The sequence below is a fragment of the Pteronotus mesoamericanus genome, unplaced genomic scaffold, assembly GCF_021234165.1.
Source record: "Pteronotus mesoamericanus isolate MK-2021 breed Mesoamerican mustached bat unplaced genomic scaffold, CSHL_Meso_final scaffold_31, whole genome shotgun sequence".
Taxonomy (NCBI): Eukaryota; Metazoa; Chordata; class Mammalia; order Chiroptera; family Mormoopidae; genus Pteronotus; species Pteronotus mesoamericanus.
The window spans coordinates 33,339,423-33,411,511 of record NW_026555312.1 but is presented as its reverse complement, the minus strand read 5'-3'; the positions used below and the strand labels follow the sequence as shown (position 1 = coordinate 33,411,511).

The following is a 72,089-nucleotide window of genomic DNA, read 5'->3' as shown; positions in this document are numbered from 1 at the left end:
CATTGAGAGATATTACTGATAGAAACTTACTCATCTTTTATCTTTATTCCTGTGTTCCTCTCTCTCATTCTTTTCCTTCATCTGCTTAAACCACCCCCCTTAGCATATCTTGGAGTGCTGGTTTGGTAGAGATGTATTCTTTTAGCCTTCTCTTGTCTGGGAAACTCCTTATTTCCCCTTGTATTTTAATTGAGAGCCTTGCTGGGTAGAGCAGCCTTGGCTATAGGCCCTTGTTTTTCATGACTTGGAATATTTCTTGCCAATCCCTTCTGGCTTTTTGTGTTTCTGTTGAGAAGTCAGCTCCTAGGCGTATCGGGGCCCCCTTATATGTTACTTTCTCCTTCTCCCTTGCTGCCTTGAGGATTCTCTCTTTGTCTTTGACATTTGCCATTTTAATGATGATGTGTCTTGGAGTGGACCTCTTTGAGTCCCTCTTGAGTGGGGTCCTCTGTGCTTCCTGGATCCATGAGAGCCTTTCTCTCCTCAAATTGGGGAAATTTTCCATCATTACTTTTTTGAGAAGATTCTCTATCCCTTGCTCCTCTTCTTCTCTTGCTGCTATCCCTATTATACGGATATTATTGCGTTTCAGGTTGTCCTGCATTTCCCTAAATGCCTCTTCATTCTTTTTGAGTCTTTTTTCCATTTCTTGTTCTTTCTGGGAGCTTCTTTCTACCTTGTCCTCCATCTCACTGATTCGATCCTCGGCTTCATCCATCCTGCTTCTACTGTGTTCCTCAATTCAGAAATGGTATTCTTCATATCCTCTTGTGTCTTCTTGAGAGTTTCTATGTCCTTTCCCAGGCTGATATAGTTAGCTGTAAGATCCTGATAGTTTCTCTGCAGTTTCTCATAGTTCTCTTTGAGCTGGCTGAGCTCATTGAGCTTCCTTAGAACCATTGTTTTGAATTAAATATCTGATAGTTCCCTTGCCTCTCTTCCATTTAGCTCTCTCTGTGGGGAGTCCCCTTTTCCACTCATTTGCGGGGAATTTCTTTTTCTTCCCATTTTTGTGAGAGTCTGTTAAGTATTTTTGTCCTTTACTTTTCTTTCTGGGCCTGCCTCTGATGATGTCAGTTGTTGACCCTATAGGACCTTGGGTTGTTTGTTTGAGCTTTCCAGGAGACTACTGTCTGTGTCTGACTCCTGCTTGGGGCAGCTCTGTGACCCCTTTGGTCAGGGCTGGGTTATTTTTTGGGATCTCTCTCCATGCTCATGCCGGCTCCTTGAGCGCGCTCCCGCGCAGCCGGATCCGCTGCCTGCCTGGCCTCGCATGTGCTTGTCCCAGACCAGGGGGTTTATTCGCGACGTCTCATACTCATCTGGCCCCCCTGGCCGGCCAGCTCCCCAGCACTAGTCAGTTTAGGGTCTTCTATTGTGTGTTTTCCCCGCTTTTGGCTCTTTGGGTGCGTTGGTTGCCCTCGCCAAAAGGGGACTACGGAAATAGGAGGATGTCAGCTCCAGGACTCTACAGTTAATCCTGTCTCCAGTATCTCCTCCAGGGTCTCTGGGCAGCTCTGTGACCCTCCGCCGAGGATCTACTAATTTTGTGGGCCACTCCGCAATCGCGGGCAGGTGGGTCAATTTACACCTGCCCTTGCTGCTCTGTGCACTCCCTCGCAGGCCACGTCGGTGGCAATCTGTGGGAGGCCCTGCTGGCCGGTGCAAGTGTTCGCCAGTCCGCGCGGGTTATGCACACACTCGCCAACCCTCGCCGGTCACTCGGCGCAAGTGTGCGCGCCTGTACTGGGTGTTTTTGGGGTGTCTATGTGTGCTTTTCGGCTTTTTGCTCTTTGGGGGTCTGGCCTCTTCCCGCGCAATGGAGACTAGGGCAAGGAGAAGGAGTCAGGACTCCCCGGTTCCTCCTCCCGTTCTTTCCCCAATGCCTCCCTTTCTAGTCTCTCCTCAGGGGTCTCTGGGCAGTAGTGTGACCCCTTCGGCCAAGGACCCACCACCTGTGTGGCCTGTGTTTCAATTGCAGGCAGTCTGGTTCCTGTGCGCCCCTCTTCTCCCTATTTGGGGGTGCGCCCTTCCAGACCACAATGGAGACTACCGAATGGGGGAGGGAGTTGGGGCTCCCCGGTTCCTCCTCCTGTTCTTTCCCCAACGCCTCCATCTCCAGTCTCTCCTCAAGGCTCTCCCAGCCAGTCTGCATCAGTCCCCCAGCTCACATGCAAAGCTGTGTGTGGAGCGCACAAAAGGCAGTTTAATTGATTCCCTTATGCCTGAGTGAGATGGTAGCTGCAGAGTGGGAGGTGCGTTATCACCCAGGCTCCACCGGCCACCGTGTCAGTTCTCTTCACAAAGTTTTCCTCACCAGTCTTTTCCCAGGCACCAGCCCACCCTGCTGCCACCTCTACCCAGAGATCAAGGAGGGTGGCTGCCACTGCAATTTTTGCGTTGGCCCTTTAAATGTCTCTTTGCATCCCCAGCCACCTGTCTCTGGCAGAGAGCGCCCCTAAGCTTTTTGGGGTTGCGTTTTGTCTGTATTTTCTTGGTTTTAGCTGCTGTAATGTAGGGTTCCCTGTTTATGATTCTGACCTCGTTCCTCTCGGGGGAAGCTAACTGGCCATTTCAATGTCCCTCTGGTGCTAGTGCCCATGGGCAGCCAGCCCACCCTCTCGAGCCTCCACCGCACTTCTCACCCGTTGGGATGTGTGAGAGTCAAATCCACTGTCCACGGCTCCAAGGCTCCTCTCCCACTATTGTTCCATTGTTTTCCAGGTGATTACTCCACTATTTAGTCGCAATTCCAGTTCAGTCTGGGGAGTAGGTGAGCGTGACTCCCATTCACTCCTCTGCCATCTTCTCTCTCCCGAAGACTTTATTTATATACTTTTAGCGACAGACAGAGGGAGGGAGAAAGAGAGGGAGAGAAACATTGACGTTTGAGAGATACATTGATCAGTTGCCTCCCTCATGCTCCCAACCAGGGACCTGGCCCACAACCCAGCCCTGACTGGGAATCAAAATGGCAACCCTCAGTTCACAGGCTGGCATTCAATCTACTGAACCACACTAACCCTTTTAACCTCGGACAGACAGAAGAATCAGCTTTAGCACAACCTAACTGGTAAAAGCAGCGCGGTAAAGACTTGAGAAGGTGGGCAGGGTGTCCATGGGCAGCAGTACCAGAAGGATATTAAAATGACTAATTGGATCCCCCTGAGATGAGTAGGGTCTAAACCATAAGCAAGGATCTCCAGCCTACAGCACCAGAACCCAAAAAGCACACAGATAACAACAAGCTGTGAAAAGAAGCAGGGTTGTTCTCTGCCAGAGACAGGAGGCTGGAGATACATAGAGCACATACATTTTTATTTGTAGCTATTTAACCCTGGGCTCTGGCAAACGCGAGGGCAGAGTGGACTGGAGACGCCTAAGACTGGGGAAGGAAGCTTTGGGGAGAGAACTGAGAAGGTAGCTGGAGGAATGCCAGTGTTGACTCATCCCCCATACACAGCAGCCATCTTGCTCAGGAAGACAACTCCCCTGAGGAGCAACAGCATGAGAGGACACAATAACTGCACCTCCAGGAGGGACTCTGCCCCACCCTGTGCTGTCTAAGTCTGCCTGCTGAGTGCAGAGTGACTAGATTAATAACTGAAGAAGACAGCCACAGACAGGAGATTCCTGGAAGTCTTGAACAGACTGCATAAGGTCAGGTGAGGTCAACAGCTGACATGGATCAGAGGCAGATCCAGAAAGAAAAAACAGCGGTCTCCTTCCATAGAAGTTCACACCATAAATTCAGGAACTGAAGACAGATCAATTTAAGGAGCAGAAGCAAAAAAGAAAAGTCTCACAAATAATAGGAAGACAAAGAAACACCCCCCAATTGAAGGGAAAGGAGGAATCCCCACAAAGAGAAATAAATGAAATAGAGGCAGGTAAATTATCAGATATTAAGTTTCAAAACAACGGTTATAAGAAAGCTCAATGAGCTCAGTGAGCTCAGAGAGAATTACAAAAAACTACAGGAGAACTACGAGGAACTTAATGCAAACTATATCAGCATGAAAAAGGACATAGAAACTATCAATAAGAGACAAGAGGAAATAAAGAATACAATTTCTGAGTTGAAGAACACAGTAGAAGGAATCCAAAGCAGGCTAGATGAAGCAGAGGAACGAATCAGTGAGCTGGATGATAAGGGGAAAAAAGCTCCCAGAAAGAGCAAGAAAATGAAAAAAGACTCAAAAAGAATGAAGAGGAATTTAGGGAAATTCAGGACAACCTGAAACATAATAATATCCATATAATAGGGATACCAGAAGGAGAAAAAGCAGAGGAAAGGACACAGAACCTGTTTGAAAAAGTCATGATGGAAAACTTCCTTAATATGAGGTAAGAAAATGTCACCCAAGTCCAGGAAACACAGAGGGTCCCATTCAAGAGGAACCCAATGAGGTTCACTCCAAGACACTTCCTAATTAAAATGACCAATATCAAAGACAGAGAATCCTAAAGGCAGCCAGGGAGAAACAGGTCATAACATATAAGGGAGCTCCGGTACGGCTAGCAGCTGACTTCTCAACAGAAACACTCCAAGCCAGAAGGGAATGGCAAGAACTATTCCAAGTCATGAAAAACAAAGACCTGCAACCAAGACTGCTCTACCCAGCAAGGCTCTCGATTCACATGGAAGGTGAAATAAGGAGTTTCCCAGACAGAGGAAGGCTAAAAGAATACACCTCCACCAAACCAGCACTGCAAGATACGCTAAAGAGACTGCTTTAGGAAGATGAAGAAGAGGAGTCTATGAAAGCCAGTTCCTTTCACAGTCACCAATACTTGATATTATCAATATTTTTAATCCTTATTAAGCTGATTGTGACAATGATGTGTGATTTCAATTGTTCCTTTATTATTTGTTGAAATTAAACCTGTTTTTGTATATTTCTTGCCTATTTCTATTATTTTTAAAAAGCTCTAAATGACTTTTTGGTATTCTTTATCTTTTTTTTGATTAAATATTTGTAGAATTGTTTCCCTATAAAACCCCAAAACTATTAACCCTTTTTTAGATGGGTGGCAGATACTTTCCTATTCTATTATTTGTCCTTTCACTTTTTTCTTTTTTCTTTTTATGTATATAAATGTATAGTCTTAAATGTTCAATATAGTCATATTGTCAATATTTTACTTTATAGCTTCTGGGTTTGAATATTTTACTTCAGGGTAAGAAAAATATTATTTTGTATTTTCTCCTAAAACTCCTTAGACTTTATATATTGATTTTAACTCACCTGAATATTTTTTCTGTAATTTGTGAAATAGGGCTCTATATTTATTTTATTTCAAGTAAGAATGGCCCATGTGCTTTACTTGTTGAATAAGGCTTATTTTCCCCATTGATTTGAAATATCAATTTAATCATATGTTAATTACATTGTTAGACAGATATATACATTTGTTTCTCGAACGCTCATTATATTTCATTGATCTACTTGATTATTTCTGTGCTGGTGTCATGTTATTTTAATTGCTGAGACTGTATAATGGATTTAAATTTTTTAATATTTTATAACAAATTTTGACATTTAAATAAATAATAAATAAATAAATAAATAAAATCTGCATTTTTTAAAAAAAAAAGAAAGAAGGAACTCCTACCTTTTGTGACAACATGGATGGAACTAGCAAATATTATGCTAAGTGAAATAAGCCAGTCGGTGAAAGACAAATGCCATATAATGCAATATGATCTCACCTATAAGAGGGACTTATTCAACAAAATAAGTTAATGAACAAAATAAACCACAGGCAAGGAAACATGGAGAAGACTGAAAGTGACCAGAGGGGATGAGGAAAGAGGACAATGGTGGAAAGAAGGAGAAGGAACTAAACAAAGAACCTGTATGAATGACCCATGGACATGGACAACAGAGTGGGAATTGACTGTAGGAAAAGGGGCGGGGGTGGGATGGGTGGAGGAGGGAAAAGGGGGAAAAATTGAGACAACTGTTATAGAATATATGTGATTTAAAAGTAAAAATTTAAATTTAATTTTTTTAAATGTGTAGTACACTAATATCTCTCCAGAAAAATGAATATCAGTTGTTGACCAATGACTCTAACGATTCCCAACATCATTTTGGGGTGTCTGCAATTTCGTACCTTTCTAACTATATATCCACATGAGGCAGATTTTATATATATATAATGCAACAGACTGGAAAAGCAGAAGTAAGAATAGAGCTATTTTTTCTTTGGGACAACTGTAATAGCATAAACAATAAAATAAATTAAAATTTTATTTTTATTTTTTTAGTATGTCAGGTATATTTTTAAAGATTTAATTTATTTATTTTTAGAGAGGAAGAGAGGGAGAAAGAGAGGGAGAAAAAGATTAATGTGTGAAACATCTATCGATTATCTCACAGGCGCCCAACCAGGCACCCAACCAGGCACCGACATGCAACCTTGCCCCGGAATCAAACCAGCAACGTTTTGTTTTGCAGGACAATGCCCAACAAACTGAGCCATACTGGTATGGGCTGTCAAGGTTTTGTGGGGGCGGTTTAAATTTTTTATTGTTGACACTATTACAGATGTCCCTCATTTCCCCCCAATATTTTCAAAAATTAAAAAAAAAAAAAAAGTCTACACAATCACTTTAGAAAGTTAGGAAAATTCAAAAGTAAAAGTAGAAGAAAGACAGAAAATATTTTCCATGATATGACCAATCACAGATAACTGTTGTTAGCCTTTTGATATATTTCTATCTGGTCTTCTCTCTGACTCCATGAGTTCCATGACTTGTGTATTGGTGAAACTCTGAAAAGAGGCCCAACTTTGTTTAGCCCGTTCCCTCTACTGTTCTCGATTCTCCCCAAAATAAAATGGCCAATACCCACCTTACATGAGAGAGTGGGGAGAGGATCCAATTATTCCTTTTTCTAGGCCATGTTTACTTAACTGATTACAAATGTAGACATGGTTATTATTAAAAAAAAAAATTCTGTGAGTGCACATGTGTCTGAATATCATGAATATATAAAGCAGAAAACAGGATGATCTTAGGCATAAACTGATATGGCAGATAAGAATGTACATCTTAAACTCTCCAACCCCATGTTTTCTAAAATGACATTAAAGTGGCTTAAATAAAAAATAAATATATCGTAAAATATGAGATCAGATACCACCAGCAGACCAGAAATCATAAAGAATCCCCAAAAGACAAAAAAGCAGAAAGAGAAAAGATGAGTAAAAGGAGAAACTCCAAATGTATTGAGGCCAAAATTACAGATGAGAAAAATACAAATTCAAAGACATACCAAACTCTAAGTAAAATAATAAAGATTCACAATCCCATATATGCAATTCCAAAATGCAAAAATTTATCAAAAACGTTTGCAGCAAAACCTGACCAACACTGATGTGACACTATTTAGACTTTATCCACTTAATGTAAATACTCATTTATTTATTTGCAAAAAAATAAAAAATAAAAATCAGTGTATCTCATTACAAGGTACTGCCCAGATCCTGCTGAGACTGTTATGAAAAATTCATCGAGTACAACAAACTAACTTTCTCAAATCCCCAAAATTTAGAATCCCAAAACACAACTGGAAGATATATGGAGGGATTTGGATGAAGAATGTAAACTTCTACTGATACCAGAAGAAGTACTTGGGACAAAGTAAGAGCTGGGTTCCCATCAACACAAGAATGATAAGTAAATTGGGGCATATTCCCATGAATAAAAAGAAAATTAAAAGCATACAGATTGAAAAGAAAGAAAGAATCTGTTCTTATTTGCAGAAGACATAATTGTCTAGGAAATCCCAGGGAATCTGCCCTCCACCACAGAAAAGACCAAGGACTAATAAATGAGTTTAGCAGATTCTCAAGATTCAAAATCAACACACAAACACACCCATGCTAATAATCAGTGCTGGCAATGAACAATTTGAAACAGAAATTAAAAGCACAATACTGTTATGATTGCTATTTTAAAAAAAAGAAAGAAAATATTAGGTATAAATCTAACAAAACATGTATAGATCTATATGCTAAAAACTACAAAAAGGGGCCCACTCTCTCTCTAGGGAGCTGGCCTGGGTCTTTCCCCTCCCCTTCTTCTTCCCCAGCCCACTACTTTTACCTTTCTCTCTCTGAGGCTCCAAGGGCCCTTCTTTAGCCTCTGTGATTTTCTAAATAAACTTTCTTTCTGAAAAATTATAATAAATAAATAAAAATAAATAAATACTACAAAATGATGATAAAAAAGAAAAAACTAAATAAATGCAAAGATATACCATGTTCATTAATTAAAAGACCCAACATAGTGAAAATATCAATTACCCCTAGAGTGATCTATCAAAGTTCCAGCAGGACTCTTTGTAGATGTACACAACTGATTCTGAAATTTATATAAGAAGAAAAGGAACTAGAGTAGCCAAAACAATTTTGAAAAAGAAAAGATAAGCTGGAAGGAATCACAAAACCTGATTGAGACTTATTTAGGCAACTATAGTGAATAAGAGAGTGTGGGGTTGGCAGAGGGAAAGACACTTAGATCACACAATGGAAGAGAGTCCAGAAATCGACCTATACAAAGTTTCACCAGCTGATTTTTCACTAAGGGGCAAAAACAATTCAATGGAGGAAGAACAAATGGTGGTGAATATATTGGATATTCATAGGTGAAAAAGACCCTTCACCTAAAACTCATGCTTTATACAAAAATTAGCTCAAAATAGATTGTAGACCTAAAAGTCAAACTTGAAATTATAAAACTTTTAAAAGAAAACAGAAGAAAGTCTTCTTTATCTAGGTTTAGTTTAAGACTTCTTAGACACAACAACAAGACATGATCCACAAGAGAAAAATGTTAATAGATTGCTCTTTACCAAAATTAAAAACTGTTGTTCTATGAAAGATTACTAAGAGGATGAAAAGACAAACCATAGACAATAAAGTGTTTGAAAATCACACATCCAAGAAAGAACTTGCATTCAGAAGATATAAAGAACTCTCTAAGATCAACAGTCAGGGGGAGAAATTTAGTTAGAAAACAGCAAAGCACTCGCAAAGACACTTTACCAAAGAGTATATATGAATGGCAAATTAGCATACAAAAAATGTTTAACATTATTACCAATTAGGGGAATGCAAATTAAGTCTATGATATTACTATATACTCATTAGAATGGTTTAAAAGAAAAACTACTGATTACATCAAATGCTGATGAGGGTGTGGAACAGCTGGATCTTTTATATATTGCCAGTGGGAATGAAAAATGATTCAGCCACTCTGAAAAACAGTTTAGCTGTCTCTGATAAAAGTAAACACACTTACATCACTCAGTAATGGTAGTCCAAGGTATTTATTCCAGAGAAATTAAAACTTACATCACACACACAGAAAAGGAATAAACTATTGATATATGCAACAACTTAGATGGATCTCAAGAGTATTATACCAAATGAAAAGAGTCAGTCTCAACTCTCCATTGCATGATTCCATTTACATAACATTATTGAAGTTACAGAATTACGGGGGAAAAGATCAAGGGTTGCTAGAGTTGCAGTGATGAAACAGTCTCGTCTCCTGGTTGTGCTGAAGGCCATCGTAATCTACACATGATAAAACTTTACGTAACTATTCACACACACACACACACACACACACACACACACACACACGCACACAAGGGTACTTACAAAACTGGTGAAATCCAAATAAGGTCTGTACCTGAATTTATTTTATTACACCAACCTTAACTTTCTGGTTAAGCATAGTCTTACTATGCTTAAGTAAGATAAGGGGAAGGTAGATGCATGATACACTGGAATTCTCTGTATTATTTTTATATCTTCTTCTGAGTCTTAAACTACATTAAAACTTTTCAAAGTTATTAAAACAAAAACAGTGAAATGATAATTGCAAAAATTCATGATGCGGCTACCTAAGGAGAGATGCAGAAGAATGGAATAGTTAGAAGAACAGACTGAAACAGTAACCATAACAAATGTTACATGATAATGTGATAAGCACTACAGTAAATAAAATAAGGGTCAGGAGGATGGAGTAGGAACTACAATTTCATCTAAAAAGTGATCAGGGCCTTATCCTTATGAGTTATCCCCTCTCTCCTAACCCTGGAATTTCACACCTTCTCTCCTCAAAAGACTAATAGAAGATTAAATCAACAAAATTCCTTCAGTTGTATGATCAGCGAGTCTAAATTGTTCCTTCGTTTACTGCTCTGTAGTCGTCTGTTCTGACTTCAAGGTTCCCTAGTTCTAGTAGTAATATCAACAAATAGTCATAGGAGAGAGTGCTAACTGCTATGGCAAAGAAACGTACAAAGCACAATGACAGCACAAAAAGACCTGAGAGATCAACTATTTTGGTGGCAGGGAGTTAGAAAAGGCATCTTTCAGGAAACACTTGTGCTGGATCTGGAAGGTTAAGTAGGAATCTTCCAGGAGGAAACAAGAAAACTAAAGTTTTGAGCTCCAAGTCCCGGCCAGGTAGTTCTGTTGGTTAGAGCATCATCCCAATATATCAAATTTACAGGTTCAATCCCCAGTCAAGGCACATACAAGACTCAAACAATGTGGAACAACCGATTGATCTCTCTCTCTCTCTCTAAATCCCTTCCTCTCTCTTTCTCTAAAATCAATCAATAAATTTTTTGAAAAGAATTTTTTTAAAGAAAAGAACAGACTGACAGGTCTGAGGGGAGGGGGATTGGGGACTGGGTGAAAAACGTAAAGGGATTAAGCAAATTACAAGCACATAGACACAAACAACAGCATGGTGATTACCATAAGGGGGGGGGGAGAAAAGAGGGTATAGGAGGATAAATAGATGGTAGAAGACTTGACTTTGGATGGTAAACACAATACAATATACAGATGATGTAATACAGAATTGTACCCCTATCATTTTATTAACCAATGTAACCCCTATAAATTATATATATATATATGTTACTAATTATGTTGTTCTTCTGAGTTTGCTGGTACGTTCATGGTTATTCATTGTCTTACAATGCTTTCTGTGGATAGATGTGGATGTAGATATTGATAGAGATGTAGATATAGGCGTAGATGCAGATGTAGCCATAGACCTAGACATAGACATAGAGATGGCTGTAGGTGTAGATAAGAGAGAGACAGATCTCACACATAAACATTCCTGCACATGAAAACAACATTTTAGTAGTTGATAAAGAAAAAGAATTAATTTTAACAGAAAGTTTTAAAACAATATGTGTAATAGGAGCCTGTTTAGATTTAAAGAAAAAAAAAGCTCCCTTTAGATATGCACATATGTGTGTACAAATGCACAGAAAAAAAAAAAGCAAATAAAATACAATGGCCCAAAAGCTCTGGCGAGAGTATTGGGATTGTGCATAGACAAGGGAGGGGGAAAAGTAAAGGAGAGGAATTGGGATTTCCCTTTTTACTCTCTATATTTTGTATTTAAATTTTTTATTTTATTGCACCACTGCTGTTCTTTCTGAAAGACACTTATTCTGCATATGGATGTGTCTTCCTGCCCACAATGTTTCTGCTAAAACCATCACCTGTAGCATTGCTTCTGACCAAAGGAAGTGTTTTATAGCAAATGAGGACCACAATAGGGTTATGATCACAGAGTTGTCTTATGTTCCCTATCATTCTAAAGGAGATACTTCATACAAGACATAATGTTATTTTGAGGACTCAGTTTTGTGATCAACTAACTGAAAACACCTGACAGGGCTAGAGCACTGTATGCTCTAAGCAGTGACCCATATGCTGCTGTGCCTCCCTCAGCCAGGATTTCACAGGCCACGGATCAAGGAAAAGACATGAGGGTAGCTCCTCTCACTGTTGTCCCTGGATCACTGGTCAGCATTTTGCTTCCCACCCCCACAGCTTTGGGCCCTGCTGGTCAAGAGGTCTTAGTCCCCAAGCGGGAACACTTCCACATGGAGCAGAGCAGGGCACCACTGAAGTAGAAGTTGGAACTGCCACCTGGCACCGTTGGTTCCTCTCTCCAGTGAATCACCAGGCAAAACTGTCACTGTACTGTTTGAGGTGATTGATTCTGCCTCTCAGGAGAAAAATCGAGCTGCAAGCACACAGCAGGGGTCAGGACGACTATGTCTGGAATGCAAGGCCTTCCCGGGAGTATCTCAGGACTCCCACATGCTATGATAAAGTTCAGTGGAAAGCTACAATGGCCCAACCAGGTTTGCTAATGGCCAAGGCCTTTCAGGAAGAAAGGTTCTGGTCACCCACCAGGCAAGGAACCTGGGCCAGCCAAGGTGAGTGCTGAGGGCACATGGAATATGAGGTGGGCAGTGGATAAAATGGCACGCTACCTGACGCAGGATTAAGAGAAGCTGGAAGATATATGGAGGGAGCTGCCCCAGCTCTGGGCCCTGATGCTGCCAAGTTCTTAAGGAAAAAAAGAAACAATGAAATCCACTAGGACAGAGGCTCTCAAATTTTGGCATGCAACCGAAAATCACTGGAAGAAGCTTTATTAAAATTCTGGGTCTAGAGTCCTTTCCTAGACCTTCTGTTCAAAGCCTTCCAGGTAAGTTCAGGACATCTTATACAAAGTGCTCAGACATTTCTAACACACATCAACAGCTAAAACCATTGTACTTAGGTGAGTACTTAGGGAAGCATTCCTACATGGCCATCTTGTTCCCCAGATGTTACTTATTCATTATATATGCCAAATGAAGTGCCTCTGAAAATGTAACTCCATAGATGATAATGTATATAGTAGTCCCCCCTTATCCACAGGAAACAGGTTCCAAGGTCCCAAAGTAAATGCCTGAAACTACAGGTAGTACTGAATCTTGTATATATCTGTTTTTTCTTATACACATACACCTATGATAAAGTTGAATTTATAAATTACACACATTATAGCTTTACAACAGTAGTAAAATTAGAACAATTATAATAACATATTGCAATAAAAAATTATTTGAATGCGGTCTTTCAGCAAACTAGCATGAATTTCTTTTTCCTTCCTCACAGTTTTACGGATAGAAGATTCATTCTTAACAGACTCAGGATACAATTTTTTCTTTCCTTACTAATAACTTTCACTTATTCATTTAAATGAAGCACCTGACATCTTCTCTTTGGCATATCTGAATTGCCAGTTTTGCTGCTCTTGGGCTTTAGGGCCACTATTAAGTTAAATCAACTGACTTGAATCCATGACAGTCGATCTGATAACTAAAAGGGATACAGAGGCAGTAACTGCACGGGGAATGTTTAGAGCAGGGAGACACTGAGCAAAGGTGTGATTTACATCCCGGGCAAGATTTTATCACCTTACACAGAACAGCATTCAGTTTAAAACATGAATTGTTTATTTCTGGAATTTTTCATTTAATATTTTTGAACCTCAGTTGACAGTGAGTAACTGAAGCCATGGAAAGTGAAGAGGGCTAACTACTGTATGGTACCCCAAAACTTTGGAACTCATGAATTCTCCCAATTCAGGTCTCATGGGTTTTGCATCAATTAGCATAAATTTAAATTTTTATTAATAATATAGAAGTAGTTTCCACTAGTAAAGGTACTTTTTATCCTAAGTCTGATATTAAAGCTTTAAATGGCCAATAAACTATCTCCTTACCTTGGCTGACTGGCTTATCTCCAGGGAGACTAGCTGAGAGGATAAGAGATCTCTGCTATAGATGTGCAGATTGAGATGTGATTAAGATGGTCACATGAGAAAAGTTATTCTGTTTGTGCTCAAACACTAGCTCAGAGGCCTGGATGTCTTGTTCCGTATCCTATCAAGTCCCATTGGGTGAGACCCATAGCTGGAGGCAGGAATCTGGGTCTCTCCTAAAAGGTAGAATCTTATCAGCAACAGAAGGCTGCTGAAAAGTTGGGTCCTTTTATGAAAAGGTATCATTACTCCAAAGTTAGTGAGTTTGTTTTGTTCAAGTGTTTCTTCTGGTACCACTATAATAAATTTGTGACCACTGTTGGCCTTACAGAGAAACAAGTCTTGTTAATGCTGTTTTCCCATGGGACAAATTTTCACCTGTCCAATATCTTCCACCTGTGTCTTCCAATCTCTAGAAAGCTTCCTCCATTTCATCAAAATTAAAATTTCCTAGGGCCTGACTCTCCACCATCCAATGTAGTCACTTGTCTAATAATTGAACCCTATTTATGTGGCAGTGAATGGTAAATTAATACCAACAACTAATGTACAAAGTACAATGCTTCCTATGACATTAATGCTAATTCTCACAGCACTCTGTGGGATAAGTTTTATTGTCTCCATTTTAAAGATGAGTAAACTGAGACCAAAGGACCACAAAATGTGAAAGCAAAAAAAAAACAAAACAAAATCCAAGATTAGAACAAGGGACCGTCTGCTTTCATATCCTCTCATGCCTGAGTGTGCCCAGTGATGTATTTATTCCTTACTGCAAACTTCCCCATCACCTCCACCATATGCTTTATATTAGGTACCTCTGGAAAATATAATCTTAAGTCACTGTTTCTCAAATTTAGCTAACAATAAGAACTTCTAAACTTTGCAAGCTTAGACAAATTATCTAACCTCTCTATGTCCCAGCTATCCCATCTATAAAATGGGGATAATAATCATAACTACCACGTAAGTATGTTATCAGAATTAAATAATATAATACTTAAAATATTGTCAGTAGATAGTAAATATTCAACAAATATTAGTTATTATAGTGTTAGATAATAATATCTGGTAGTATTAATAATAACACTAAAGCTCAAGTTTATGTAATGTTTATAACACAAAAGAACTTTCACCTATTTATTTCTTTAAATCTACCCTATGTGAACTTCTAAAATGTTAGGGATTGTGCCAAGTACTTTGTATATAATTTTAAAAATTTGTTTTGGAGTAATTTACACTCACAGAAAGTTACAAACAATAGTATAGAGATGCCCACATACTCTGCCCCAGCTTCCTCTGAGGATAACACCTGATATACCTATATACATATTATTTTTTAAGATGAAACTTTCCTGCCCTGGAAGGTATGGCTCAGTTGTTGGGCACCAGCCTGTCAACTGAAAGGTCACTGGTTTGATTCCCAGTCAGGGCACACGCTTGTGTCACGGGCCAGGTCCCTGGCTGAAGAGGCAAGCAAATGATGTTTCCCTCTTACATTAATGTTTCTCACCCTCTCTCCCTCTCTTCTCCTCTCTCTAAAAATAGATAAATAAAATATTTTTCTTAAAAAGATGTAACTTTCCAGATGAAGAAACTGAATATGACAAGTCAAACAATTTGCCTAAGGACAGACAACTAAAAGTCTCCAAAAAAAAAGAAAAAAAGACCCTTCATTTTTCAGGCCTGGAGAGCATAGGGGACAGAGAAGGGGCAATTGGAAAACAGGAAATCTTCCCTTTCAAGAGAGACGAGTTCTCTCACAAAATCCTCTCCCTTTTTAAGAGATAGATATTTTATCACATTTAACTTCTGAAAACAGCCTTGTGAAATAGCAGAGCAGATAATGTACTATTCCAACTTCACATAGGAGTAAAGTGATGTTGAAACACTGTGTTTAAGGTCCCATAGCAAACACAGATAGAATTGCCTTAAAAATTGTCCAAAAAATGGTTACAAAAACAAGTACTGCATCTATCTTTTCATTCTGTACCCTAAACGCCAACAGGAAATCAATAAATAAACAAGTGAGTTGTCATTGCAATGAGCAGTTTGCTTGTTGGGGAGAGCAGAAACTCTGGTGTGCTAAATATGTGGAAACTTTTACCTATTTTCTTCTAAACTCTTCCAAAATGATGGAAACTTTGTAATAAGACAACAGACATGTGAACTCATGCTTTCAGCCTGGAAGGCATAGCACAGGGACCACAGGAAAGAGAAAAATCCTGCCAGCACTTGAGGTGCCCAGACACTGCTCCAAAGAAGACTTCAAGCTGGAAAGTATAAAAATGAATTTGGCTCCCTCTTTAACTCCTATGGACCAAATTGGATTTACTGTTTGAGTGCAGGAAACTTTACCAAGATTATGGAAACAGAAAAGAATTCAAGATTAACACATACTGTACATTTCAGTACAGGTGGCAGGACAATTAGAAATCTAGTTAAGCTACGGAAAATCTCCCTAAATCTGGGAGGGATTTGTGTCTTGGTGCGCTTTGGTGTAACCCATCATCAGATGCACACTGCACTGGGTCTCAGTGCATCCAGACTCCCCAGGTGCAGGGGAGATGATGTAAAGGGGAAGAATAAAGAAGTAATTTTTCTCTGATCCACCTTTTGTGTGGAGCAAACAATTAGGTGGCACTGGTGCCTACAAGGGGAACTGAGTGAGCCCCTGAGTGCTGCCTCTCAGCAGTGTTTTACAAGTTTCACATATTTCTTTTAAAAGTGTCTAAGAACATTCCCACCAAATTTAAAAGACAGCTAAGAGAAAAAATGCTCAAAAGCAAAGATAACCCTTGTCCATGGCTTCTTTGACCACCTCATTGGCATATACTCCAAAATAAAATAATAATATGTTTTTAATTGACAAATAATTGAACAAAGGTCTGCCTGCCTGTAAAACCTAATCTTCAACTATGTCAGATCAAGAACTTTATTGTATCTATGATCTTGACCAACAGCACATTTTGTCTGTAAAACGGCAGACAGTAAACATTTTAGACTTGGGGGTCACATGGTCTGTGTCTACTACTCAGCTCTGCAGTGGGTGCCCCCAAAGCAGCCTTGGGTAATATGCAAATTAATGGTAGAGTGTGTGTTCCACTAAAACTTCAATTCTTTTTACTGAGATTTAAATTTCATATAATACTCACATGTCATGAAAGGATATTATTCTGATTTTTTCCAACATTTAAAAGTGCAAAAACCATTCTCTGCAAAACAGGACTGGTGCAGAATTTGGCCCGAGGGCTGCAATTTACTAACACTTGGTCTAGACCTACTCTGCCTCTTAAATCTGCCTCTGGAGAGACCCTGTTATATTGGGGAGGATGGGGGCTCCCCAAGTCTGGTGGGAGGGTCTGCTTCCCAAAGTGCTGGGGCCAGATCCTTTCTTCAGATACTCTGACCTCCTCCTGTGCCACCCATCAGGCTCTAACAATAAGATGCTTCTTTCTAGTGTCACTTGAACTTTTTGGATAGGATTTTCCTTCCACCCAGTGATTACTGTTCCCAAGCATGGATAAAACATAACAGAACACACACTCAAGGGTAGCTTATAATGCAGTTTAAAGGCTGGACATCAAAATGGTTTCTCAACCCTGGGTCTCTCAACAGGTCATTTGTTGCCCTACACTGGGTATTACCAGCTACAATTTATATAGGGGGAGAATGTCTGTCCAAAAACAGGCTCAGAGAGGCTACCTCGGGATGAGAGAGTTCTGTTCACTCAACTAGGAGAACTGAGGAAAGAAAGCCCCCTGCCCTCTTTATCAGGTGTTCCTGTGAGTGGAATGAAAGACAGCTTTAGCGTACTCTAGTAACAGATTTTTATCTATTTGGACCTAAATGAGAGGCTGGAAAACACACCTTGAATGTGAGAGAATGAAGATTCCTCCAGGGAGAGCTTTGCAAATCTTCTGAAATTCCAACCAAGGCCTGGCAATTCAGCCCTATGCCTTAGAGCAGAAATATTCCTAACCCTGGGGAGCCAGGGCTAGCAGCAGCCTTCCCCATACTTGCTAAGATAACACATAGGGAAAGAGAGGGTTTTGCCTTGTCTGGAAAGGAAAGGCTTGCAAAGGAAATGAATGTAAGGGGCTTCCAAGAGACTGCCTAGGTACCCCGCACCTCAGTGCAGAGAGTGAGCAAATGCACTAATGATAGGGCCAACCAGTGAGAGCACAGACATACTGGGAGTTGCTTCCGGAGCAACAAATCCAAAATCCTGTGCCTTAAGGTGGAGCTCAAAGCCACATTCCTTCTCTATCTGCAGGCTAGGACACTTGTGCCTCTGGTCTAGACAAAGGATGAGAGCAAGGAGAAGGAAGGTCAATGTAGGTCCTACCCTACCTGGTGAACTGAAGTGTAGGGTTGACCCTGGCAAAGAAGCAGTTGTATCCAGGCTCTGGTACTGCTCTGACCAGTCCTGAGCCCTTTTCAGCACAGATTTGCCAGAAGTTAGAGGATTTTGTTTGGTTGGTTAATTAAGTGTTGTCTAGTTTTTCCAGCTGTAGAAAATATTTACAGCCTCAAAAGCAAGCTGAACTGTACCATCTTTTTTTTTTTTTTTTTTTTGCAAAAGCTGAGCAGGCAAGCAATTAAATGGCAGAGGGCAGGCAGAAGCCCAGAAGGAAAAGGGTACTCTTCTCCCTTGAGGACTGAAGAAACTGAATTCAGGACCTGAGAAAGAATTTAGCCTAGTAAGGGTTCCTAAAGAGTGACAAGAGCAAAGATGAGAGCCCACAAAATAATTAATAAATATTAAGCTTTTCATTTTGCAGAGGATGAAATTGAGACCTAGACTTCAAGCAGCAGAATTGAATTCGGATCAATAAGCAGAGGGAGAGAGAAAAAAAAAGAAATTACAGTCCCTACAGTAAAATGTAAAAATGAAACAGAACAAAACAGTAAAGAATAAAACTAATATACTAAGATGACGGAAGTTAGATCAAACCTACCTGTGTAACAATAAAAGTGAATGTGATAAACTCACCTAGGAATGAGCTAGATTTTCAGGATGCCTCAAACACAAAGTCCCACAATATGCTGTGTGAAAGAAATACAGCTAAAATAAACTTTCTTCAAAAGGTTACAGTTTAGAAGGCAGGTACAGACACTATATGAATGCTGCTAAGAAACTGAAAGGTTATATATGAATATATACATACTCATATATATTTGTGTGCATTTTAGAGTGACTTGAAATAATTTGCTAGAAGTGGAATATCTGGGTCAAAATAAGTGTACTTTAAATTTTGACATAGGTATTGCTGTCAAAATTGCTAGGTAATATAAGTAATTTATATTAGCACAAAAAATGTATAAAGAATACATTATTGCCTACCTTGGAAATTATTAATCTTCCTTAATTTGTTAATACAGGAAGTTAAAAAAAGTTTTCTTTTCATTTACATTTCCCTGACTACTAACAAAGCTGAGTGTCTTTATATGTATATTGGCATCTTATATTTCTCCTGTGAATACCTTATTCGCTGTGTTTTTTAAGGGTTTGTAGCTGAAATATATGGAGAAAATCATTCGCCTTTCTTTTTTTATTATCATTTACCTTTCATATGCAGATATTTCTAAAATTATAAAAATATTCTTCTAATATCCTTCTTATAATAATTTTATACTTTTGTGTTTGTTTTCAAATATATCTCTTCACTCATCAGGAATTTATTCTGTATATGGTGTACACAGAATTTAAATTTATGTTTTCTTTATGAGCACCAATTGCCCTGACTCTGTTTTAGGTATTTTTCCCCCATTGTTTTGAAATGCCTCCTTGATAGTATTTTTAATTGCAACATGTAGATATATCTGTGTGTCTTTGACTCATTTGTATTTTCCTGCATCAATATGTAATGTTTAGATTTTGTAAATATTATATGGTAATAGCTGATAAGGGATGGGGAGGGGAAATATATATTTATATATTTGTATTATGTAAAAACATATTTATAATTATATTACATATTTACATAATATATTTATAAATATGTATTTACATAATATATATTTATATTATATGTAGTATATATACATTTTAAATATATTTATGTTATATAAATTTATATACAGGGCCTGGCAGCAGTAATGCAGGCTTGGGTGTGGTTGGTGGGGTAGTAATATGGGTGCAATAATTTGTAGTTTAAATTTGAACATTTCACATAAAATGTCACATGGTGTGCTTGAGTGTGATTTGCCCTGTTACAGAAATACATGCTTATGATTTTGTAATAAAAGATTTTGTACTAAAAAAAGGGGGCATTATTTGTGCCAGACCCTATGTATACACATACGGTTATACATGTATTCTTTTTTAAAATTGTCTCATACATTTTCTACTTCAGATAAACATTGGGATTCCTTGGATACATTAAAAAATTATGTTGGGACTTCAATTGGCATTACATTAAATTTATTAATTGCTTGAGGGAACAATGACATCTTTATATATTGAATTTACCTATTCAAGAGCATGGCTTTGTTTTTTTGTTACATTCAGTAAAGTGTGATGGTTTTTATAAAAGTATTTATGTATAATATGGAGTTTGTCTTTCCTTGGTAAGTTTATTTCTAGGAACTTTATAGATTTCATTCATATTAAGAATGGCATTTTTAAATTTGTGTTTTCTAATTGATTATTGATTCTATAAAGGAAAGGCATGAATTTTGTGTGTAAATCTTGTATCTAATGATAGAATTATATCACTGATCTCATTACTTTCAAAATTTTTTAGATGGTTCTCCTGTATTTTTCAAATGAAAATATTGATCTTTCTCTCTCTCTGTCTCCCTTGCTCTCTCTGTCCTTTTTCATATTTATGGTCCCTGTTTATTATTCTTACTGACTAGTTAACTCCAGTTCAGTATTGAATAGCATAAGTAATAGTGTGAAATTTTGCCTTGTTCCTGTCTTTAACGGACATGCTTTTAAAGTGCTGTTGTTCGTTGCTGGTGAAAATATTTTCCTAAACTAAGGAATGTTTCTTTTATTTCTAGCTCATTAAGAAATAGTTTTGCTGATGTTCATTGTTTTACTTAGTTTTAATTTAAAAAAAGTGATAAATATTAAATAATTTTCCAGCATATTTTTATTTTCTTGCTCTTTTAATATAGTCAATTACATTAACAGATTTCCTGATGATGAATCATCTTTGAATAATTGGAATAAATTCTATTTTGCCATGATATATGATTACTTGATACATTACTAAATTCAATCTGATAATAGTTTATTTAAGACTTTATTGAGAACTGTAAAGGGTCAGAGTTGTTGTTTTTTTTTTCCTTGCTTGCAAGCTAACAAGCTAGCCTGACATAGTGTCATTATATTTGGACAGAATACACAGGACTCCTAGGTCAGAGAAGAAGGACTTTATTATTCACAGCACAGCAGAAAGCATATGCATCATGCTCCTGTTTGTTTCCATTGCCCCCCAGGTCCCCCAGGGACAACATGGTTGGATTCTTTACCTTCAGTGGGCATGCATCACAGGTGAAGAATTCCAAGCTTAGGGAAACTGAATCTTTTATAAAGAGAAGTAAGCAAAGCTACTGGAGAGAGACATTATTTTTATTATACTGGACAGTAAACAAACTTGCTCAATATTCTAGATGGAGTTTCTATCACTATCTCCCAAGGTTGTTCACTATATAAACATCATTGAAAATATAGTCTGGATCAAAAGGGCATTTAATGCCTGTTTGCAAGACATGCAGAAACACAAGTCCCATAGAGTCTGTCTCCCAACAGAATTTTGTATGTATTGGCATATATTTGTAAGTAATATTTATCTACAGTTTTCTTTAGGAGAGCTGTCTAGTTTAGGAGGTGTAAGGATTTTGCTGGTTTCATAGAACAAATTAATATATTTTCATACCTTTACATGTTTAAAAGTAACATTGGATAATGTGGCCTTTGAAACATTGGTACAGCATGTTCATAAATCTGTCTTGGCCTAGTGCCTTTCTTAGCTGTAGAGTTTTTATTACTATTTGAATTTCTTCTGTAGTTATTGATCTGTTTAGAGCTTCTACCTCTTCTGTATCAGTTTTGTGAATAATATAATCCTAGAAATTTTCCATTTCATCAAGATTTAATTTTGTACTGTTTTATAGCATTCAATAGGCAGGACTTAACTAATTTATGTTAATTTTTAATGGAGAACAGTGTAGAATTTTATTTTCTGAGCAGGGCATAATTTTCTGTCTGGTTTACTCTACTGATACAGATTCAGTTATAAAGGAATTTTCATTCAGTGTGTTAGCTTGGCTAGCTGGCTGAGACTGTAATAATTTACTAGGTAGACTCATGCAAACCTGAATTTAATTTTAACTCACACTAAGTAACAATGATATATCAGAAAACTCACATGAAAGATGCAAGATTGAGCATTTTTTTTATTTTTACATCTAGTTTTTTAGCTAGACAAGTATAAAAATTGAAGGGCTTAAATAATAGCAATGTATTGTTATAAACTGAATCTGATAAGAATTCTAATAATAGTTATTACTATTCTAGATTTGGTGTCTCCACCAGAGAAAAAGAATATAGGCACACCTCAGAGATATTGTGGTTCAGTTCCAGGCCACCACAATAAAATGAATATCTTAATAAAGCCAATCACATAAATCTTTTGGTTTCCCAGTGCACATAAAAGTCATGTTTATACTATACAGTAATCTGTTAAATGTGCAATAGCTTAAGTCTAAAAATGTACATCCCTTAATTTAAAAAATACTTTCTTGCTAAAAAATGTTAACCATCATCTGAGCCCTCAGTAAGTTATAATGTTTTTGCTTGTGGAGGGTCCTGCTTCAGTGCTGATGGCTGCTGACTGATCAGGGTGGTGGCTACTGAAGATTGGGGTGGCTGTGGCAATTTCTTAAAATAAGACAACAGTAAAAGTTGCCACAATCTTTCTTAATGGCATCTAAAACAGTAAAACCCTTTCCAGAAAGTTTTCAATTTATTTTACTCAGATTCATCAGAGGAATCAGTATGTATGGCACCTACACCCTTACAAATGCATTTTTAAATAATAAAACTTGAAAATTAAAATTATTCCTGGATTTCTTGGATGCAGAATGGATGTTGTGTTAGTAGAAACAAAAACAACGTTAATCTCATTGTACATCTCCATCAAAGTTCTTGGATGACCAGGTACATTGTCAATGAACAGTAATATTTTGAAGCAACCTACTGCTCTGAAAAAAATATCAGAGCGGACTTAATATATTTAGTAAACCATGTTGTAAGCAGATGGGATGTCATCCAGCCTTCATTGTTCTACTTAGAGAGCACACATAGAGTAAATTTAGCATAATTCTTAAGGACTCTAGGATTTTCAGAATGTTAAATGATCATTGGCGTCGATTTAAAGTCACAAGTTGCATTAGCCTCTAACAAGAGAGTCAGCCTGTCCTTTGAAGGTTTGAAGTCAGGCATTAACTTCTCTCTAGCTATAAAAGTTCCAGATGGTATCTTCTTCCAATGTAAGACTGCTTTGCCTATATTAAAAATCTGTTATTTAGTGTAGCCACCATCATTGATTATCTCAGCTAGATCTTCTGAATTACTTGCTGTAGCTTTATATCAACACTTGCTGCTTCACCTTGCATTTTTATGTTATGGAGATAGCTTCTTTCCTTAAACTTCACAAACCAACCTCTGCTAGCTTCTGCTTTTCTACTGAAGTCTCCTCACCTCTCTCAAGCATCATAATATTGAAGAGAGTTAGGGCCTGGCTCTGGATTAGGCTTTGGCTTAAGGGAATGTTAGGGCTGGTTTGCTCTTTTACACAAACCACTAAAACTTTTTGCATATCAGCAGTAAGGCTGTTTAACTTCTTATTCATGTGTTCACTGGAGTAGCACCTTTACTTTCCTTCAAGAACTTTTACTTTACATTCACAACTTGGCTGTTTGGCATGAGAGGCTTAGCTTTAAGCCTGTTGTGGCTCTCCATGTGCCTTTCTAACAAAACTTACTCATTTCTAGCTTTTGATTTGAAGTAGGAGTTTGGGATTCTTCCTTTCATTTTAATACATGGAATCCATTGTAGGGTTATGAATTGGCTTAGTTTCAATATTCCCAACTTTAACATTGTTGTGCCCAAGGAGAAGGAGAGAGACAGAGAAACAACTGGTCAATAGAGCAGTCAAAACACACACAACATTTAAATTAAGTTCACCATGTTATATAAGCATGGCTCATGGCACCCCAAAACAATTACAATAGTAATATCAAAGATGACTAATCATAAATCATAACAACAAATATAATAATAATAAAAAGTTTGCAATATTGTGAGAATTTTAAAAATGTGACATAAAGAGACAAAGTGAGCAAATGCTGCTGAGGGAAAAAATGGTAACAATAGACTTACTTAATGCAGGGTTGCCGTAGACTTTCAATTTGTAAACAAACAAACAAACAAAAAACACTATCTGTGAAGCACAATAAAATGAGGTATGCCTGTATAGCCTTTGGTGCTTGATATGAGTATACTTACTGAGTAGCTTATTGCTTTATTTTTCTCCATTTAATAAACAGAAAATTAGAAGTGGTTTGCTTTCATCTGGCAGGGGTAGCTCTATAGACCTTTATAACTTGGCCTAGAGGACATGTTAACTCTATAAATGCATTTCACAGATTTTATCTGCTGATAACTTTACTATTTTACCATCCCACAGAATGTCATGCTAGTACTCTCCATTAGTGACAATAATGAATAGTAATAATAGTAATAAAATAATGAAAAGCAAGAAATAGGTATTCATACATGTCTTTATAAGACACACATATAAAAAAAACAAATCTTCAAAAACATATAAGACTGCTACCTAGTGAAGTTTCTGTAGGTCACATAATCTAGAGCATGACAAAATATTTCCTGCAAAGAGACAAATTTCAAAAATTTGCACTGCCTATAACTAAGGAAGAAGCACAATGCCTGTTGCTTATATCAACATATTGTACATGTGTTTATCCTGCCCCAAGGGTGAAACTACAATCTGAGGTCATTGAGTAGAGCCCAGAGAAAGAGAAAGTTTATCTGGTTTACCCTAAAATATATCATAAGTAACTCTACCACCCTGTCTCAATATATATGCGGTGCCTGATGTGTCAAGTAAAAACTTACAATGCTTTATGGAGCCTATGGCAAGCTTTAGCAGGAGAATGATAGTGGAAGTTACTAAAATTTTAGAACATTCAGTATGGAACACTTTTTTTGAAAGATGCATGTGCCTATCTTAAAGATAAAATTTAATAAGCATCAAACATCCAACTGTGGATCATCTGTTGAGCATGGAACCTTTGTTACCTATCATTGATTGGGTGCTATCAGATATACCTACCCTAAGTGTTAGGCTTGCTAAGAAGCAAGGCTTCATCAAGTTGCAATGAAAGAGAGAGAGAGAGAGAGAGAGAGGGAGAGTGCGTGCGCACTCGAGTGCACTTGAACACACCAATCTGGTAAAATGTTAATTGGGGAATCTGGGTGAAGAGTATATGGAAGTCTTTTGTACTATTTTTATAACTTTTATGTACATATGAAATTATTTCAAAGTAAAAAGTGAAAAATTAACAAAAATGTGAATTGAAATCAGATTAGGGAACAGTAAGCAAGCAAGTACAAAAGAGGAATTTGACCTGAGGGCAAATACTGAAATTGACACTATATATTTAGCTAAGGTACTTGACTATAGTCAGCAGCAGGTGGGGTTGCTGACTACAGGGAGTCCTGAAGTAAGCTGGGACCTTCAAAAAGGGTTAAAATTCTCACATGTTGATAGCACCCCCACCTGGTAGCAGAAGCTCACATAAACCCTCTTTGGCAGAAAACCAGAATTCCCACAGATTAGGATCAAACAAATACAAATTTACAATACAGGAAATTGACACATGGAGATACGTCATAATTAAGGAGAATAAAGCTGAAACGATCAATAGATTTAGACTTCTAAAAACTTTATATATTGGAATTATCAGATATAGAATATAAAATATATACACATGTTTACAAAATAAAAGATGGATTATGAAGTTAAGCAACCTATAAAAGACTATCTAAAATGTTAAGGTAGAGTGGGAAAAGAAATACATAGAATTTTTAGAAACAAAACATATTATTCAAATATAAAAATTAGCAGTGGAAAAACTAAACAAAGTACAGGGAAAAATGAAGAGGAAATTAGTGACCTGGAATATGGAGCTGATAACATTATGGATGATGCAATTCAGAGATACAAGGTAATGAAACATATGATAATCAGGTTAAGAATGAGAAATGTGATATAAATTTAATCACAGTCCCAGGATCAGAAAATAGAAGAAAAGCAATATTTAAAGAGAAAATGTCTGTGTACTGTGGAAAACAGTATGGCGTTTCCTCAAAAAATTAAAAATGGAACTGCCTTTTGACTCAGCAATCCTCCTTCTGGGTATATATATTAAGAATCCCAAAACACTAATTCAAAAGAATATATGCACTCCTATGTTCATGGCAGTGTTATTTACAATAGCCAAGATCTGGAAACAACCCAAGTGCCCATGAGTAGATGAGTGGATAAAAAGCTGTGATATGTCTACACAGTGGAATTCTCCATGGTCATAAAAAGAAGGAAATCTTACCCTTTGCAACAGCAAGGATGGACCTGGAGAATATTATGCTAAATGAAATAAGCCAGTCAGAGAAAGACAAATACCATGTGATCTCATTCATATGTGGAATCTAATGAACAAAATAAACTGATAAACACAATAAAACCAGAGGCATGAACACTTGGAACAGACTGTTAGACCTCAGAGGGGAGGGATATAGAGGGACCAAAAGAGACTAGCCAAAAAACATACATGCCTATATGCTAAGCCCATGGACACAGACAGCAGTATGGTGAAGAAAGGGTGGAGCTTGGTGAAGGGGAGAAAAGGGGGAAATGGGAGACATCTGTAATAGCGTCGACAATTTAAAAAAATTTAAGCATAAACAGCTTAAAAGCAAAGAGATAATGGCTGTGAATTTTGCTGAAAATATAAAAGGCAAGAATCCACACACACAAAAGGACAACATACACCAAACAGGTTAAACAGAAATAAATCCACACCTATACTTATATTTTGGTAAACTGTAGAACACCAAAGGCAAAGAAAACATTACAAGCAGCCAGAGAGAGAAGACAAACCCTCTTCAGAGAAACGACAGTTATTCAGACAGCTGATGACAGAAACCAGAAGATAAGAAATAGCACCTTTAAAAGGTTGAGAGAAACAAATGTCAACCTAGATTTTGTGTCTTGAAAACATACTGTTTTTTCAAGTACAGAAGCAAAATGAAGCATTTCTATGTAAATAAAAACTGGGGAAGTATGAAGCCAAAAAAACTTCACTGAAAGAAAATTTGTATGATTTGTTTCAGCAAAAAGGAAAATGTCTTTGAAGAAATGTGAGAAAAGATGGTGAGCAAAGAAAGAGATTAATGTTTAGGTAAATCTAAACAAATATTATCCAAATAATAAAATTACTTTTTAAGGACCTAGACACTACTTTTTTTCCCTCCTTGCCCACCATAAGCACTTATGGATTCACTACCAAAATCTGTATTGGAAGCCACTAGGGCTGATCCCCAAGAAGTGTTAGATTTCTCAGAGTCCTAAATCATGTAGACATAGCCTCTACATGTAAGGATTTGCACTTTTTTTCCTGATCTTACCCTCCTTTTTCCTTAGACCGTAACATTTCCTCCATCATTCCTACTTGTATTCCCTGCTTTCAGTTAGTGACCTGAAGAGTCCCATCTTTTTCTCATATTCCATTTTTTCTTGTTAAGAAAATGTTTTTGTTTTTATTATATCATGAGTTATTGAAACACCTGAAGAAATCAATTTCTGGGCAGTGAGAGAGCTGCTTTCTCCCTCATTTCTTTGGGTTACTAAAGCAACTTGTCAGTAGATTTAGGGAAAAAAAAAAAAAACCAAACTGACAAGCTTTTGCATTACTTAAGTCTTTCCAAGGCATGCTCTGGTACAACACAAACTTCTCTTGTCAGATGTAACTTGTCTAGTGTCCTCAGGCACATCATGCATGATACCTAGGTAGCAGCAGCACACTGTGCCCACTCCCACCATGGCCCTGCTCATTTGTAAATGATATTTGGAGCATCTGGAGGAATGTGAATAGTATGGGGAAGAGGAGGGAGAAGGAAACAGCATGAGTGCCTGGCTGGGAGGAGGTCAGCCGTAGTCATGCAGGGTAAGCCTGAATATGTCATTGGTACAAACCCAAGCATCTTTGATGTTCTTTAATAGGAATATCTGGTGGAACCCCACAATGAGGTCTTCATTGACCTTAAGCTGGCCCAAAAGCATGCTGATGATGCAGCTATCTGGCATGGGCTGATGGTCCTGTGCCGTGACGCTATGCTGGATTTTCTGAAATGGAACACTAGACAACTTCTACACAATGGCAGCTTTCTCCTGGAATTGCTGTCCCTCCCATGTAACGCATGATGCATCAATGTAAATTGCACCTAGTTGGGTTCTGGAAGTAATGTTGAATGAAGCTGGATCTAGCCTGCTCCCAAATTGGTTTATCTCCCATTCTGGAGCATCACCCACCATCATTGAGACCTCAGGGCCTGGTATGATGGCGGCAGTGGCAGCGGCAACCCAGAGTGGTTTGCAACCTACTGTCCCTTCCCCCTTGCCTTCTCTTGCCATCCCACTTCGCTCTTATATCCCATTTCTAATGCATCAGCAAGTATATCAGTTCTTCCCTCAAAAATGTACCCAAATCCTGCTGAATATAGGCTGCTTTTCCCTTTGACTGCTGCCACCCCGACCCAAACTACTGTTACCTCCCAAAAGCCTCCTATTACTTCCCCTGTGTCAGCCCTCACTCCAAACTGTCCATTCTCAATACAGACCTCCTAAACTCAATTTATTCTTCTAAAACTTTAGTCTTTCCCATTAAGAAACATCCTACTATCAAATTTCATCTCAGAGTAAAAGTCCTTAGGCCACCTGTCCTCCTCCACTGCCTCTCAGATCTCATCCCTTCCATGTGTTTACCTTGACCCATCCAGTTCGGTAGTTTAAGGACGCTTTCATCTCAGGGCCTTTGTGTTCTTCTACCCTCTGCCTGAAATACCCTTCTCCCGGATATCCACATGAATTTCTCTCTTGCTCCCATCAGTTCTCTGTGCTCATCTTAACATTGAGGCCTTCCCTGACCACACCATATAAAATAAAAACATCCTCCCATACCTCTCACACATCCATTCTCAGCACTAACTAGCCATCTGTTTCTGCTTCTTTTTTTCTCCATAGCCAGCACCAAGAGTGTAAACAAAACCAGAATCCCCAGTTTGCGCAAAAAGCAATGTACTCTCCCTTGAGCACAAATGCAGTCCACAAGCAGTTCAGGAGCAGCTTCCTGCATTCACATCCATTAATACTTGTGCTGTCAAATATATGAGTATTTTCACTGATTAGGATGAATAAATACTCAAATGCTCAAATATTTCACATTCATTCAAATCAGGTTTTTCTGCCAAATTTGTTTATGCCAAACCTTCCTCCCCCCACCTAAAAAATGTTTGGTTTCCAGAATTCTTTCAATTTCATCACTGGAGATAAAAGATTGTAGAGCTGTATTTATTTTCTGTCAAAACTCCATCAGAATGTGCAGTCCGTGAGAACAGTGTCTTTGGTTGGTTCATTGATTATCTGTGTCTGGAAATGCTTGGCACATAGAAGGACTCAATGAGCATGCATTGACTAATTGGATTCATGTGTTGTTTCTCTGCAAAATCCATCCCCAATGTAACTGTACCCTGTCAGTTCAGATATCCCACCCTCCTCCCAGTTCAGAAATCAATCAGACATTTCCCCAGTGGAATTTGCATCTGCAGAGTGACACTGATAGAACACATGGCTGCAGCTTCTTCATCCCAGTGATGGGCCCAGAGGAGACCCTCAGAGCTAATGTAAATCTCCCCCCAACGCTGCCCACACACACAAGACCAAGTTCTTCAGGCTTTCCTTTGATTCTGTGAGCTACTAAATACTTTCCTAACAAATTCCTTTTTTTGCCTAAGTTAGCTGGAGTTAGTCTAGCTTGTTTACCATGAAGAAACCCTCAGAGAATCCAGTGTTATTAAGGAGAAGTCTGCTACCCATCTGATTCTCCTTCCTTAGTAGGTATTATCAATGAGGTTTTAGACTTTTACGAGAATGTGTATATGTAGATCTTAAATAAAAAATCCTACTTAACCCTGGCTGGTATGGCTCAGTGGACTGAACACTGGCATGTGAATCAAAAGGTTGCCCAGTCAATTCCCAGTCAGGGCACATGCAGGCTAGGTTCCTGGCTGAGGGTGTGCAAGAGGCAACCAGCTGATGTTTTTCTCACACATTGATTTTTGCTCTCCCTTTCTTTCTCTCTCCCTTACCCTCTCTCTGAAAATAAATAAATAAAGTCTTTTTTAAAAACCTTACTTAGCTCTGGGAGAGACTTTTCTATCTGAAGCTTATAAATTATCAGTAAATTAATTTTTAAAAAATAACAAAATAAGAGATGAAAACTAAAGACAAGTCTTTTTTTAACATTTGGAAAGATTTCTATTCTTTGATTTTTCTTCTTCTGTCTTCTATTTTAAACCTTTGGTTGCCATTGTGTAGGAAATTTTTTTTCAGTTTCTTTTTCTTCCTTGTTAATATTGTATACCAAAAAGGAAATATGTTTCCTGTATTTATTTCATAACAAACAACTTTATTGAATTCTCTTACTAGGTGTCCATACTGAAGTCTAGATATGAATCTGGTCAATATGGAAATCTAGTCTTGCCACTCCTCTGCTTAACACCCTTGAATGGCTGCCCAATGTTCACAGAACACTGTTCAAAATCCTCCTCTTGGCTGAAAGTGCAACATGTGATCTGCCCTGTCCTCCAGGCCTTGTCCCTCTGCTTTCTCACTCAAGAAACGTGAGTCCCGCTGAACTACTCTCTGTCCCTTCTCACCTTGATGCTGTGCCCATAGTCTGTCTTCTGTCTGGAATGCCTTCTTATCCATTTGCCTGCTTAGCCTCTAGATGAAGTCTAGCAGTCTTCAGTGACTCCACAGACCTTGTTGTATTTATAGTTATTTACACAATTACTTGTTATAATGGCTACCTCCCCTTTTGGAATACTTTTTTAATTTTTTAATTTAAATTGTGTTAATTTATTTTTAAATATACAAAACATTTACATAGCTCAAAGTGCAAAAGCACAAAAGATTCTGCATTGAGGTCTTCCTCTCACTTCTTCCTCAACACTCCAACTCGCCACTCCAGGGTTTCTATATAACCAGATTATTTTGGATTATTTTGTTTCTATCAGGAATATTTTATGCATTTATAAACAAAAAACACACTACTCTTTCTCCTTCCCACCATACTTGTTACATAAATTGTTCTATATTATATAGTATATACACTCATATGCTTGTTATCTCCTCTCTCCCATTATCTTCTCCTTTCTTAACTTTTTTACTAATTTAGAGATGTTTCAAGGAAATAAAAATAAATCTTCATTCAGTCTCATGTTTAACGAGAAACTGAATGGGATTTTTTTTCTCTTTTCTTTTTGTAACCATTTTTGGCCAGTTTAAGAAAAGGATACTAATATATATGTGTCTATCTTCTATCTAACCACTTAAGATCTGCAAAAATAAGAAACATTTATATCACGCACAGTTGGTGAGAGGACACAGGATTTACACAGATGGCTGGGAAATTTTTAGGAAATTGTTTTTGCATTCTTTTTTAAAATTAAAATGAAAAATATGGAGTTCCATTTGAAGCACTGGCCATAACTGACCTTCTTTGTTTTCATCTGGTGTCTTTCATCTCTGGGACGTATCAATCTCCTTTGCTTCCTTTCTGCTCATTTCTTCTGTGCTACTTTGGTGGAGTAACCCTATTCTACCAGTAGGTCATAGAATTGTTCCATGCAATTGTGGTACCCTCTTCTCTCTGCATTCCACACTCCACTTGCTGATTTCATCCACTTCTACTGCCTCAATTAACATTTCATTAATTTTGAAATTTCTCAGCCATTATTACTTCACATAGCTTTTCTGTCTTTTTCACTTTCTTTTCTTTCTGGCACGCCTGTCACATGTAAATTATACCTTTTGTAATTATCTGTCAGTTCTTGGATAAACTGTTCTTTGTTATCCCTTAAAAAAAAAAGATTGTTTATTTATTTTTAGAGAGAGAAAGGGAGGGAGAAAGAGAGGGAGAGAAACATTGATGTATGATGGATAGATCAAAAGGTTGCCTCTCACATGTCCCCAAAAGGGGGCCTGGCCCACAACTTGGGCATGTGCTCTGACTGGGAATTGAACTGGTGACCTTTCAGTTTACAGGCTAGCACTCAGTCCACTGAGCTACACCAGCCAGGGCTGTTAACCTTTTTGATTTTTTCTTTGCATTTCAGTTTTGGAAAATTTCTATTATAAATACCTTCAAACTCACCGGTTCTTTCCTCGTCTGTGTGCAGTCTACTGATGAGCTCATCACAAGCTTTCTACATTTCTATTATAATGTCTTTGATTTCTAGCATTTCCCTTTGATTCTTCCTTAGTTTGCATCTCTCTGCTTACATTACCCATCTGTTCTTGCATGTTGCATGGTGTCTACTCTTTCCAATAGAGCCCTTACATATTTATTTTAAATCTTTAGTTTAATTGCAATATCCTTGACATAGCAGTTTGATTCTAAAGCTTGCTTTGTTTCTTCAAACTGTGGTTTTGGCCTGTTAGTATGCCTTCTTTTTTTTTTTTTTTTTGGTCAGCTAGACTTGATGTATTGTGTTAAAGGAACTGAAGTAGATAGGCCTTTAGTGTGAGGTTTTATGTTTATTTGGCTAGAAGTTAGGTTATGTTTACTGTTTACTATTGCTATGTGTCAAATAGTAACATTTCCTTTAATGTCCTCATATTTTTCATCTTCTGTTGTCTCTGGGGTTCCCTATAGATTCCTTCTTAAAACAGAGGCTGATCCTTGCAGTTCTTTAGGCTGTAATCCACTGTTCCTGTACAGGTGCCTGAGTGATGTGGTAAGGTGTGGGGAAGGGGAAATGTTCCCCCTCTAGGATTCTGTCTCAGTCTTTCAGTGAGCCTGAGCTCCTGGCCGGTGACCTTCGCAAGTACTTCTCAGCTTTTTTGTTTTTTTCATTTAGATGAGAGGGGAAGACTAGAGAGGGCTGGAGTTGGGTATTTCCCTTTCTCCAAGTTAGTTGGGTTCCAATAAAAAATATATATATATATGGCAGGCTGTTGTTATGGTAAAAAGAACACTAGTTTAATTTAAAATGATTATTTTTCCTCTCCCATTGTGAGAAGCAGGAGAGGATTTTTCCCCCCCAACCTTGACCCTGAGAATCTGAAAGGGCTCCTAGAGGTAAAACTCAGGATACTGTGAGTTCTCCTGAGCTCCAAGTTTGGGTTTTTTGTTGTTGTTGTTTTTAGAGAGAGAGCATGGAAGGGGGAGGGAGAAGAGAAAGAGACAGAGAGAGAGAAAGAGATACATCCATTTGCTTGTTCCACACAACCACAGCCTTGGCATGTAAGGACAATGCTCTAAACAAACTGAGCTACCCAGCCAGAGTGGAGGCTGCTGCCATGTTTCTAACTCTCAAGTTTGTTCACACTGATCCTCCAGCAATTTGTCAATTACATCTCAAGTTTTCCTACCAGCCCTGGCTCCAGTAACAGGCTTCTGCTCCCAGTAAACTGTGATCCTCAGTATCCATTTCTCTTTTCAGTTTTAGGGAGCAGTGGTTTGACCACTGATGAATCTAAGGAAAGTTGATTTTTAGTTTTTCAGCTTTTTCTTAATGGGAACACAGAAGTGCATGTCAGAAACAAGAAGTCTCTCAATTAATATTTCCATTCCAATGACTCATAATTTAAATTTCTAGCCTAGACTTCTCTTCTGAGCTCCAGAATCATCTACCATATTTTGCTGTGTAAAATTCACACTTTTTCTTGCTCAAATTTTTGAGGGAAAAATAAGGATGCTTATTATACATGGGTAGTACTAATTCCGTATCTATATAAATGATTTTTATTCTTTTATTTATGCTTATGCATTAAAAGTGCAACTCTAGAAAGCAATAACTATATCCATATGCAAAATAATACCCTTTATAATACAAAAAACCAAGTATCTAAATATAAGTAAATAAATAGTTGAGTTAAAAAATTAAAATGAAAGATTTTATTTCCTGAACGTTTGGGCCAAAAACATAGATGTACATTATGCACGGCAAAATGTGGTATATTTTTGCCATTTAAATATCTCCATGGCACCTCAAGTCAATGTATCTGAGACAAAATCTATGATCCTCTCCACTCCACTCTTCCAGATAACAACTGATCTTTTTAAAATTTTTCTCACCTCAGAAATGAGAACCCTCTTGTTTCCCAGGCTACAGAACTAACACTCATCCTGGACACCTTCCTTTCTTATACTTCTGTTCTCAATTTTTCACCAAGTCTTGTTCATTTTACTTCCTTGATATCTTTCAAAAGAATCCGTATCTCTTTCTTTATTGTAACTATCCTGGATCAAGTCACTTACCTCAACAACTGCAATAATGTCCTACTCTTGTCCATCTCCTTCTTTAAGACTCACCCAACCTTTTAAATGGCAAATCTGATTATGTCCCATCATATTGCCCCATGTCCCCTTGCGCTCTGTGCACTGTTCAGCCTTCCAGGGTGCTGGGCCCTTTCACCAGAGGGGATTTGTAAATTCTGCTCCCTCTGCCGGGAACATGCTTTCCTTTCTTTCATCTGGTCCATACCTGCCTGCTTTTTTAGACTCAAGTCAAGGCCTATGCCCCATAGGAAAACCATTTCTGGCTCCCCAGGCTAGATTACTGTCCTTCCTTTTATGAATGAGCTCACAGTACCCGCACCTGCCCCTTCACAGTGCTCCGACCACTTTGCAATAACATGTTCTTTGGTCAGATTATTTCCAGTTTATACTAGAGTATGGACCCCAAGAGAGAAGGGAACAAATCTGCTTTACTCACCATTGCATCTCTAACACAGGGCCTAGGAAAGAAATGCTAAGAATGTTTATCTACTGACTGAATTAAATCTCTGATTGCATTCTGTTTTCTTCCAGGTTTACACAAGCTTAGTCTTCCCTTTTAATCTCAATCTATGAGACTCCCACTCTTGCTCCAGACAGTCCTCTTCTGGAGGGTCCTGACCTGGGGAACAGAACCACCCTTACTCCAGCAATCATCCTGGGGTCTTTCCATTCCCTGAATCACCACTCAGAAAATCACGAAGTCTGACCCTTGCTGCCTCCTAAATGTCTGTCACACTTCCCGTTGTGTTCTTCGCCAGTATCCCTAACCTACCCAGACTTCCATCACCTCTTTCTGTAGTGGTTTCCAGAAAGGTCTTGCTTAGATCTTGTCCTTCCAAAAGATTTTCTACAAAGAACTCTATTTAATATATAAATTCCATTATTAAAATAAAATTGAATACATTTCTATTCTGCTTTATTCTGCCTAGTTCTATTCTATTGATGGGATTTATCAGACTATAGATTCACCTTCCACTTCCTTCACTGCCCTTTCCCACCTAAAAGTGCTCTATGTGACCTGCCTCCAAACACAGCTATTCTCAGTTCCCCATAGGTGCCCTGATCTCTTATTTCCAGGCTTCCACTGTTTCCACACAGTCCCCCACCACACACATAGGACTTCCTCCCTTCCTGCCTTCTCATGTAATCAACTCCTACTCCAGTTGGGATTGGGGTCTGTCCCAGAGAACCCCAAAGCACTTTGTCACCCTGCTATTATCTATCCCTTCTTTGCTTCTTCTCCTCCACTAGAAAGTAAGTGCCATCCTTACAGGGGTCTTGATTTTAGTTGTGTGTCCTAATAGGTATAGAGAGTGGGTGCTAAAGACCACTGAGCAAATAAAGAGATACTAAATTTGGAAGCACCAGAATGAATTGTGATGCTACCCTTTTAGAGGACTTTCACCATGAAGAGGAGGATTACCACACCAGTGTCAGCCTCACTACTATTTTAGCAGTGGCAATATTCCTGCAATGATAGGACACGTCCATTCTCAGCAATTCCTGAATCAAGAAGCATGATGCAGTAGAACTCTTGGCACACCCCCTGAGCAGGCAATGGAGGAGGTAGGGGTTCTGGGCTGACACTGCTCTGATGTCTGCAGAGAAGTTAGCCCCGTTGAAGGAAGGCTTTAAAAATCTTCGCTGAAATAGCAATTCTTTGGCTCTTACCACCAGTATGCGTAGAAAGCAGAAGTATAACAGCTGCTGTGGTGTTTTCTTCATTTCCCAAACCTTAAAGAGGGAGAACTTGAAAGTCTTCTAGCTGAGCGCTGGGGGGCAGCTGTTGGGTTGATGATCAAAGACTCCAGGTGTTTGGCTGAGCGGTTCAGTTTCCAGGAGAACTCAGGGGAGGTATGAGTGTGGAAAGGGGGAGTGATGTGTGGGGAAAAAGGGACAGCTGAGTTCTAAATCCAGGCTAAACATAGTAGAAATTCCTGGGGTTTGCCCATTTAAAACTGAAAGAGAAACATAACTTTTTGTTTTTTATGTACCTAGTGGTGGCACAGTTAGTATATCACAAGTAAAGTGTATCATAAATAAAAGTCTTTGGAAAATGTATACTCTGTGCCTCAGTTTCCTCAAACAGGGAGGGAGAACAATGCACCTTTTCTTAATATCAGTCAGACAATTATTTCTGTTGTACATAGGTTTTCTTTCGGGAATCAGAGGGTGGGCCTGAACGGGGTCACTTGAGCATGCAGCCAAGTCACTCACATCACACTCCACTCTGGCCCTATTCTCCTGCTGATTCCTCACCCTCGGAAATTATCCCACTAAAATAGCTTATTTGTTTTCATTTAAGTCAGAGAGTTAGTTAAGATGGGAAGAAGAGTCTGCGAAAGGCAGTTTGAGGGGCATTGGTGGAAGTGAGAAGGGTTGGGGTGCTCTAGGACAGCTTCTCCAAAGAGTGGCTTAAGTAGAAGCCTGGGAAAATTCAGGGACTAAGATTTTGTGATGGGAGGTAAGTGCAAAGATGCTAGAACAGAGGGTTTGGGACATTTGAGGGTTTGGCCCAGTGGAGCCAAACAAAGGAAAGTTGGAGGTGACAAGTGCAGGATGTAGTTCGTGCAGGGCCACAGAAGAACTTTGGCATTAGTTGGTAATAGAAGTTACCAAAATGTTCTAAGCAGAAGTGCTATATAATTGTAAGTATTGTTTAAAATATTGATCTGGCTTCCAGGCACGCAGCGCGTTCAGGACTGCAGGGGAGAACACAAGGTGAACAGCGGGAAGCCAGGAGCGGAGGCCATGGCCCTCCTGGCAGAGGGGTGGTGATGGCAGGTGAACTGGTGAGATGTCGGGGGCTGCAGACCAATTTCGCGCGCTAGAGTCAACAGTTCTTGTTTCGGGCTTGGATGTGGGGTGTGAGGGAAACAGAGGAGGCAAAATAAGAGCTAGTAGGTGTTTGGACTCTCCCGCTAACCAGATCAATGAGTGAGTGAACCCCGCTTTCCTGTGGGACTTCCAGGGCTCCCCTGGTGGTTGGGGGGCTTGCCATTGCCAAGGTTCTTACTGTTTTTACTTTTCTTTAATAGGAGGACACCCACCCTCGAAGGCTGTTGGGAAAACAAAGTGGATAATATTGACATCAGACTTTCTGAAAAGACAAGTGGAGTCTCTGTGAGCGAATGCAGGCCCTTCTCTATGTTACCATTGGGTAAACACATGGAATCAATATAAAATAGGTACATTAACCTTCTCAACAGTCCTGTGAGGTAGGTATTACTTTATGATCTCAACATGAAGCAGAGGGTTTCCTACAATGTGGTTTGCTTAATGCATTTCAAGAGGGTAAACTGGGGAGGAGAAAATCGCAACACACTTGTAGCTTCTAACTTACTCTGAAGTGCAGTGCAAAGAAGAGGTCAGCCTCCCTGCCCACCTGGGGAGGGGACTGGAAGCTGACAGCCGGAGTGCTGATGTGCCTTTACTGTGGCTGCACCCAGTTGGGGCTAGAGGGGGTGAGGGGACTTAAAAGAATCTAGTCATGCACCAAGGCCCTAGGCCTAGAAAAGAACTCTGCTAAACCTCTGGTGCTTTGTCATGTCTGTCACTCCAGCTTTGAGTAACGTCAATCCTTGTATCCCGCTAACATGAGACACAAGAAAGAAGGAGCGAAGATGTGAGGAGAGGTGAAGCTGCCTGCTGCTCTTCCAGGTTAAACCAGCCTATCTCCCTCACCAGAGGCTGGCAGCCAGGTGGCGGACACTCACTTCAACCCTGTGGAACCTCCCTACCACATGATGAGTGAAAGGATTTGCTGAGCCAATGGGTAAATTTCCTGTGGAAATCCAAGGTTCCAAGCCAGTGTCCCCCAACTCTGGCTTCCCTCAACAGCTTCAGAGCCTTAGATCTGGGCCCCTGACCTGGTTGCTGGCTGATCCTATAGAAAAGAACATTTCAAAGAAAAGTGACTTTCCTCCCCACTGCTTACCTTTCTGTGTCCTGGAAAAGGAGCCCCAGACACAAAGACATCAGGGAGCATACAAAGAAAATGCCTGAAGGAACATCACTGTAGGGGAGCAGTGGGGCAGGAGCCTGGGATCTAGGCCCAAGTCTGCAGCAAGCAAACTGTGTGGCCTTGGACAAGTCACTTAACCTCTGTGCCTCTCCTTTCATCTCCAAGATAGAGAGACAATATAGTAGGGGCAGGGCAGTTAGCTTCTGATTTTGGATGGCTTGATTTCAAATCCTAGTTCAACCACTTACCTGCAACAAACACTTTGATTTTTGACTAGGGTCTGGTTACACAAATGGCGCAGGCTGCAGTATTCTCATCGGTGAAATGAATTAAAACAGTATCTACTTATGAGTTTTGCGGGAGGCTTAATGTAGCTATTCTACATACATTTTAGGACAGTGCCAGGCATCCAAGAAGTGATTGTTATTGTAATGTTTCCTTTTTTAAATGATAAAGAGCTGCTCTCCAGGCTTCCTAAGTGTTTTGGTGGTGATGCCCTGACCTCATGAATAAGAAGAAAGCTGGGAGGAATTCTGCAGCTACCTGGTCTTTTTTGTTTTCAAATCTGACTGGAAACTCTTTCCCTCTTCAGTGGTGCCAGCCACCCAGCCACCTGCCCCAGCTGACTGCTTTCCATAACAAAAGGTAAGGCCATATTGGCCCATGGGTCTCTACCCAGAAACCAGCAAATCCCTGGAAACCACCAGCTCTTCTTCTCATTAACAACCTTTTGGTTTCAGCTACTAGAGCACCTAAAGAAAACAAGACCCAGTCAGACCCTAAAGATTTAGGCTCTTTCCAAATTCTAGGAATCTCAGAGAGGAAGGGAAAGCAGCCCTTTCGGAATTTCCTCCAAAATTTAGTGACATTCCTTGTGGCCAAAGCTTGGCCCGGTTTGCCCTAGGAGGAACTTGTAAGCACTGTTGGGGGATCGGGGATGAGTTGGGATACAAAAGCACACAGTTTTCGGGGAGGGAAGGAGGGAGGGGGCAAGGGAAAGTGGTGGGGGGTAGGCAGAGACAAATGTATTTTAAAAAAATAAATTAAAATTAAAAATAAATTAATTAATTAATTTTAAAAAAAGCACACAGTTTTCAAAGCCTTTTTCCATTAAGTTCAAGAATAGGATGAAAGGATCTCAAAGAATTAAAAAGAAAAGCTGAAAACTGCTTATTAGTTTTTCAAATTCTCCTTTGTCCCTGTCTCATTCTGAATGAGATCCTAGAAGGCCAGAAGACAGGTGCTATAAGTTACAAATATGCCTAACTGGCCTCAGCCTGGGCTGCAACTTGACTTCAGGCCCTAGTCCTCAGGGACACCCCAGAGAAAGAAGAGTGCTGAACTATATGCCAAGGATCCACATCTTTTCCTCCACACTGTTCCACACAACAGCAAAGTGAAATTTAGCTCAGGTCTGTAATTTCTGACCTGGTTCCCAGTTGGAAGGCGAGTGCAGACTTTGACCTGATAATATCACAGAGACCGGCGGCTTAGTCCCTTTCCCTTTAATCCCATGCCCAGCAGGAGGCAGTTCCCTATGAAGATTTGCCCTTTGCACAACTTCTTCAGTCCTGGGAGTGTGGTCTGAGCCACCCTGCTGCCCTTTGCAGTTAGTTGTTAAGACCAGAAGCAGGTTCTTCTCATTGTCTTTGTTCTCATAAATACCAGTGTTCTGGCATTTAATATCCAGAGACTTCCATATATAGGTTAATCATGTTCTTTAAATGTGTCTCCCCTATGCCTGTACCCTTCCCCACCCACTTCAGCCCCCAAATAACCACCATGGTAGTTTACTACTGTTTAATCAAAATTATCGCCAGCCTAGATCTCTATTAATAGAAATAATCAGATGCCAGGAAGGAAACTACCTTAAGAAATTTATCAGTAACGAAAATATTGAATGAGTCTACCTCCAGTATAACTGGGCCAACCTGCAGATACCGATTCTGAGAAATACTTGTTATGGGTTGCACCTGTTCAATTGATTCTCTTTAGGAGAAAAGGTATCTCATGGGACAATCTGTCCTATATACACCCAGAGGTCTAACTCATTCAGGGCTCAACACTAGCCCTTAGACCTAGGACTTTTTTGGGGGGTGGGGGGTGAGGGAGCTTTCTTTCCTCACTGGCAAACTGTAGGTGTTGGTTTAGATCTGTGGTTCTCAACCAGGGCTCATTTTGTCCCCCAGGGGACATCTGGCAATGTTTGGAGATGCTTTTCGTTGTCACACATGGCTAGAGCCAAGGGGAGAGGGATGCTGTTAAATATCCTATCATGCAAAGGGCCACCCCTACAACAAAATTATCTATCTCCAAATATCAATAGTGCCGATGCAGAGAAACTCTAGTCCAAAAACCTCATCTCTCAGGTTTCTTTCATACAAGGCCATGCTTAAGTTTTCTAGCTGTTTTCTTGGAATCGATGGGCTGCCTGTGGCTCCCTTGAGGATCGAGGGCTCCACCTGAGGAGTGTTGCCAGTGGTAAAACCTTTCCAACACATCCTTCTACAACAGACATCATCTGGAGCACAGAATCTCACTTCAAGTGACAGAAAACATTACTCGGTAATAAAATGCTCATAGGCCTAGAGACCCTCCCCAAAGAGTAACTGCTTCATTCCAGCCCTTTCAGATGCAGGTGAGTGGGACACGAAAAATCAATCACTCTCCCTCTCAACACAAATTCCCTATAGTGGCTTTGGTGCCATGCCACTCACATGTCTATTCTTTTAGGAGAAAGTAACTGAAGACAGAAAAACAATGCTGAAAAATGGCCAGAAGTCATCTCAATTTGGGTTTATTTCATGATTCTCAGCACACAGTGTACTTCCTTGGGGGAAATTTTTTGTCCTCAGTTCACATTATAAATTATTTTACAAATATAGAACTGTTAGAAATATTTATAAAAGTTCCTGGTTTTTCACATGGAATAATGTCCACTGAAACTGGATTTTTATACACATAGTATAGGAGTAGGTAGTCTCTTTGGCTGTCTTTCTATAGGCACATCTTAGAGATATTGCAGGTCCAGTGCTAGGCCATCCCCTTAAAGCAAATATCACAACAAAGCAAGCCGTCATCTTTTTTCCTGATGGAGGGTTTTGCCTGCAATTTGTAAAAATAGGCAATGTTTGTGAAGTGCAATAAAACAGGTAGGCTTGTTTGTTCATATTTAAATAATAATGGTGATGTTACTTATACCTCAACAAACTTAAAAAAAATAATTTTCTGTATTTCAAAATAAAAATTTAAGAGTAATGCTGTTTCAAAAAAGAATACATAGAAAGTATTTTTTTTACAATGTACTTGCGTGTTTTTTCAAAAATTAAAACCCCAAACCAATAATACGGTACAAAGGCAATTCATAGGACATTATCTTCATCTTAGTGTAACATTGTTCCAATAAAATCAACTAACACTTTGTGGATGAGTTGAAGCAGTGACTGAGTGTCTGCCTTGTACCCAGCACTCTGCTGGGTACTGGGAGGGTGGCCATAACAATTACCAGATGAAAATACCTCTTAAGACGTAAAAGGGAGTGCTAAAAATAAATTATATTTTTTAAAAATTTACCACAAAACTTTTTAAAAATTATAAAAATTCCATTTAAAAACTGCTTTTAATAAAAATTCAAATGCTTTGTTTACCAAAAAAAAAAAAAAAAATTTCCAGGACACATGCTAAGAGAGATAGGACATCAAGTTAACTAGGACAATTGTCATCCAGGCCTCAGGAATACAGCCGTAGCCAGGCAAGGCACGGGTGGTGTCCTCTTTGTTGGTCAGCGGAACATCTCAGAGAATAGTTCAACCAGAATCTTTGGTCAAATGTGATCATTCCTACCCTCTCTATGCTATGCCTTCCTTTGCTTTTTAGGAACTAGAACACAAAGTCACAAGCTCCAGCCCTGAAGCCAGACTGTCTGGACCTCATCTGGGCTCCAAGGCTTCCTATCTGTATCGCCTTGAGTAAGTTACCTGACATCTTGGAGTTTCACAGCTTCATATGAAAACAAGAGCTTGTAATAATACCTATCTCCCAAAGTTGCTGTGAGGATCAAATAAGCCAAGTATCTAGAACAGTGCCTGGCACATGGGGCTTGCTTGGGTAGTTTTATTGGTGTTATTATCTACCATGTTTCAGACACTGAACATAAGCAGAAGTGATTCATGAGCTGGATATAGCCCAAGGATTTGTGGGGTTTCCTAATATAGTATTTTTAAAACTTTAATTAGTGGCCAAGAATTCAAATGGAGATTTGCTATAAAATTACGGATCTGACTTTTCTAGGGAAATCAGAACGCTGCCAGGCAGGAAGGAAACAACTAGCTGCCACAGCAGCCTTCAGCTGGTTAGTCCCAACCACTCCTTACTGCTTCAATGGCCAATTGCTACCTTTTCCCTACTCAGTAACTTCATTCACTTGCCTTTTCAGCCAGCCCATGTACACATTTTAGCTTGTAACCCTGATATACATTGATGAACAAAACAGATATGGTCCCTGTACTTAAAGAGCTCTAGGTACTACCCTAGAACAGAGTGGGGTGTATTTCTCTCCAGGAAGGCTCTTATCCAGAGAAACCTGTAAAATCTTGCTGGATTGTAGAGTTATCCACTAAACCCAGGCTACTCCCAAGTGTGGTCAATGGGCCAGGAGATCACCCAGAAGCTCCAGAGAAATGTAGAACCTACCCAGACCTACTGCTTTGGAATCTGTATTTTAACAAGATCTCAGGTGCGCATGTTCAACTCTTAAGAAGTTGTGCTCTATACCTCAGAGCCCTCCCGGGGGTAGATGAGGCTGTTGACCATGCTGAAGTTGTAGAAAGGGGGGCTGAAGGGACTGTTCTGCCCCCCACCGGTGCTGGCAGGGAAAGGGCTGTAATAGGAAGATCTTTGGCTGCTGCCGTTGCTGGCGCTGTTATTCAGTTGCAAGGTGTCTGATGAGGCTTCTGGGATGGTGCTGGCGGGGAATGTGCTGCTGGAAGGCAGGTGGGCCCCCTGGATCCCTAGGTGGTGGCTGCCAGTGACACCTCGCTGGGTACTCCCACTGCTGCTTACACTTAAGGTGCTGAGGCTGCTGAAGAAGGTGTTGAGGCAAGGGGTGGAGGTGAGCACTGGCCCTCCTGGGGAAGAGACAGTACTCTTGGTACTCTCTGGAGGCTCTGGGGACTGGGAAGGCCTTAGCAAAGCTGAGGAGCTATCTCCTTCTGGCTTCCCACCCACTCCAGACCCCAATCCCGAGGAGAGACCCTCTTCTGATTTTGATGTCCCCACAGCCACCGTGGAGCTGCTGCTGGCCTCAGAGCGGCGTTTACGCTTTCGGCGGAAGTTCCCATTGTCAAACATTTTCTCACAGTTTGGATCCAGGGTCCAGTAATTACCTTTCCCTACAGTGATGAGAAAGACAGCTGTTAGAGAAGGAAATATTTATGTCCACTCATTCAGCTTCTATTTTTGGAGGAAGAGGGCAAACTTTCAATTAAATGCCGACAAAGATGCTCAGTCATTGTGTTGTTTAAAGTTATCCTTATTTTATTTATCTTTAAGGAGAAATCTGGAGCAAAGATGTTCTGGCCACTTTTACCTCCTCCTGGCAGTTTCTGCTACTTAAATTTTAAGACCTAATTCTATTCACAAGTCATTTACAATTACCCAACATCTTCCCTTCTAGATCCAAATGGAGTACTTTTGTAAGGTCCTGGCACTACTTAAATTTGACCTCCATTTCTTTATTTATAAAAATAGGGATAAAAATGGTCGCCACCTCATAGACTGGTGTGAGGGTGAAATAATATCTTTGCATAGTAGCTGGCATACAGGAAGCAATGCAAAAACAGTATGTGCTATCATTGTATCCCCCTCATCCTAGGCAGGAGACGTTCCTGTATGTCTTCCAAGTTTTCCCTCCACTGGGCGAATATCAGTGATCAGAGCCCCCCGTTTAATGCACGTAATGCTAGTGTCCTGCTTAGGAAGTTTCACTCACAATTTAGCTAGCACCGTTGAGGTAAAAAAGATCTACCCCCCAGGATTTAATGTGCCAACAGCTCTTTTCACTTTGGTAAAAACAACTGAAGGCAGTTCAAAGTACTGTTAAACACTTACCTTACAGTGAATACTTTACATGAATAACCTGGGTTATTCCTCACAGCTCTCTGGAGTTGGGTAATATTATCACCTCCATTTCTCACATGGGGAAACTGAGGTTCAGACTGGTTAGTTAACTGCTGTATTCCCAGTTCACAAAAGTAGAGCCAGGAATGCTCTTCAACTAATCATTCTTATGCTGCCTGCAAAAACTAGCATGCACTCCCTACACCCATTTTTTCCACTGACACATCTGCAAATAGTTGCAGAAAAAAAAATATTCATATAACTACCATCTCAATAATAATACATGCACCTATCAGGATAATTATATAGGGTCACCTTGGTACCAAGCACTTTGACAAAATACTAGATCCTTCAACTTTTCAGAAGGTCCAGAGGAGTGTACATGAAATTTATGTGACCATTTCAGGTTAGAGGCTGAATCTGGAAGATGCACATTCTAGAACTGCATGCCTGCTTGGTCCAATCCAGTAATCACTAGTCACACATGGCTACTAGGCACTTGAAAAGTAGCTAGCCCAAAGTGAGATGAGGTATAAGACACACAGGATTTTGAAGATGAAATGTAGGTTCCAAAAAAAGTAATGTAAAGTGCCACACTAATAATTTTTATATTTGTTATAGGTTGAAACAATATTTTGGGTAACTTAAAAAACATTAAGTTCACTGGTTTGTTTTTACTTTTTTAATGTGACTACTAGAAAATTTACAATCACATGCAGCTTGTACTGTATTTCTTGGAAACCACTGTTTTAGAACGACTTCAAGTATGAGTACTCCAAGGTATCTGTATAATTTACACAAAATTTTGGATCTCTGGAGTGTGCAACTGAAACGGTTTTATTTCTCTTCTCTTTTTCCTGTCACATCTCTGATCCCACCCCCGCTTCCCTGTCCTGGTCTCCTTCTGAAAACCTCAAGTAGAATTATGTTTGTCTAGTTTTTCAGCTTTTCTCCACCTCCACTTCCCAAGTAAAGGGAAATCACTAACAGCACTCCACTGCAACCCAGCCCTCCTCACTCCAGCGCTTAGATCAGAAAGAAGCAAATCTGAGGTTTTCGTTTTTACATTTTCAAATAGGTTAAGGTACCAAGACCACAATTTGCAGGACTAAACTAAAGTTCTCTGCCCCTCCCCCTTGCCTGAGCCTCTAATCTACCAATCATCTCTCTCAAGGTAGGCAGAGTACCTGTTTTAGCAAGGACACTTGTGAATCTCCCAGGAACCTGATGCAGGAGGAAGAGCGTCTAAGATCAGCTGAAGGGCCTAAAGTTCCTCTGCATCTCTCACCACCGTTTTTGTGACGTGTGATGGGATTCTCAGCTAATCCGAGTACCCTTACAGTCACATTTCTGTGAGAGCTCACCGCGTTCTAATTCCTAATCTGCCTCCTTGTAATTTGACCCTCCCCCTTCAATTGGAGCAGAGGTGGCTTCCCGTTTGAGAGCAAGGGCTTTTTCCTTTTCCTCTACCTGGCCAGCTTCTGGGGCGAGCAGGGGGATAGAGGTTGGGGGCGGGGGGAGGATGTGTAAGAAACCAGCTCCTCCCTCACCAAGTCCTCGCTTCGAGGGTCCTCTGATAGTTCTTTGTCCTCTGGGTCCCCCTCACCCCAATAAGAGGAGGTTTGAGTAGTTGTCCTTCCACCACCGACTCTCATCCCCAGTTAGAACCAGAAGACTCCGCGTGGATCTCAAGCCAACCACGCTGAGACCACCCACCCTGCCACCACTTCCCTGCGCTCCGGCCGGGAAGGAAGCACCTGTCCCGCTGCTCTCACCTGGGTCGTCCTCGTCGCGGGGCACCTTCTTGAAGCAGTCGTTGAGCGACAGGTTGTGGCGAATGGAGTTCTGCCAGCCTGCCTTGCTGCGCTGGTAAAAGGGGAAGCTGTCGGCCACGAACTGATAGATGTGACTGAGTGTGAGCTTGCGCTCAGGCGCGCTCTGAATAGCCATGGCGATGAGTGCCGAGTAGGAGTAGGGCGGCCGCACCATCTTCATTAGGTCCTCGCGGCTTGCCATGGACAACCAGCCCAGGTCGCAGGGCGCGGAAGGTGCGGCGGGCGCCGCAGGACCGGTGGGCGCGGGCTGAGCGAGGGACCGCTGAGCACAGGCGAAGGTGCCAGCAGCGCTCGGCGGCTGCAGGAACGGCCCAGCTGAGCCCCGTGGGGGCGGAGGCGGCGGCGGCGGGGCGCCCAGGTACGCGGCGGCGGCTGCGGCGGCCGCGGCGGCCGGCGGAGCGCCCACGCTTGGCCCGTTGAGCCACAGGTAGGGGTTGGCGGCGGCGGCGGAGGGTGCTGCGTAGTCGGCCAGCCCGTAGGGTGCCCTAGCAGCCGGAGGGGCGCCAGGGGTTGCGGCGGCGGGCTGGGGCAGGCCGGACTGCGAGTACACGCCGAAGTTGTCGCCGCAGTATAGAGCCATTTCGGTGGACGTCGGCGGGTGCGGCGCGGCGGCTGCGAGAGGCGAGCGGGGTTGGTCTCGCCGCTCCGGCGAGAGCATCCCTTTGGGAGCCAAACCTGCGGCGCTTCTGCTCTAGCTCGGCGACCGTCGCTCAGGGCGGAGATCGGACTGAAGCACGCTGAGCGCCAGCGAGCCGACTTCTTATACCTGTCTGCGCGCGCCACTGCCCCCCCCACCCCCAGGGCAGGGCGGGGGCAGTGGCCCCGGGCGGGCTCTGCACGCCGCCGCCACGCCCCACCTGCCCGCGCCGCCAGGAGGAGCGCGCCCCGCCCCTGCAGCCCCTCTTCTCTGGGCCCGAGTCCGGGAGTCCCGGGGAGACCGGCGCCTCCAGGTTTAAGGCGAAGAGCACCCTTTCCTAGCTAACGCACCCTTAGCACAATAATGGAATAAAACAACGAATATTAAAACAAAGAGATGATAACTAGAAAAGTACAAATATTTTTCAGAGGTCCGTGCGTTTACCTTCGGAGGGCCGCTCGGGCCACCTGCCTACCACCCCTCATTGTTTTCCTCCAGCCTCTTCACCTTTTGTGATCAAGGTTCAGATTCACGTTTGATCTTAACTGATCCGCTTCCAGTCGAGCATAATAAATAGGATTTACAGCAATTTGGGATACACGGTAGTTTATATTAACAGGCATCCTTAGCGTGTCCCCTTCTAGGGAATTCTGTGATCGGAGGGACTGAAATCGGTTTTTAATTTATCTATCCATGTCTCTAAACATATAACGATTTGTTCGTTCACATTCGGGAAGTAGTCGTTCGTTTTTATGACCAATGTGTGCATTCTTTCGGTGTGATTTGTTGTCTTCAAAAACAGAAAGGTGAATGTTTTCAAAGACATTGAAATAAGTGGGTTCGAAATTAGCACTTTAAAGCCAAGTTTAATTTAAGCTGCGTGCAAGAAGTTCTCATTAAAAAAATAAAACAAGGTCACAAATTATGGTACTATTGTAAAATAGTTTTTTTACAAACTACTTCTGTAAGTTTTCAAATGCTGTTCCTGCCACGGAAAACAAACAAAATCAGGAAAATCCTGTAGTGACACCACATGCCACACAATCATTATTATTTGGTTCTGAACATTAATAAGAAAATTGTTTTTTACAAATTAAAACTGTCCTTAAATATGTTCTTAATAAACGGCAAGTCTGAGATTCTCCTTTAAGGGAGAGGGGAAAGGAAAACGCTTTTTTCCATTTTTTGTCAATTACACTCTGACAGCTCAGAGTACTAATAATTCGGAACCTACCCACCTCTCAACCCTGCATTTATTTTCATGATAAAGTTAGTTATGTACTGTGGGGGTGGGGGGGACATTGTCATCTTCCATATATAACCTTAAAAAATGAAGTCTAGAGCTACTTAACAAGCAAATTTTGGTACCTAAAACACAAATCACATTTCAAATGTTACTATTTTTCTCATCTTTTCTGGAATGAGAAAGAAATTATTTGTCCACTCTGAAGCACACTTTCTTTCTATCTCCTGGCAAATGCTATAGAATGGAATAGTTTGCCTTAATTGTATTTTGATTTCAGAATCTAAATGTTTCTTAATTTAGGTAAGCACACTGCCCTTTTTTTTTCCCCCATCTTTCCCAAAGAGCCCCAAACGAAGTTTTGTTCTATTATTCTCTTAGGATGTTAATAAGGATGATAACTATAGCCCAAGAAATTAGCAATTTCTAATGAGTTATATTGCCCACGTTTAATATCTTTTTTCCTTAAACAATGGACTAAACTAAATAGAGAAAGTCCAAAAGAAAAGCTAGGAACATAGATAGCAATAAATTAGGAAAAATCTGAAACCATCTCCCTCTATTAATTGATTTCTTTAAGACTGTAATATAATACCTTCCCTAATTTTTTAGTGAATTGCTTATCCATACATTGCAGTTCTGCAAGGTTGTTTTTTAAGCCTAATTCTGAATTCAATAGCTCCAAGTTATTCTGCGAGATTGTAATTACAGACTATGGTGTCTTGCTTTGATTAAAAATTCTGCCTAATAGAGATATGTTGTTCCTTAACTGTACATTATCTTTTGGGGGCTTCAGTTTTATTTAAAAATGACAGGGCCATCTAGCGGCTCTTTGCCTCTGTTACAACATAGGTCTGGATAGGGATCTGTGAGGTGGACACACCCTCTAGGGGTTTGGAAGTTACACTTTTCTATTTTCAATCACATCTTAATTAGATAAGCTTAAAACCATTATTGGTCATAGCCTGGATTTTTTAATGGCAAAATTATAACATTTTTTAATCTCTATTTTTAAAGTTAAACAAATTTTTAAAAACAACTTCCCCATAATAATGTTTTGTCAAAATGTCTTTTCACAAAAAGATATAATCGAGGCAACTGATTAATGTATCTATGCCACTATAAAATAAGGATAGACTGTTACATGTTTTCATCACTGGAAAATAAACATTTTGGGAAATAATACTAGCCAAAAACATTTCATTTATTTTCCTCTAACACTTGGTAACATTCTTGCTGCTTCTCTGAAATAGCTGAGTGATGACAGTGATTTATAATGGAATGTTGTCATTTTTGTAATATTTATTATACTCATCAATTTATAGCATCATGGAAACATTGGCACATTAATGTTTGCTAGTATTTTTACGTATTTCCAGAGGAAGAAAAGGGTAATAGAAATTGGAGATAGCCTCAGTGCTCTTCACTTCTGACAGCTGCCATCTTAGAACAGCGCTGAGCCGCACCATGTTTACCTTGTTTCAGCTATGGAAATGCCACAGATGGAAATAATGAAATCTACTCATGTCTCCTACCTGGCTTTCTACCTTACACGATTATTATTATGACTATCTGACCTCTTCTAGTAAATCAGAGGCTTTTTGAAGACAAATCCTTTTATGTAATTCAGTTTTTGAACACCTTGCCCATCATAGCATAAACAAATACCAATTGCTTAAAAATTAGTATCTGATTAATTAATGAATTACTTATAAATGTCACAGTGGAATATGCATAAGCCTATCCCAGGATGTGTACACACACACACACACACACACACACAAATACAAATGCATCCTAGGAAAATTTTCTATTGCAAAAAAGGATAGACGCATTACTTAGATGTAGAGAAAAAGCCCAACTCTGAAAATAATTTACTAGAGTAATGGAAAAAAACATTTTAGAAAATATGTTTTGTTCTCAAAGAAACATAAGAAAGTTTGGCTTTTATGAAACAAGAAGTCAGAGTAAGATAAAAGATAAACACTCTGATTCAAGTAGGGATGAAAAAGGAACTAAAGAAAGTAAGAAAAGTATATAACATAACTAGAATTGTAGTTGAAGAGCACAGTTTAAAATACTGAGGTGAGACCTGATGGATGTGGCTCAGTTGGTTGGGTGTCATCCACAAAGCAAAAGGTTACTGGTTCAATTCCTGGTCAGGGCAAGTGCTTGCTTGGGTTACGGGTTTGATCTCCTTTGAGGCAACCAGTCAGTGTGCTTCTCTCCTTCTCTTCCTCCCTCCATTCTTCTCTCTCCAAAAATAAATACATAAAATCTTTTTTAAAAAATAAAATAAAATAATGAAGTGAGAATAACTACCACATAGGCAAAATATATAAAATGAATTAGTGCATTTATTGTTTTTGATGAGGAAAGGATGGATTATTTGAGAAAAGATGTTGAAATGACTAGACCTGGACCCATTAGTTCATTCTTTACTTGCTGTAATTTTTCTTCCAACTTTTGATTATTCAGTTGTTTATCATTTAAGAGCTGGTAGTGTTATTAATGAGGGGCCAACTGACAGCCTTTGTCCTCTCCCTTTTATAACTCAGGGCTGTGACTTATACATTGAAACAGAACTCAGAGGGACCATTCATTTGTTCCTTTAACAAGTATTGAGCGTAAGTGATGATGGGAAAGCAAAGCAGCTCTTTTCTCCCTAGACAGCAAGCTCCCACCAACTTGGTATTTGTCTCCTGTTTCAACACACTTCCCTTGGAAGTCCTTTATGTTGATGTCAAATTGTCCCTGCCAGTCACCCCATTCAGCCCCCTGGAAGTCAGGGAAGACCAGAGTGAGCTGCAAATATGGAATGGGGCAAAAATGAAAGTCAGGGAGGCTCAGAAGCAGGGGTATGGCCCAGGGATAACCCAGTCACATGCCAGCTGTCCCCCAAGGCTCATGTCCCTCTTTCCACTGCAACATTAGGCACAGGAAGTATAGAAAAAAGGATAAATCCCGAGGACTGTAGAAGCCTAAGGCATCTGAGGATACCACAGAAGTTCCACATACTTAATCCAGAAAAAGAAAAAAAAAAAGTCAGCCAAATTAGTAGGCTCCAAACAATTCTAGGAGAGCCATCAATCTGTGACCTGCTGCCTCCCCCTCCTCTCCCCTCCCCTCCCCTCCCCTCCCCTCCCCCTCTCCTCCCTCCCCTCCTCCATTGCTTGAACCTCTGCTAATTGCCTCACTCTCTCCTGCCTGATTCTCTGGAAGCTTCCTGCCCTCTGGCTGTAGCTAATTAGCTGCATTCCAGAGCTTCCTCAGCTAACTCTCAGGCTCTTCCTTCTGCTCCAGATCAGGCTGTCTGCAGCTCTTCTGAAGGACTTGCCTTGCAAAGCCACCCTACTCTGACTGCATTCTGACTGCCCCAGGCTCCTCCCATGATAACCTGAGGCCATCTTAAGCTAAAAAGGCTGCCTTTGTGCCACTTCTCCCTCCTCTGGGCAAGGAGGCCCTCCAGCCCTACTATCACGCTGGGTACCCCTGAGTGATGCCCACTCCTGCCAGGATGGCTCATCCAACAATCTGGCCCTTTATTTCCAATAACCAACTCCTCTTCACTGTACTGGGTCTTCTACCAGATGGGGACCTCACTTTTTTTAGAGCTTACAACTAAGGAACAGGTATTAAATACCAGGCATTGTATTAAGCACCTTACATACATTATCTCATTTAATTCTCACAGGAATCCTATCAGATAAGAACTGTTTGTCCACATTTTGCAGATGAAGCAACAGACAGGTTAAGTAATTTAACTTTAACTGTGGTATTCCAACTTCTCAGCATGCAGTAGGGGTTCAGCCTGGGTCCCTCTGGCCAGGAGCCCACATTAGTGTTTAAGCTCTAATTGCCTCCTCCATTATTTCCCCAGTGCCTAGTCCAGTGCCTAACATTACTGCATGCTCCATTATTGCTTGTTGCTTGAATAAATTAAAAAGCTAAAAAGTATAGAATAGAAAAAATCTCACCCCTGCAACTTTCTGCCCCTCTTTGCCTCTCACAAAAGGCAGCTGCTTGCTCTCAGTGGCATATGTTTTTCTCCAGAATGTTCTGCTGTGCTTATCTACACAGCTATACATTTTAAAATGTACAAAAATGGAATCCATGTTATTCACATATGTGGATTGTTGTGTAGTGTTATTCTGCACTTTACAGAACATGGATTCACTAATATATGTTGGAGAAATTTCCAAAACAGCCCAGATGTCCTTATGTCTACCTCATTTTATTTACCTGGGTTTCCCTTTCCTGACATATTCAGGGAAGACCCACCCCTGTGGCTATATGTGAGTGATTTATAGGCAGCGTCTGTTCTGGTTTGTGTTTCTCCATATTTCTTGGTCAATATTTTGAATTTAACCTATTTTTGATGTGTCTTTGGAGTATTTCCTTGTTTTAAAAATATAGCTTAATTTACTTATGACAGTAAATTCCTAGCTGGGATTTGCTGGGTCAGTGAGTATGTGTGTACCTTTACATATTTGATTCTGACAGAGTGCTCTGCCTGAGGTGCCCTGTTTCTGCCTCCAACAGATCTACCATGGTTGCCTATTTTCCTTCATCTTTGCTAACACTGGATTTGTTCATTTTTTTTATTTTTTGCCAATCTTAGAAGCACCAAAAATGTCTCAAAATATTTGGATTTGTTTTTCTTTATGAATGAATTTAAATACCTTGTCATATGTCATTTTAGTTTCTTTTTTTTGTGGACTGCCTGTTCTGATCTCCTGCCCACTTTTCTATTTGTGTATCTTTTTTTAAATTGATGCACCTGAGCTCTTCACAATTAAGCATATTAAACTTTTTTTCTCCAAGTTGTTGCAGATCAGGATTTCCATGTTAAAACTGTCCCTTCTCTTAGGATTTGGGGTAACACACTGTACTGGTTTTTTTCCTTTCTCTTCTACATCTTCCTCCAGGACATGTTTCTCATGTTATCCTTTGAATAGTGTTTTTCCTTCAGGTTCCTCACTTGGGCCCTCTTATTTTTCTTCTACATGTTATTTATGGTTTGCTGCATCTACTCCAGTGGCTTTAGAAATTGTAGTGGACATGGTTTGCTGTAGTTGTTATTGCTTGTTTAACAACTGTATAAAGAAATACCGTTTCATTATTCCCAGTTCTTGAGGGTTACATGAGATTAGCTGGAGATTTCATACTTGCTGCAGAGTCAGACTTGGAGTTTAAGACTTGGCCCTTGCCTGGGTTGCATTTCTCTGCACCAGTGATTTATTTTAGGTGCATGAGTGATTTAAGATAGGTCATTTAGCATCTTCAGGACTTCTGCTAGGATTATGAGAAAATGTTCCTCTCTTCACAAGGATTGGTTTCTGTGCAGAATTGTAGTCCTGAAATGGCCATCTTTGGTGCCATGAGGGAGGGAGAGCCTGTCTAAGAATGCAGATGACACCATGGAAAGTTGAGTGACAGAAATATAAACACATACTGTGTCCCAGATTTGAATTCCTTCATCCAGAATCCTCCTTCACATGCCCCCCACCCCCTTGAACTTCCTGGTTTCATTAGCCAACAAATCTCCTTTTGATTTAATAAGTTAAGGTATTAATAAGGATGGTATTTATTGTAGGCTAAATCATGTCTCCGCACCCCTACCCCAAAATTAATATGTTAATATCCTAAGTCCTGGTAGTTGAAGATGTAACTCTATCTATTTGGAGTTAGAGTCTTTAAAGACTTAATTAGGTAAAATTAGGTAATCAGAATAGGCCCTAATCCAATATGACATGTCTTTATAAGAAGAAGATATCAGGACAGACACGTACACACAGAAGGAAGACTATGTGAAAACACTGGAATAAGAGGACCTTCTACAAGCCAATGAGAGAGACCCTCAGAGGAAACCAGCACTGCAGACACCTTGATTGTGGACTTCTAACTTCCAGGACTACAAGAAAATAAATTTCTGTAGTTTAAGCCCCTCGGTCTGTAGTACTTTATTTTGGTAGCCCGAGCTGACTGATAGATACAGGCGGGTGTCTGTGTCTTTCTAAAAAAAAAAGTGCTGATAACTCCAATCAAGGTCTTTCCTGTAAGCTCCTGGCCCACTGGACATGTCTTCATTTTCTTACAAGTCACCTCAAATACAACATGTCTAAACAAGTCATCATAATTCTACTAAAACCCACTTCTGTATTTCATATCTCTCTGAAGGGCCCCATCCCACCATTGACCCAGATATCTAAGTCAGAAACCAGAGTTTCTTCTCCCTCAATGACCATGCCATGAGATGACTTTTCATTCTCTGTCCTACTTGCAACACCAAGGCTTAGGCCACCATCATCTGTCTCCTGGATTATTGAAGTTGGCTCCCAGTTGGTCTCTCTGCTTCCTCTTGTCACCCTCCAATCTGCTCTCCACACCACTCTCATAATGATTCTGTAAAGGTCATGACCCTCCCCTGCTTTCAGCTCTTGAGTGGCTCTCACTGCTCTTAAGATAAAGTCCCACCTGAATAAGTGATCCTAGGAGACGCACTTACTTTGTTAGCTTGCCTGTCTCCACTCCATGCTCAATCTGCACTCCTTTCAAAGCTGTTTCCCCAAGTTCAGTCATTCTGATATTGTCTCCATGATTCTCTATATTACTTATGCTAATCATTACTTAATATTTTTAATCGACTCAACTTTTAGAATTAAATTTCATTATTTGGAAAGATAACCATATAGCACTACTATAAATTATATTTATATATAAATAATATAAAATATGTAATACCTATCTCATGTATAAATAAAGGTAAATAATTTAAATGGTCATCAATATTGCTGAAAAAATATTGTTCCATTAAATAATGTTGTTGAATTTCAAAAGCATTTTTATTTTATTTTTCAAATTAATGTTTTTAAAGATTTCATTTATTTTTAGAGAGAGTGGAAGGAGAAAGAGAGGAAGAGAAACATTGATATGAGAGAGACATCGGTTGCCTTTCTTATCGGCTACCTCTCTTATGTTCCCCATCCGGGCCAAACTCACAACCAAGGCTTGTGCTCTGACTGGGAATTGAATCAGTGACTGACACCACACCAGCCAGGGCTCAAAAAAATTTTTTAATGAGAATATAAATAACAACATACAAGTAACAGTAAGTTTAATTAACAAAGATCGAAACCTGAAAATAAATTCCTCAGTAAGGTTAGCACTAATAATCAATAACAGTGATGTTCAGCTTAATGGTGCTTATTTTTAAATTAAGATTCAGATAAAGTCCTACATTAGTAAAACAAATTCTTGTTTGGTTTTGTTTTTCAAACTATTTTTAACCAGCATAAAGAATTGCAGCTTACATGTGTCTACATGAGAATGGAGAAAGGCATTTAATTGCCCCATTTGATAGGTTTGGCTAACTATTATTTTAAAAAAGTTTGATTCAAGAAGCCATCTGAAGTGATCCTTAGGATCTGTTATAAATTTGTGAAGATGTAATTCCAAGATTATATTTAAAAAAGGACTAAAGGATTTCTTGTTCCCTGACTACTGTCACTGGGTAATGTTTATGAATTTTTTTTTCTTAATCCTCATGCAAGGATATGTTTATTGACTTTAGAGAGAGGAAGAGAGTGAGAAGGAGAGACATCGATCAGTTGCCTCCCGTTATTTGGCCCAACCGGGATGGAACCCATAACATAGGTGTGTGCCCTGACCAGGAATTGAACCTGCAACATTTTGATCTATGGGATGATGCTCCAACCAACTGAGCCACCTGGCCAGGGCTGAAATTCTTTTCCACAATTTTGTCAAGTGTTTTTTCATGCCCTTCAAAATACTTTCAGCAAATATTTCAGGTGAGTTTATAACCAGGTTCATTTATGAATTCAAGAAGTAGTTATTGAGGAAGGACCCTGTCCCTGGCTCCAAACAAACATGGGAAACCATGAATCCCTCCTCCCATATGGCTTCAGACAAGGAGGAGTTTTCCACTCCAAATAACCCTGGGGACCAAGGGATGGACCCAAGGGACCCAAGCTACAGGTTTACAATCTTCAAGGTCACTTTATCTTACCTGGGAATACTGAAATAAGCTTGTCTTTTAAGGGTAAATTAGGCTTTCAAATGAGCAAGACTTATCTCTAAGATATCCTCATTTGCAAATCCTCATTCAGTCATTCATATGATATCCCTAAAGATAGAAGTTTTCTTGGAAACACCCATTCTTCTCCTATGTTGAAAGGAAACATGTGGAGCTTCAGTATGAAGCAGTTGCCACTGCCCAACACTTCATGAAGTTGAAAAGATTGAGAATTCAGTGGCTTATGCTTAACGTAATTGACAATTTTAACTGCCTCATGGAATCTTCCTGTCTTTCTTATGTGGCCAACACTTCCCCAGTGTACACAATAGATCGTTTTGGCTCTCCAGCCTGAATGAAGGGAGTTCATTCCTCTCCTGAACCAGCTACCATCCCAGCACCCTCGATGCTTTTCCCAATGCATTGTTCTCACATCTTGTCATGGTTTGCCACGAATGAATCAGTGAGTTCAAAAATCATTTCTTTTCATCATATGGACAAGTTGGCATGTCAGGACATAGCTCTGATCTTAATGCAGCCTGCCTGACAAACACACACAGAGGAGGTGATTTTGTAGTACTTGTGGCTTCATGAGTTTGCTAGCCTCCATTACATATAAAATTTTTGGATAAGCATCAGATGCATTTTACTGACTTACTGTACCACTTCTTTTTTTTTCCTTTGAAGATTTTATTTATTTCTTTTTAGAGAGAGGGGAAAGAGAAGGAGAGAAACAACGATTGCTTGCCCCTCTTACACCCTCAGCTGGGGACCTGGCCCACAGCCAAGGTATGTGCCCTGACTGGGTATCAAACCAGCATTCTCTTGCTCCTCACACTGGTGCTCAATTCACTGAGCCACACCAGCCAGGGCACTGCACCACTTCTTAACCAACCTCTAGTGGAATCCAGATTCATTTTTCTAATTTCAGTCCCGACAACCTCTCTGTCCTGAGGCCCCTTATTTTTTCCTACTTTTTAAGGTTGGTAATTGCCTTTCATATAATTGGCACTGCAGAGATAGTTTTTGATGGTGATGATGATCATAGTGTTGACTCTATTGCTGTTTCCTGACTCTACCACTGCTTGAGTCAATCCCACCTATTCAGGCTGAAACTTAAGCTGGATTGACCTAATTTTCCAACCAGCATTTCCCAGTTTGTGGTAGAGTCACATAGCAAGCTTATTAAAATGCAGATTCCTTGGCCCCATCCCCATGTACTCTGAATCTCTAGGGTGGGGTACTATATATACATCAGGCTATATACCTGTTAACCTTCATACCTACCCCCACCCCATTATCCTGACACTATTTAGTGTTTGGGAGCATAGCGTTTGGGAGCATAATTATCTATTCATAACTTTAAAAATGAGAGAAACTGTTGCTTTATAGATACACATAAATGATAAAGCAATGATTCTCAAGTTGGGGAGATTAGAAAGGGGCATCAAAAATCAAAGTCTTTGTCAGGCTGTAGGAGTTCTGCTCCTTGTCCTTATCTCCTTTTGGAGATGATGTCATGGAGCGCCATGCCCCACAGGTATGTGCCTGTAGCATCCCTCAGAAGTATAGGGCAGAGGAAGACCCTTGACAGCCATGCTGAAGAGCAGAGAATATCCAAGAGGTGGAAATTACCAAGGAGCACTTCATATAAACATTTTACATATATAATTTCTTTTAAAGAAGGGAAGTTTTGGTGGGGAAATATTTTTTATCCCAAATTGAAAGTTGGAAGGTGAAAATCAAGTGAACTTGAACACGGAGAGCAAAAGTCATTGTGGGATGCTAGTTAGATCCACCCTCCTAAAACAGAGTCTCGCAGAAACCTCAGAGACATTTTGGGCAATAGAGCAACATGTTTCAGTTCTCTGATTTCTGTCAAGTCTCAGTTTTGGTGCTTATTAAGCTTACCAAAGAGAACCAACAAGAATCTCTGAATCTTGATTTTCTCATATGCAAAATGTAGTTGAAAATGCCAAAATTGTTCAAAAGATAAATGTGATAATGTGTATAAGGCACTAGGGAATGGTTTTTTATCATTGCCTGTTTTTTTATTTTTTAAATCGATAAACCTGGGAATGAAGTGTACTGCTTCTGATCATAGATAAAGCATGCAGTAAGGACTTACTCATAATTATTAGTAATAAAAATTATTAATATTAGTAAAAAATGAGTAATTTTTAAATCAATTTCTAGAGCTCTTTAAATTTGGGGGAGATTGAGCCCTTGTCTATAATATGAATTATAACACCTTTTCCCAATATTCCCTTTGGACTTTGTTGTAGTGTTTTTGTTTTGTTTTGTTTTTACTATGCAGATATCATTTTACATCATCGAACTTATATCTTATTTAAGGGCTTCTAGGTTTTGCCTCAGAGTTGTCCGGCTTCCCTATTCTATTATTATAAAACAGTTCTCCCATGTTTGTTTCAAGTTCTTTTACAATTCCATTTATTATACTCAAATATTTGATCCACCGAGATTCATCTGGATGTGAGATAGGGCTCCAGCTTTATTTTCCAGAAGGCCACCTGGATGTCCTAATGTAATTTACTGAAGAGTCCTCTTAATTTATTTAGCCTTGGGAATAATATAAAACAGTTTGGTGTTGAGTTCTGATGGCACAGTAAATGATGTTCAATAATGATGACACTGAGTCTTCAATAAAAAATTAAAGTATATAGTATAGCCTCTTTTAAGAAGGAAGAGGAGTGAATGATTTATTAATATATAAAATGATTTTAAATGCTCATGTTAACATTTTGTTGTTGTTTAAAGGCAATTATTTGAAAGGTTTGCACCTTTTTCACCCAATAGCTAAGTTAAATCTTATATAAAGTATAAAATGAAGCACTCTTTTTCTTATTTTTAAGCCCCAAGACACTAAAATCTCAGAGAAAACCTATTTTCAGTGACAAGCTACTGACTAGCCACAGGCCGCACATGTCCAGGTGAGCTGATCTTTCAAACACACCACAGTTTCCCTAGGTCAGAATTCCTGAGTAAGGCACCATCATATCTGGGATTTGATAAATTAGTTTTGAAACTCAGTAGAAAGAAGCCTCAAGCCAATATATAGGCCTATCAATAGTATGAAAGATTGTTTTCTCATAGCCCTTATGAAAACTAAATATAACCAAAGTTTGCTAATATGGTAAATAAAAAATACCTCATTTATTAAAGACTTTATTTATTTTTAGAGAGAGAAGAGGAGAGGGAAACATCAATCAGTTGGTTCTTGCACATCCCCAAATGGAAACCTGGTCTGCAATCCAGGCATGTGCCCTAACTAGGAATCGAACCTACAACCTTTCAGTTTGCAGGCCAGCGCTCAATCCACTGAACCACACCAGCCAGGGCTCTCATTTATTATTTTAACTCACTTCTTTAATTTTGAATAATTTGGTATGTCTTTTCATATGTGTGTATTTTTTTGTGAACAATATCCTTTATACATTATTATTGGATTCCTTGACTTTATTAAAATATATTTATAGGAATCTCTGCGTTAACCCCATGATAGACAAATCACTTAGCTTCTCTGAGCCTCAGTTTTCTCACCTGGAGAATGAGAACAATAATGCTAATGTTAATGATAATTGTTAACTCATATTGAGCACCTACTGCAGGCACTTTGCTAAGCAGTTATTTCAGGGCAGCAAGTTCATAAGGTGTCTTTGCTGAAAATTAGAAAAGGCACTGTTCCTCAAGGCTTGCACTGCCCTGCACGAGTGCCCATGGCCTGGAGAGCAGGCAGTGAATTTCAGCCCTACTTACTGCCTTTGTTCTTTGCTCTTATCCAGGACACACCGACACAGCTGTTTACAGTTACTCTGTCTCATTTAATTTTCATAAACAATCCTAGTAAGAAGATAATATACCCCTATTTTAGGTCCCTTCTGCAAAGTCACAGAGCGAGTCAGTGTGAATTTGCAGCCCATGGTCAATCACTGTGCTGTATAACAGCTACCACATAGGGCTGTAGTCAGTGTTAATCAGGACAGTCTCCATTAAGCACTCAGCACAGGGCCTGACAGATAATAAAGACCTAAAAAAATATGTGTGATAATAGTCTTTAGTCTGTCATGTGTTGCAAATATTGTTTCCCAGTTTTGTCATTTGGCATGTGATTTGGCTTGGGGTATTTGGTGACCTACAAAATTTTTATGTAATCAAATTTCTTTATCTTGCCATTATGACTTCGGTTATGACTTTTGGTTAGCATTGTACTGACAAAACAAATAAGATAACCACTTCTGTGTTAACTAGGGAATGGGCTAACTTAAAGAGATGTCAGAATAAAAGATTACAGGATACTTCTCCCTCGTGGAACATGAGACTTGGGATGTAACTGCATCAGAGGCTACCCAGTGACCCAGGCACTTACTCTGTTAGAAGAGAAGAGGGAAAGGCGAAGGAAGAGGAAATAGAAAATGAACAATTTCCCTTAAAGGACGCACTATACATTTTCACTTAAATCCCACTGGAACTTAGTTATTTGGACATACTTCACTACAAAGAAAGCTGGGAAATATAGTCCCCAGTGGATTAGCTGTGCTCTGCTGAAGAAAGTAGTCTGGCAGTCAGGGACATGGTTCCTGTACTGAAAGAAAGAAGGAGAGCACACCAGGTTACAACCAGCAGTCAGGACCACACCTCCCTAAACCCTGTGTCCTCATATGTGAAATTCCTTTCTTCCTGAGCTTCCTTCTGGGTAACTTTTGCCCAGCTGCAAGGATTTCAAGTTCTTGTAGGTGCAGTTTTTTGTTTGTTTGGTTTTTGTTTTCTCCAACCTCTTTTGTTGGGGATAATTATAAGAGCTAAGTCAGAGTTAGGAAAGTAAAAGAGAAGTAATATACCTTTCCTTCCACGGGTCTTGGCAAATTCTCCTTCCTGGACCTGGACCACCTTCCCAATCTTTCAGCCTGTTAATTGCTACCTGTTCTTCAGATGCCAGCTCAAAGCCCCATCCTCAAAATAGTGACCACAGCTCCTTCCCTCTGCTCCCCTGCAAAACAGATCTCCTTTATAATTAGCTCATGTTACTTTTTATTACAGCCCTTTCACATTTTGTAGCTAAGATGTATTAGTGTGAGTATTTGGTTGATGCTTGCTCTGGTGTCACTAGACTATGGATTTCTAGGGTAGAGACTCTCTTGTTCACCTCCTGAGATAAAGCCTGGCATTAGGCACAGAGTAGGTGCTCAATGAATGTTTGCTGGATGAATGAATAAATGTTGAGAGAGGAAGACAGGACCTCTGAGAGAGATGAAGGAGACCTTCACAAGAGTAACTGATATTTAAGCATGTCATAGGCGGTGTCTCAGAGGGTTGGAGCTGGGCTGAACTTAGGGCAGGGGCAAGCAGGGCTGGGACAGCCCTGTTGGGCATTGATGTGCTCCACGAGCCCTGTACACCAGTCCAAAGCGGTCCACAGGCAGGGCTGAGAAAGAGATACCCCTTTCCAGGCACAGAAGTGCTGATGAGAAATGCTTCCTCCACTTCCAGTCTTGAGACCTCTGTCCTGGCATGAATACAATAATGAGTTGTTAAATTAGTGAAATGTTACATGTTGGAATTTTCCCAACATTTTCTGTGAAATAAAATTACTTGTTACATGACTTCATTCATTTTTATGGAATGAAGGTAAATCTGCTGTCAGAGGTGTACTTAGACAATTTGGTTATTAATCTAAAAGTGACATTGACATTTAAGGGAAATCTATATAGTAGTCTCCCCTTATATGCGGAAGATGCATTCCAAGACCCCCAATGGATGCCTGAAACTTCAGATAGTACTGAATCCTATGTTTCTTCCTATATACATGCTAAAGTTTAATTTATAAATTAGGCACAGTAAGAGCTTAACAAAAGTAACTAATAATAAAAAGGACAATGGTAGCAATATACTGTTATAAATGTTATGTGAATGTGCACTCTCTCTTGTGTGCATGCTCTCTCTCTCTCTCTCTCCCCAGAATTTTTATATTTTTTACACCAAACCTATTTCTGAATTTGTATTACTGTCCCTTACTTACAGTAAATGTCTTGCTGTCACTTGTTTCAAGGATTCCTTGAAATCTTCATATAGGCTCAATACTTTCTTACACAACACATCAATTGAAGCTCATTTTCTGTTCACATCTTCCAGCCACATGTTTAATGCCTTTTCCACCTTAACTGAGCACTTATGCATGGTGGTGTGAATTTTTTAGTTTGAGTTACCAGAGTTAAAACTGACATGAATTTCTTTTTACCTTCTTCACAAGTTTATAGACTGAAGATTTGTTCTTACCAACTTCAACATACAATTTTTTTCCTTTCCTTATTAGTCGAGAACTGTTACCTTTTCACTTAAAGGAAGTACTTTACAGCTTCTCTTTGACATATCTGAATTGCCAGCCTCACTATTCTTATGTTTGGGGGGCATTATTAAGCAAAATAAACTTGACTTTGTTACCGTCAGTATTCATCTAGAAAAGAAGAGTAAAGGGAACTAGACACTGAGCTTAAAAAAATGGGCAATATAAACTGGTTTGCTTGCTAGTCAGGGAGCTAGATCTTCACACTCCAGGGGATTACAGTATTTCTCTGTCAAGAGGATTAACAATCTTCCCTTCCTCCAACTCTAGTACCAGATTGCCAGGTAGGAGCAGAGGAAGGTAGGCATATGTCTAATAGAAGTCAAAATGGTGCAGGGCAAGGTGCTTGACCAAAGAGACCTGTCAGTCTAGCCTGAGGAAAGAAGGGGTTTATTGGGAGGTGGAGACACCTGAAGCCTGTGAAAGTTTGGGAAGTTGATTGGTTCTTTTGAAATGGCACCTGGTCTGTCCCAAACCTGAATTAGGATAATCCCAGGGGAACAAAGACGCTCTATCTGGCCTATCTGGTGATGCACTTGCCCATTTATTTGTGCACTCTCTCAACAGGGAGCACGTCGCCATGTGGGTATACCAGTCATGTGGCCCATGGCCATACAACTCCACTTGCAGGCTCCAGGAGGGAGCCTGAAATGGACTACAGCTGGAAACACATGCTAAACTAGCCAGGTGCCAGACTGGAATGTAATGTAACATGAAGCAGAATCTCTGGACACTGGCTTTTGCCTTGGCCTTACTGAGGACAGGGATGGACCTTTTCCATGGCAGGGCAGAGGGAGATGGGACACTGGAAAAGTAGGGGACAGCTTCTATCTCCACATAAATAAACCATGCCATAACACAGTCTCCGGTGCATGGGTCCTTGAAATGCTTTTCTTGTGATCTCATGGAAGAACCTAATTTCTATTGGCAACAATTTGAACACAAACACTGTGATAACCAAGACAGTCAGTCTGATAACCTGAGATGGCTACTAGGTGACTAATGGGTAAGGAACTTATAGAGCATGGAGAGGCTGTAAGAAGGGATAATTTACTTTCCAGGCAGGACAGAGCGGGAAGGCAAAAGATTTCATCCCTATATTCAGAATAGCATGCAATTTAAAACTTCTAAATTGTTTATTTCTAGAATTTTTCATTTAATATTTTTGGATCTCAGCTGAGTTTCAGTGTGTAACTGAATCCATGGGAAGTGAAACTGTAGACAAAGGGTGACTGTGGAATTAGGAGTGGTGGTAAAACAAAGGTAATGAGGGTCCCATTGTTTCCTATTGTTTGTGTGGTTTTTGACATTGATATTGACATTTGGCAAGCATCCTCATCAATAAGGCCCATAGCATACTGACTATCAAACTCCTGAAATACTCTTTCATTTGGACAGTTGTAAATGACATTATATGTAATGTATCTATCATTTTTTAAAACTATAGTGCTCAAAGTTTCTGCCTCTTTTATAGGAACGGTAAATCAACTATCTGCAAATATTTTAATTAAATGGTAAGAGAGAAAAAAACACTTTGGAAAACATATAGAAAAAGTAGTTGGTGTTGAACCACTTATAAGATAGAACATCAGGAAGTCTAACAAAAATCCATTTTCAATCAACTTTTGCTTTTTACAATTTCTGACTTGACTTCATGTCCCAGCATATATAGAAATGTTAGAAGCTGAGAGTGGTGTGGAGTTGGAGAAAATTCCTGGAGAGTCAAAGGGTTTGGCTTATACTCCAGAAGTTTCTTGGTCTCTTTCTGGATTTCACTTTCATCTCCCATTATCACCAACGGGCGAGTCAGTCATCCATGGCAACCTGCTGTGTGAAATACCCTTTAATGTTTTCACTTCCTGAGTTGCATCTACCTATCTGTTATTGATCAATGACAAATTTTGCATTTATTCAACTTGGATCATTAATGCACTTTGCAACAGACCATCTTCCCGCCTGCTGTCCAGTTTTTCTCCTATTAGATGAACTCAGCTTCAAGGAGATGAAAGAAAAACAAAAACCAGAATGAATGAGTCAGTAGTTCCTTTATCCTCAGCCTAGCACTGCATAATCAATGAACTGTTGGCTCTTGCAAAAATTATTAGTATAAGATGTGATTTCTAACTTTCCTATATGAATACATCTGCTAGATTTTATTGTTGACATTATGGAGAGTACTTGGAGGAAAGCCATTTGAAAATAACTCTGGTAACATTCATCTGATTCATCCAGTGGTGCTGATTAGTAGTAAGTCTCTGACAGGACATGTGAATTGCAGCCACTTCAAATGGGCAGTGTCTCTCCATCAAAGCATGTGAAATGCATCTCGGTGTCACTATACTTTAAATCTTGTCTGGCCAAAGAGTAGGTCTGTAAAGAGAAATAATTTCAAGCTTAGAGAAAGCATTAGGACAAAGGCCACAAGGACAGAGCTAGAAGCACCAGCCTCAGACGCTTTAAACTTGAAAGCCACATTTCCATTGGCAGCTTTAAGCATTAAATCAGGGGCTTGGCTTAATCTGCACCTGCTGATGCAAAGGAAGGACAGAGATGAAGTTTCCCATTGTGCACTTCATAAAGCCAAGAGGAACCTTGGAGACAGTCCCAAACTTTGTCGGCTGCACTTTCTCTATCGTTCCTCAAATTGTGAGATTAAGATGAGGGTGTCAGAGTGGCAATTTTTTATGACTCTCCCCAAGCCAGAGACACTTTTCTTAGAGAGCTGCGGAAAGGCATGCAGACTGCTGAGTTCTTTAGGAAACTTGTTTCAAAACCCCTCTAGTGTGTGTCTAGTCCATAGTTTAAAGCAGCTGGCTTCTGCCCTGGTTGGGTTGCTCAGTTGGTTGGAGCATCGTTCTGTACACCAAAATGTTACAGGTTCGATTCCTGACCAGGACACTTACCTAAGTTGTAGGTTCAGTCCCTGGTCAGAGTGCATATGCAAGGCAGCCAATCAATGTTTCACTCCCACATCAATATTTCTCTCACTCTCAAAAAAAAAAAATCAATGAAAATATGTCCTTGGGTGAGGAATAAGAAAATTAAATTAAAAAAATAAAAAATAGCTAACTTCTGCTTCCTCAAAGTCAACTCCCCCTGCCTAGCCCTGACCCCTTCCCTTTCACACTGCAATTCCCCTGGCCTCCAAAGCCTTGCTCTTTGCATGTGAGGAATAAAAGGAGTCCCAGTACCCACAGCCATAAGCAGGATGCAGTCATTTTTATTACTGTAAACTGGAAAGCTCTGTAATGCTCCACCCCCACCACTGAGGTTCCAGTCAAGAGAGAGAGTTCAATTTTCAAAATGATCTGTGCCTGGCCTCTCAAACTGATCTGGTCTGCATTTAGGACTGTTTATGTAAATATGGGCCTCAGAAGACTGTTAGGAGAAGTTAGGAGACTGTTGGTATTATTCTTCCGGACCTGGGTCTCTCAGAGAAAGGCCCTGTGGAAATACAAAGAATGGAAGCTGCTCCTGGAACTGCACTTGTCCACCTTTTGTTGGTCAATTTACTCCATCAGAAATTCTGGCAGCCAGGATAATTTCCACATGACATGAAGCATCATTTTAAACTTTAAAAATGGATAGGATTTAGGGAATTTCCCCCTTTCAATTTAAGGTTAGTGAGCTGGGCATGCAAATAAATCTCATGTATAGCTGACTTCTCTGTATACCCTAAGAAACAATAGATACCAACAAGGATGCTCAGAGATTTAAAACTGCACCAAAAATAAAAAGTTTTAAATTCCTCAGAACCGAACTGGTTCTGTAACTACAGAAAGAATTAGAATCAGTCCTGCCTCAAGGAGGAAGTAAGGGGAGCAAGATGACTTCTAACAGGTTATCTCGACTCTGTCTCAACTCTGTCCACTGTGTGCAAAGTAATGCAGTTTCATGTGGCTTTAGAAGTTACCTTGCCTGAAGAAATGCATGGTGCACAGACAGCAGTCACTGGTGGACTACTTGTTGGGAGCCTTTTTCTCCATGATTATCATACTAACTAGAGGGCAAAGTCTGTGACTGCTCGGTCCACTGCTCTAACACTGCACATAACACATAATCAGCCAACACTGATTTCTTGTTAATGAAATGGTCGGTGTTTCTGTTATTAATCAATTAAAGGATGATGCTATATTTCCTTAGGTGTGTTCATTTAGCTCAAAAAAATCTGCTTCTGCCAAGTGCTAGAAGCAACCTAAATACTCATAAGTAGATTAGTGGATCAAAAAACTATGGTACATTTACACAATGGAATACTACACAGCAGAAAGAAAAAAAGAACTACTCCCCTTTGCGACAGCATGGATGGAACTAGAGAGCATTATGCTAAGCGAAATAAACCAGGGAGCGAAAGACAAATACTATGTGATCTCACCAGTAAGTGGAACCTAACCAACAAAACAAATAAGCAAGGAAAATATGACCAGCAACATTGAAAGAAAAAAGAAACCAACAGAATCAAGAGGGAAGGAGGAAGGGTTGGGTGGGGAAAGGGAAGGGAAGGGTCAAGTCAAGGAACATGTACCCAGGACTCATTGACAAAGGCAAAGTGGGGAAGGATTGAGGCAGGGAGGTGGGGGAGTGAGGCTGGGGAAAGTGGTGGTGGGAAGGTGGAGACAAATGTATTTGAATAAAAAATAAAAATATATAAAAAATAATTTTAAAAATTTAAGTAAAAAAAGAAAATGAAAGGTTATGTTCAGCTTCATTTATCAAGTAAATAAACTTTATTTAAGTAGGAAAAAAGAAATCTGCTTCTATGAAAAGTAAGGGGTATTTATTTTTAATCTCAAGCTTATCCTTGAAGGAGCCTATAATTGATGATGGTCCTTTTGGTGCAGATCATGGGTTTTCTATAAGAAACAGTTATGTTCAGATGTGTGAGAAAAGTGCATGTTATCAACCATTTCTCCAACCTTGATCATCCCTATAAATACTGTCATTTTGCTATAAAGATTTTATATAAAATGGGAAATATTGAAGCCATTTTCCAGCTTATATCATTCCAGCTTTAAATTTTTAAATAAATTTCTAAATAAATACTTTCAACACTTCAGTAAACTTTGTAACATATTCCAGTGCATAAACAAGATTAATCCCAGATAATAAAATTATAAAAGTGTAAAAAGAAGTGACTAAGTTTAAGCAAGGCAGGGTTCTGCCATCCATAGTTTAGTTTTGGAGCCCTGAAATCCAAGTCTGGATGTAAGTGGGTTACAGAATCATATCTAATTATTATCAAATTGGAGAAAAGAATGCTATACCTGAATCTCCTCTGTTGAAAAGGGAAAATGTCATTTCTAGAAATAACAACATGTACAGATTATGAAAATGAAATCCAATGGTTCTCTCTTACTAAGCATATATATTGAGTATATCTCAACTGATACAGTATCTCTAGACTGCAGAGAAATTCAAAGAGTTATCATAGATAGTACCCAGTTTTTTATTTAATCAAAACCTAAGGTACAGCTCTAACAGTCCTGCTGCCTATACCTGAGTAGTTCCCAGGAGAGAGAGAGTAAGAGTGAGAGAGAGGGAGAGAGAGAGAAGACAGATGGAGGGGGCAAGCTGGTTTCTTCTGAGTAAGAACATTTCTTTAGAGATGTTTGAAGAAACAACCAACTTTGTGAAGCACTGTCTCTAAATCACAAAAGGAAGAAATAAGCAAACTAAAAAAATGTAGTGTTTCACTAAGCTGTTTGACTCTCCAAGAGGCCATCTCAGCAGAAAATTCAAAAGAAAATTCAAAAGTAACGCAGAAACACTTTCAGGATCTGTCATCCTTCCATAGAAATGTTCATCCATTAAAAATGCTGATGGAAAAAAAATACTAATAAGAAATCCCTAACAAGGGACACAGGCTTTGAAAGTTGTAACTGGCCGATATTTGAGTTTAGTATTTTCATGGGCTGTGTTAGTTGACTGGGAGCAGACTCAGACTTGATGTAGGGCATGTCTTTTATTATAGGAATGTCTTAATATATTATATATTTTATTTTGTTTTATAATAAACATAATTATGACAAAAAGTAAATCAAGGTAGCCATCCTAATGGCATATTTGAAACATGTAAGAACATAACTGGCAATTCTGGGCTGATCACATATAACTAGTGAGCAATGTAAGATACTGAAAACTATTTGCTTCTTTTTCTTTTGTGAGAGTTTGTGGCAAAGGATGCCACAGATGCCCCCAAAATGCTGTAGTGTATGCACATCAGTGGTCAAATTCACTTCCATGTGGCAAGCTAAAACATGGCCTGATTCTTTTCATAGCATTTCAGAGGACTAGCCCTGACAGAGTGGGAATAGTTTAATTTCTGCAAAGCATAGATGTAGAATCTCTGTACAGAAGGTTATTGTGACTCAGGATGAGACCCATCCTCTGTTGCCACAAAGCTTGGGCCCACTGAGTAGCATAACATCAACAACACTATACACCACAATCCCAATCGCTGCTGCAAACATTTATATGATATTGACCCCTCTTTCTTTTGTTTATCACTTTTTCAGTGCACATGCAAACTTATATTTAAAAAATTTTAAGCCCTGGCCAGGTAGTTCAGCTGGTTAGAATATCATCCCAAAATGTTAATGTTGCAGGTTTGATCCCCAATTAAAGCACATATAAGAATCAACCAATGACTGCACAAATAAGTGGAACAGCATATCGATGTTTCTCTCTCTCTCCCCCCTTCTTTTCTCTCTAAAATCAGTAAATTATTTTAAAAATTGTATGTAATTGAATTTCATATGTGTACATGCATTTGTAGTCTTTTTCAACTACATTTGAGGATTCTACTCGAGGAAAAGAGCAACACATTTTTCCTTTTCTGCATCAGCGCATCTGATGGTGGTTCCAAGAGACACATTTTATAGAAAATTGATTACATCAGCGTTCTTAGGTGTCGGATATTTAAAGCATACTATGAACAAGAAGTCTAGCCTTTTTGTTTCAATATCCACAAATCTAAAAAGGGAATAACTTTTAATTCACTCCCATAAGTATTTTTAAAGCAAGATGTCTTTAGAAGGCAGTTATGGATATGAATAACATATAATTAATAATAATGATTATAATATATACTATAACAATTATAAAATAACAATAAAAGCATGATAGTATCTTCTCTGAAAATATTACCCAATGAAGGTTTCTGTATATTCATTGTTGCTATTTTAAAACCTGAATAGACACATTCCCTATTTTCTGTGAAATTGTGCATGTACCAGAGTCATGCCACATTACTGAAGAGGTATGGCTTTCCAGGTGCTCCTGCAGGGAGGGTGGAGGCTTGGAGCAGGGGCAGTGGCCTTTACTACCTCAGCCTGCATATTTTGAAGGAGAAACAACTACGTGGGTGCTGATGGGGTTTCGGCCAACAACTATCCAAGTTGGGGCAGGTACCCAGTGGTCAGACTAATTGTCAAATCTTAACAAGCACGGCAATAGCAATGCATGGACATGTGTGTTTGGGAGAAAGTGGCTGGATGCTAAGCATCGCAGAAAAGATTCTCTGATCAATATGTGGAATAAAAAAATAACAACTAATTCCAATATAAAGCAGAATGAAATAAGCCCTCCAGAGCAGTGCCAGTCAAAGTAACTGGTCCACAGCTATGACTTCAGGCTGGCTAGAATCAGAACAATTGGACTAAAATAAAATATATAAACAGCTAAAAAAAAAAAAACCAAGGATCTTGTACAGGAATGTAAACAAACATACTGCTACTTTGAGAAAGTTTTGCTATTAAAAATTTTATATATATATATATATATATATATATATTCATATTGAACTAAAGGGAGTGCTTAGTTGTCTGGTTGATTTACATTCTAGTTTACACTCCTTACCTATTTTCTTGCACACTAGAAAAGAACAGGTTGCAGATGCTCTGGTCAACAGACCTCATTTTAGGTGCCTTTTTCTAGGGAGCTTTTGGTTTAGGCACAGCAGTAAGAGTGATTAATTCTGAAAAGCGTGTATTCATTCTGTGGCATATACATTTGTTAGTTGGCCTCAAGGCAAGGCAGCGTATTTCAGGAAATTGCAAAGATCAAAGCACGTTAAATTATATGTTCATTTAAAAATTAAAACAAACATTAAAATTTACTACATGTTGTAAACAATAGGAAATTAATTCTTTGGCAAATGAAATAAGTATACAGTAAACATAATAGTATTTTTACTTATCAGTCTTTGAGGACTCAATGACATTATAACCAGAATGATCTATATTAATAAGACCCTTTCTCGACATTATCATCTTATCAATATAGGCACTGTATTTACCAAGCACCGAAGTGTCATTTCATACTCTATTTCCACTGACCTAGCAAGAGATCCATCGCAGGCAAAACCATGTTTTTCCAAAGATGACTACAGACCCGTGGAACTTGGGACTATGTTATCTTACTTGGTAAAGGGAACTTTGCAGAAGTCATCACATTTAGGACTTTGAGATGGAAAATTATCCTAGATATCCAGGTGGGCCCACTGTAATCACAGGGGTCCTTCTGAGAGGGAGGCCAAAAGGTCAGTCAGAGATGCGGGGACAGAAGCAGGAGCTAGAGTCACATGCTTTGAAGATGGATGGAGGAGCCTTATCCAAAGAGCACACACAACCTGTAGGCAATGAAAAAGGCAAGGAAATGGATTAGCTTCTCCCCTCAAGCCTCCTGCTGGAATGGAGCCCTGTGGATACCTTCATTTTAAGACTTCTGACCCCATAACAGTAAGATAATTGGTGTTTTAGGCCACCAAGCTTGCAGATAGGTTCACAGCAACAGCAGAAAACTAGTTGCGGAGAACAGGAATAACAGCAGTGCTCACTGACTGTTGGGCTGGGCCCCTTTCCAAGTGCTTTCCACACAGCAACACATCAAACTGTCACAACCACAACATGAGGGGCTTCTGTTATTAACTGCATTTTACAGATGAGGAGGCTGAGACAGAGGCATTAAAGTCAGTCACTATTTGAAGCAAGTCCCTCTGACTTCAGAATGTGTACACTAATTTTTCCCACTTTATTCCTTCCATGATAAAGTGAAAGGCTTCAGGGATGGTCAGCAAGGGGGAGAATGACAAGCCACATATCACTCTTAAAGGACATTCTATAGCTTCACCATCATTTTCCACAAAATATTGTATAAGACAAGACAAAAATAATAGCTCCTCTCTGAGCCCATCTATCCTCTGCTCAAGGAGCCAGCTTCTCTGATTGGCAGCGTGGCACAGGGTAGAAGAACAAGCATGCAGCAAATCTACTACACACAAATGGATTACAAACCATCATTCACTAGGTTCCTACAATTTAACTTGAAGGAAGAAATCATTTACATGTGAAATTAACTTTCAACTATCCTTTAAAGTTTTATTTCAAAGCATTTTTTAGTGAGTAAAGATCATATTTTACTGTTAGAACAAAATACTCAGACATTTCACTTATGTTATTGATGATCATTTTAAATACGAAAACATGTACACACAACAGTTTAACAGAAAGGTCAGGAGATAAAGTTGAGGATATTTCTAAGAAATTAGAACAAAAAATACAAAGAAATGAAAATAAGAGA

The 72,089-nt window shown here is 39.6% G+C and overlaps 1 protein-coding gene and 1 pseudogene across 1 annotated transcript; both read right to left on the bottom strand.

Annotated features, from left to right (window-relative positions):
• Positions 1 to 27,900: 27,900 nt before the first annotated feature.
• Positions 27,901 to 28,267, bottom strand: LOC129085737 (nuclear transport factor 2-like; annotated as a pseudogene).
• Positions 28,268 to 43,049: 14,782 nt separating this feature from the next.
• FOXI3 (forkhead box I3) lies at positions 43,050 to 46,892 on the bottom strand. The gene is made up of 2 exons (XM_054592173.1): positions 46,175 to 46,892; positions 43,050 to 43,672 (listed from the first exon to the last, which is right to left on the bottom strand). The coding sequence occupies exons 1-2, from the start codon at positions 46,890 to 46,892 to the stop codon at positions 43,050 to 43,052; spliced, it is 1,341 nt and encodes a 446-aa protein (XP_054448148.1).
• Positions 46,893 to 72,089: the final 25,197 nt, after the last annotated feature.

What these genes read in the sequence shown, in the direction of transcription:
- FOXI3 (XM_054592173.1), bottom strand. Translation starts at nt 46,892, where the DNA reads ATGCTCTCGCCGGAGCGGCGAGACCAACCCCGCTCGCCTCTCGCAGCC. An exon ending in CCGCGACGAGGACGACCCAG is followed by an intron (nt 43,673 to 46,174) that starts GTGAGAGCAGCG and finishes TCATCACTGTAG; the next exon opens with GGAAAGGTAATTACTGGACC.